Genomic DNA, 72,089 nt, shown 5'->3' with positions numbered 1-72,089 from the left:
GTCATCTCTCCATCCCTCTAGAAAAGACAATAAATGAACATCCATGTTCCACCTTCAGCTGTTTGAGACCAGGCCTAGGACATAAATATTTTGCTGAAAATCTATTCTATGATATTAAAAGGCTTCTTGTTTAGAAAAAAAGCCAATATAATTCCACCTGAGGTCAATAATTTGAGGGTTTTTTTTCATGACACACCTAATCATTACTGGCCATGGAATCACAGAATAGTTTGGGTTGGAGGGGACCCTAAAAATCACCTTGTGCCACCTCCTACCATAGGCAGGGACACTTTCAACTTGTCCAAACCCATCCAACCTGGTCCTGAGCATTTCCAGGGCTGCAGCATCCACAGCTTCTCTGGGCAGCCTGTTCTGGTGCCTCCCCACCCTCACAGTCTTAGCCTGGTCCACCCAGAAAAGTATTAATTTAATCTTATTTTCAAAACAATGTATTTTTTCAAGCAGTACAGATGAGACAAAGGGAAATCCAGTTTGTTTAATTATAAGGTATCAACACGCTGCAGACTTGTGTTAGTGGATTAGATTGTGTCCCAGAAATAACTTCAGTGGAATTACATCACCAGTGAACGTGGTCCAGTCCATCCTGTAATTATATTTTGACGTGCAGAAGTGGGGAAGAATGGAGTCATATCCATCACTCCTGCCTTTGATGTTTCTCTGAGAAGCTGCTGTGATTTTTAGAGCAGCAGAGAGGGCCCAGAAGTTGCGTTTTCTTTATGCACAGCACCTGCTTTTGCCTGGCATCCGCAGTGGTGTGCAGTGTCAGTGGCACTGTGCTCACAAACTGTGACAGGCTCAGGGTGCAATCCCTGCCTCAGCAGCCAGGCTGCAGCTCTGTGCTGCCCAGCCTGTGCACTTACTGCCACTAATCCATCTAAAATCTGCCTGGAGTGTGGTCTTGTGGTGTTTGGGCCGTCCCTGCTGTTCCCTGAGCTTTGAATGGGCACAGAGAGAGCTCAGAGCTGTGTTTATCCCACACCTGCACAGCACAGCAAAGCTCTAAATATTGGTGCTTAATTCTTACTGGGAATTTATTTTACATGGCCAGGAGACCAGCCAGGTGTCCTCTGTGGGGATGGTTTTGTTTGAGGCCAGCCAGGTGCCCTCTGTGGGGATGGTTTTGTTTGAGGCCAGGTGTCCTCTGTGGGGATGGTTTTGTTTGAGGCCAGGTGTCCTCTGTGGGGATGGTTTTGTTTGAGGCCAGCCAGGTGTCCTCTGTGGGGATGGTTTTGTTTGAGGCCAGGTGTCCTCTGTGGGGATGGTTTTGTTCAGATAATCACCAGGCAGAAGAAATGAGCTCCAACTCTCTGTGTCTGGTCATGGGGGCACTTCAGGCTGTTTAATCCAAGTATCTGAGATCTCCTCCTGAATCAAACAATGTTTATTCTTTTGTAACTGGGGCTGGTTTGTGCTGTATTTTAGGGCGCAGCGAGGCTCTGCTCACATGCCTTGCTCCCTTTCTGGCTGATTTCCCTCTCTGAGCTTTGCCTGAGGCTCTCCTCCCTCAAGTGGATGTCAGACATGGAGGGTGCTTTGAATTTCTGTGTTTCCATGATCTGATCAGAGCCCTCACTCACTGTGACGTGGAAGGCCGTGACTTTCTAGCCTGGATCAAGACAGCTCTCATATTAAAGCTTTGAGCTTTAATTATTTCAGTCATATTGAAGTCGTTAAGGAGACGTAGCCTGAAGTTTTCTGTGCATCTGTGGGCAAATGTTTGCAGAATCCAACTTCAATTTCACAAATCAGTTTTGAGGCAAGGCTTAGGAGGAGGGCAGGGTTTTACAGATTGGAAGAAAGAGCAGGTTTTTGAGGAAACTGAAGATTAATAGGAACAATCTGTAGGATCCAAGGGATTCAGTGGGGTCTAGACAGTTGCCCTTTCTTGGTGTTCCAGAGCCGTGTGTGACAATGACAGGAGCCAGATGTGAGCCACAAATAAACCTCCCTGCCTTGTGTCTGCCCTGCTTAAACTTTAATCAGTCTGGTTTAGCTGAAAGAAGATGAATGTTTGGGAGTGAAAATGTCGCACAAACAGCATAGCAGCACCTTGTACCACGAGGTGTACTGGGGAACTCAAACCATTGGGTGTGGATTCATTTCTTAGTGAAACTGGGTGACAATGGGAGCTCCAAAATATCCCCTTGTGATATGGTGGCTATATCTCAGCACTAATTCAAAATGTCCCCTTGTGTTATGGTGGATAGATCTCAGTATTAATTCTTCCATGTCCTAACCTCCCTCTGAATTCTGCTTTCTTTACTTCATACATTCCCTTTTGGGTTTTGTTTGCTTGTTGTTTGTTTTTTTGGTTTTTTTTTTTGTTTTTTTTTTTTTATATTTTAAAGTGGATTTGATTCCTTTTTATTACCTTCCTGTCTGCTTTTCTAACATGATTTCCCTCACACACTTTTATTCTTGATTTTAGGCAATTGGGAATGTTTCTCAATGCTTTCTCTATCTGCCTCTTTATCACATGTGAAACTCAACTTTAAAGGAAAAAAGAAAATCTTTAGTGCCTGTTGAAAAGAATTTCAAGAACAGCTTCAATTCAGGAAGTCAGATTTACCAGGAACTTCAATTCCATTTCCAAGATTGATATCAATGTAAAAAAGCCAATTTTTCCTATATAATTTTTTCTTGATTTTCTGGATTTTTTGGGTAACATTTGAGAAAGACTGTATGTTTGAAAATCCTATGTGAAGAATCAAAAAAAGAAAAAAAAAGTAAGAAAAATCATAAATTATTATTTTAAAAGGAGGGGAATAGAAGGAAGAACAGGAAAAACACTATTTTGCCTATGAGTTGGACCCAGTATTGAGTTCACAGTCTTTATACATAGATATGTAAATATATTTATATGTCTTGTCTTTCAGTTTCTCATGATGACAAATTCTGGTCTTCAGCTGCCTTCCCTGCAGAACTCCCAATATTTTATCCTGAAGTGCTGCTTTTGCAGAAACTTTCTGGCCTGGTTTGGATTTTCCTGTTTGTACCATGCCAGAATCCTCACATCTTCAGGGGAGGTGAGTGATGTTTTCCTGTGGCTGAAGTAGTAATAGAATGCAATAATTTCTCTTCCTTGGATATTTCCATACTATGGTACCCTGTTGCTACCACCTTTTGTAGCAGTGGTAAAGAAATGTCAGATGTATGTAAGGGGAGAATGTTCTTAATAGTGCCATGAAATTTTAGGTGCATGAAATAGATTTATTCCATATTCAGGGGGGAAAAAAAAAATCTTTGAAATGCCTGTGTATTTTGTTTTGGGGTTTATTTTGTTCTAAACATACTGCGTTAGTGTTGGATGCCATCAGAAAAAATTGTTCCCTTAATTAGCATCAGGTTTTGTTATCTTGCCAGGACTAACACTTTGTCAGTTGGTAAATAAATATTTGACTTGAATGTAATCAGTGACTTCAGCATTTACACATTGTGTAGCTGTCATAATATTGGGAAATGAGATTTTTCCTGGGCCAGTGCAAGCATTAACGTTCAATCCGTCACAAAGCTTAGGTAGGTCCTGACATGCTTTTAGAGATTTATTCTGTAACACTGCATTTAGCAATGGTAATAAACTGACTAAATATTATATTGCACTGTGGTGTGCATTTCCAAGGAGTTCTGAGATGTTCAGTCACTGTGTGAAGAAAATGCACACGGATAGCAAGACATGAGATCTCTGAATTGGTCTCACTTTTAAATCAAATTATGTGCTGTATTAACAAATGGCAATCTTAACTGAGGCAGAGTGGAATAAATCAGCCAAAGCAAATGCTGCGAGTGCTGAGCTATTTCCCTGTGTGTCATTGCAGCTTTTGTCACTCGTTTAAAGAGCAAAGAGACTTTTGCTCACTGGGTTTGGGGACATCTTTCCATTTTATTAGGATTTAAAATTGATTCAGCTTTTCAATGCAAAGTATTTGGAAATTCAATGAAGTGGAAACGAGAGCAAAAATATTTTCAGATATATAAATATATGAATAAAATTAAAGATATCTTCATATAAAAATATAGAAATATATACTTATAAATATTATAAATATATATTTATAAATATAAATTATTCTTAATAATATATTATTATGTTATATATTATTAACATACAATTATACATGTATTTATAAATATATATTATATGTAAAATATATTTTTATATATCTAAATATATAAATGCATATATGTATGTATCTATATTTTTATGTATGTTTTTTGTCAGTTATTACTGAGATTTGGAGCTCAGCACACCCCAAGACAAACCCCTGCAGCGGTTTGAGAGTCCCTTGTCCTGCCCTGGCATTCTGGCTGTCTCTGTGCTCTGACATTTGCTCCTTTGGGCTGCAGCCATTCCTGCAGGATTTTGCTCTAAACTGCATCAGGGATTTTGTGTTTTCTTTTAAAACCCAATAATCTGGGTCACAGCAAGACCTGGCAGTGTCATCCAAAGGGAATGTAGCCTGGGAAGGAGAACAAAAATGGAAACCAAATCATGGAAACCAAATTCTGGAGTCAGGGCTGTCCCCTCTGGTGGGGAGCTCTGGCCTCGCCTAAAGCAGAATTCTGGCACAGCCTCCAGTGGATTTTCTCACTTCTGCAATGTTGTATAGGACATGATAAGTGTGTGTCCTCGCTAAACATGTCAGGGGTTTTCTCAACAACCAGTACCAACTTCTGGGAAATAATCTTTGGGATTTCTTGAAAGTCTGTGTTTCAGTAACTGAGCTTATTAATCAAATATATGTTTTAAAACACTTAGGTAAGTGAACAGTGCTGCTGAAATAAATTTTACCAAAATGCCAAGTAAATCTGTCAATTCAGAGCAGAGGAAAATGTCCAAGAAACTGCAGAAGGTGATTTTCCCTTAACACTCTAGAGAGTTTTTATCATAATGTGGAAAACATTTTTTCTCGAAGCCAATGTGCTTCATTTCTTTGGATTGTTTGTCTATACTGTCCATATCCTCCTTTCTGCTGATGAAATTTCCAGAAAGTTATGCATATTCTTATTAAATTTGTGATCAGACCCCAATACTTATTTCAGGTAATGGAAAAAGTAGCTGGAAATTGGATTTCTGTATTTTGCAAAACACACAGAAAATAAATTATCTTCTAACTTACTCTAATCTTTGAGCACCAACCTTTGTATTATTTACAGTTCAGAAATGTTCCGAAAAATCTCATTTAGTGAGTGAAATTATTTTTGAGAGGTTTATTGTCAGTCACCTTGCTGCTTACTTGGGCAGTTCATGTCAGCTTCATTTTACATCTGTAAAAGCTGCAAAGCCAAAACTGATTTTCTCAAAAGACTTCAGAAGTCTTTTTCTAAAAGTTTACATTTTCTGTTCAATATAACAATCAGGTAAGTTCTATTAATAAAAAGAAGAGAAAACTTTCTGAACATATTGACTCTGCCTATTTCCCCAGGACATTAAATTATAGGAATTGTGAGAAGTTTGTAGGTGCGTGGTGTCTGATGCTGTTGAGAAGCCTGGCTTTGCCTAGTAAGGTTTCAAGAATAGTCCAGACCACCACAATGTTCTTTAAAGTAAAATACAATTCTGTCTTGATATCTGTGCCTTTTGGGGTTTTTTTTGGTGGTGAAAAACCTCAACTGTAAAAGATCAGCTATAGAATTATTCACCTTGCACATATGTCTGAGTAATATTTCCTCAGCTGTCTTGGAGATGACTAATTTTAAGCAAATCAGTATTTTTGTGTAGTTTTAATATGAGCCTAAATAAAGTAATCTAGACTTTTATCAAGAGTGGCTGAGGAGGGCCTTTGAAAAGATCTCGTGTGCAGTGAGATGGGAAGAGTGGGGCTGGTTTTTCTTACAGCCAGAATGAACACAAAGGGGCGCAGTGAAAGGAATCACAATGAATAATTGTGTGCCTAGGTAGATTAGTTTATTTGTTTAGGGCTTTATTCACTCTTTCTAACAAAATAAGACAGCCAATCTATCTGGAGTTTGTGAATGAAAGTAATTTCTTTGACATTCCAAATTAACACACTGAATTCACTTCTGTGAATAAGGAAATAAATGGAGACAGTTTCTTAAGATCCCAGAAGTGACACAGGGCACTGATAATATCTGCATCTCCATCCTCTACAGTGTGATTAACCCTATTATAGAAAAGCATTTTTGCAGAAAATGTATTTTCTCACTACTTAAGCAAAGAGGAGTGCAGGAATGTTTCTGTAATGATTCAGTTTTTACCTGACATAGTCCCAGGTCCTGAGATCTGCTCTGGTGTTTCTGAAACCAGCTGGAAACAACTCCCCAGGCTGGCTGGAAAAGTGTGGAAATAGAGGAATTTAGCTGGGAACAATGTCAGCACTGTGAAATTTCCTTGGGGACAGCTGTGGGTGCCTGGTTCCACAAAACCAGGGGGGTCAGGGTGGTCCCTGCTGGGGCTGGGCTTGCTGCAGCTGCATTGCCAAGAGCAGGAGCAAAGCACCAAACCCCACCTGGCTGGCACTGCAGATAAAGGCAGTATGTCCATTTCCATGGGATTGGTGCTTTCAAATGTAACTTGTGCCATTTGGTCTCAAAGCAGGTGTTTGGTACCCCAGTGATGCATTGGTTCCTTTATTTGTCCATCTGGTAAGAAATTCTTTGTTTTATTTTATTCCCCTTCTTTTAAGTAACATTTTTTAACTTAATTTTTCACTATAAAATCTTCAAAAATTGAGATGTTTTCTTCAGAAAATGTACTTCTATTGTGTCCCTTTGTTATGCTACTCTGTTTATCCAAGAAACTCAGTAATAGGGATTGAAGTTGCTGGAGATCAAGTTGGAGACAATAAAAGTAGAGCTCAGACCAGCCTAGAAAGTCAGAGGAGAGTAGGACATAATAAATTAGAAAAATGCGAGTGAGAAATAAGGAAATAAAAGGGGAATTAGGAGAGTGAGTCGTGATTGAAGACAGCAGTGAAGGAGATAGAGAAGCAAACAAGGGGCAGTCAAACACCCTGACAAGGGTAAAGAAAGCATTTAACAGCCTTGGTCTGGCAAATATTTGCTAGGGTATTAGGAAGTGGAGCAGACAGAATGTGAAACAAATCTGAGCTCCCCAAACATCCTGCGGCCATGGGGAAGGAGAGCCAAGAGAAAGGATCAATGCTGGGACATGGATACCAGCAATTTGTCTGCCAAAAAGTTAATCCCAGGCTCTTCCTTTATTCACTTTTCCTCCTTTTATGTTATGAATGGCTACCAGAAGTGTTTTATACTTGATGTGGCTCTAGAAAGGAATGCAAAAGGCCTTTATGTTTTATTTTGCTGATTACAGTATATCTTAGTGAGGCAGCGCTCTCTTCCTGTCAGTGGTTATTGTGAGCAATTATACAGCTAATAATTAATTGCTCTCTTTATACTGCACTTTAATTAATAGGTTGCTCTGATAAGATAGTTTCCTAGATTTTTTTCCTTGATATCAGCAGTGACTGAATCCTAAATAGCATCCGTAATGAGGAGTTAACCACACCAGGCTCCCTCCCTGTTCCCAAACTGAGCTCTTGTTCCCCTCACTGTGCACTTCTATTGGTGGTGAATTATCCTTCATGTTAATGCAGGAGCTTGATTGAGCTTGAGATAGTCATAATATTTATCAAGTTGATGCTAAATGCAGTGGAAACAAATGCAGGAATCTCTCAGGAGAGCAGACTGTGTCGTTTTCAGGTGCAGGATCACTGCTGAATCATCTCACCCATACACTTATTTATCATTCCTTTGATTCTCGTTGTTAAAACAGAAAATAAAAGTGATTAATGCATTAAGTGTTGTGGCTTGAATAAAACCTCTTTGCAGTGTAGATAACTTTGGTGACAAAGGGAAGGGAAATTGGTGTTTGGTGTCTGACAAAGGCAGGCAGTGGAGCCTAAATGTGCATGAGAAAAGTTAAACTGAGCTGGGAAGCTAAGCTTAAGCAAACTCAGCCAAACTCATGATTAAATTTTAAAGCATAGAGATTTAGGCATCTTAAAAAGTGAAGAAATGAGATTGTTGTGCCTGAAGAGCAGCCAGCAGTATTGTGCCCATCTGAGAAAGGAGATGAGAAAATTCCTCATTGGGGATGGCAAAATTCTCTTTATTGAACTGTACAGAAAAATAACCAAAAAAACCAGAGTCAAGGCCACACTGTCCTGTACTTGGTGTTATTCTATATGTAGTAAGGGATGAAAAAAGGGATTTTCATCTGTGTTTGGAATACACCCTGCCAGGAACATGAAAATACACAAAATTACAATGTATGAGCGTGCCCTATGCACCTCTATGAGCTAAACCCCAGAGAGATCTGTATTCGTGGGGTTTTCCCTCAAACACAGTGTTAAAAATCACGGAAACAAATCTCATGGTCTGACTGCTGCTTTAGCTTCTTAAATCCCAAAATTGCCTCCCTCACTGCCAGCAGTAAAGTTCCCTTGATCTCCAAATTGTCATCCTTAAATCTTACAATATCACAAGCTGGGTGATCCTCAGACTTAAACCTCCAGGTCCTTTGTAACTGACGGAGATTAAAGTAGCAAAATAGCAAATATATTGAGGAGATGTTTGCAAAAAACAACAAAGAACAAAAAAATTCCCCAAATACTCTCTATTCTTGTCATAATTTTAAAAGCCAACAAAGCTTAAAGGAAATTAAAATATTTTTTATAGCATTGGTGACAGGTGGGTTGGACTATCCTGGAATTTGGAGATGATCTAAATGAAAGCAGAAAGCCATTTTTAAACTGCTGAACTGTTTTTATTCACTTTTCTTCATAATTCTCTCCATTCCTGTTCTTCTAATCCATCACATAGCAGCAATCCTGGTTTTGGGCAGTGGTTAGGGAAAGTTGATTGTGTTTACAATAATTGTGTCCAGTGTCTGTGGCTATTAATGCAAACAGCTTTCACATCTCTGTGCACTGAGAATGGGCACCTCAATATCACCCCGGCAAAGATCTCTGGTGGGCTGAGGCTCTGTAATTTATTTGTTAAATTAAAGTTTGTGAAATTAAAGTTTGTTAAATTCAAGTTTGTTAAATTCAAGTTTGCGTTTCAGCTCAGAGGTGGTTGGCACAGAGTGACACTGAAGCCCAATTACTGTTGGAGTTCCTGTTGTGATGTTTAGTTTCCTTAGCCTGTGAGGGAATTAAAAGAAAAAAGAAATAATTAGTTTTGTAGTGTCATAGTCCACTTCTTAGCTTGATAGGTCAGAAGCAAGAAAAAAAATTAAGTAGGGAGAGATTGTAAATTAGGGAGAAGACAGTACTGACATAACACTGGGCATGGTGTAAGATCTTCTGGACTTTCTGTGATAAACATTGGTGTCACAGCTATGAGGAGTTGGGCTTTCCATTTTATCTTCTGTCATTAAATTAAAAATATTTGTTTCTTCCTTAAAAATTATGAATAATGACAGAACCCAACACTCTTGTGCAAGCAATCCTCTTGCACTGTGAATGCACAGACACATCAATTATTGTAAATTGCTGGCCAAAAATCACATATTGCTGCTTGCAAGAATTCTTTGGTTTGTTATTTTCAAGCACATTTGTCAGGCATCTTTTTTTGAAGTTTATTTATTGTGTTTTGCATTATTGTGTTTTATTTATTTTAATGAGGAAGTTGTAATCATTGTCCTGTTGGACAGTTGTATACAGAATTCTGAGGTCAATTTGTCTTGCCTTTCCCAGGATAAAACAGAAAACCCTTTTACTGAAAGCTTTAATTTTCCACAAGTAACATTGTTATTAGCAGAATTTGTCTGTCTTTGAGATGAGATAATATAGATGGAAATTTATAATATTTTGTATTGCTAATATGGACATATCTGTCTCTCTTTTCATGTCTGTCAAGAAAATGTCTGGATTTCTTTCTTCCTGAAGCCTGCACTTCTTTTATCTAATTAATTTCATTTACAGGAATGTGTTGCATGGAAAATCTCACTGCTACTAATAGCTCCTTCATAAATACAAAATGAATATTTCTTTTCTTCTTCTGGAAGTTGTGGCTTATATCTTTTGTCTTCCAAGATTAATAAGCAGAGATTCTAGGAAGAGTTTTTGTGAAGGGGAAGCTTTAGTGTTTGTGGTTGGGAAGGGATGGAGTTGCAGAGAGAGGGGAAAATAATTCCCTTAATCCTGGGCTGCTGTAGTGACTGCAGGTCGAGGTTTTGAGCAGAGCCAAAGGCAGAGGGTGACAAACACCAAAGCACAGAGGTGTAGGGGAGATGCTGGTGAGCTTCAAGCTGTTCTCATCACCCCAACATCCAGGGCTCAGGCTCTCCGTTTTTCCTTTGTTTTAACAAGGCAGAATCTCTTTCACTTTTTCTTTTGGATGCTTCCTGTATTGGTTTCATTAGAGTTTACTTTCGAATTTTTTAGAATTCATTTTGAATTTATGATAATTTTTTATACATTTTTATTAGAATTTTTGGTTTTATTAGAATTTAAGGGAAAGCTAGATGCTGTGTGTGCTGCAGGTGTTACAGTGTGGGCAGTGACCCCCTCCAGCTCTGAGGACACCAGCCCCAGGACATTGCAGGCTTTCTCAGAGTGTCTCTCTGTGCTGTGCGATGGCTCCTGCAGCGCTGCCGTTTGCTGAGCTCCCAGCTGGGGCTCCCGTGGCTGAAATGCAATCGTGCATTCGGTGCCTGTGCAGCTCTGAGTGCCAGGCTCAGCCCAGCCATCAGCTGCACTCAGCCCTGTCCAGGGCCACCTCCCTGCCCCCTGAGCCTGCTGGCCTGTCACTGAGCGCTGCCCGCTTCCAGCAGCTGGGAGCCACTTTGCATGAACATCCTTTGTCAGGTACTTGCTTTGTCTTGGTCAGGTGGAATTAATATTTGTTCCATGCTCTCCCCTGAGGACACTTTCTTGTGTAAAAGTCACTGTCCATGTCCAAGTGTTTGTGTCCCTGTTAGTGTTGGGACATTTCCTTGGTACCATATTGTTTTTTTTCTCCCAGGAAAGCACATTGGAGACTCTTGGCACACAAAAGGAAACTCAGGTAAATTAAATTAATTGTTCAAAATCAGGCAGGATGCTGTCATAAGGCAAATCTAGAGTTCTGATTTTCACCCTAATGCTCTGAGTTGGTAGATCTTTATTTGTCCCTTGAAAGCCTTTTAAAGCCTCCTCTTTTTTCTTCGTATTTCAAAAATTACCTCCATTGCATGTAGGATTTTCTGGGATTCTGCAAGGATGTTCATTGCAGGAACATCTTCTGTGCCAGAATGACAAAAGATACTCTTTCCTGGCTAACACTTAAGGTCATTTGTACATTTGTTCTGTCCCAGCTGAAACTAAAATCCTTTTCCTCATCCCACTCTTCTTTCCAGCATCTGTCTTTCCTGGCTGCAATCCTTCTGCATTCTAATTATGCTTCCAATGGCTTGGCTCAGGGTGTAGCCATAACCAATTTATCATTCCCTTAATCTCCCTCCGGGACATTCACTGAAAGAACAGTACCTGAATATTTCCCCTTTATCTACAATTTCCAGTCTATATCAAACATGAAATCTTGACAGATGGAGTCCAATCTGTCACAGTGAGTTAGTGTGTTTTTCTTCTGATTGAATGTATTTATTGCACAAAGAAAGATGGAAAAAATGTAAAGATGAATATTTAAAATTTGGGTTATAGAAGGGTTGGTTGAGCTGGGCATTGCTTTTGGTTGGTGGTTTTTTATATCTTCTTTTTTTTTTTTATAACTGAGAATCTGGATTGCGTTCGACGAGTGAGGACACAAAATTAGACTTGTTTTTGTTGTCATGAGAGGAAGAACAGATCTGATCATAACAAAAACAGATGTAAAGCCATAACGCAGTCCCTCATGTTATCTACTCCACACTCTCAGGCTGACCAGCAGAGAATGCAAGGAAACATTTCTGCCTTCTGCCAGCTCAGCCTCTGCCAGCAAATCAGAGCCCGAGACAGCTCCTGAAATACATCGTGCTGCAGGAAAGTGGGAGAGAAAAAATACCCTGCCAAAGTGCTGGGCCAATCAATCAAGTGTTAATGATGGATCATGAAACCCATTTGTTGACAAATAAAACCTCGTGTGCTCTGCCAGTGAAACCAACTGTGTCACCCGTTCTTCAGCGACTGCCTGAAATATCGTGTGCAGCAGCGGAATTTATTGATGGCAGGGGCTGCAGCCGCAGCCAGCCCGTCCAACTGGGCCCGCAGGTGCGTTTTATCCTGAACTGTTGGTGGTGCTGGGCCCTGCAGAGGGTGTGGAAATGTTCCCCAGAGCAGGGGTTCTGTGAGAGGCAATGGGGCCAGCCCAAATCTGACACAGCCTGGCTTGTTTAGACCCTGCAGCTGCTTTCAGCATGGATGCAGCAGGAAAACCAAATGAGAGGTTTTATTCTGGGACACATTTGCAGAGCTGAGCAAACGTGTTTGGAACCTCAGAGGTTTTGCAGTCAAGATCAGGGCTGGAATTCTCTCCATTGCCATGCCTGCAAGCAGGGTTGGGAAGGTTTCATGGGGTGAGCAAAGCAGCTGGCTGTCCCTGTGTGGGTACCTTTTGTTTCTCATAAATAGATTTTTTTCTCAGCACTTTTCTGACAAACAGAAGGAATACCTGATTGTTCCAGGAACTCTGATCTTGTAGGAGATTGCCAGTGTAGGAAAGGGAGGATTTGACCAAAGTACCCCTGAGGTTAAATCCGAGGATTCCCTGCCCTGACATTCCAAAGCAGTGATGCTTCATTCAGAGAGGCCGAGGAAGGGAATTGCGATAGAAACCTTGTTGCTATTTGTCATTTCATCTTGCCAACTCCTTTGACCCAGCCTACATGGAAGCAAAATTGTGAGGTCTTGAGGAACTTTAATGTTAAACTGTAAATAACCTAAGAAATAGCAGAGTTACTATTGTTGTAGGTGATGACTGGATGTTCTGCATGTGGTACCCTAAGACCTCTATAAAATGACATTAATATCTTTATTTTCTCACATAGCTTCTCTAATGATCTTTGTTTTTCTGTTTGTGCTGTGCTTTACCTCAAATGCATCACAGCATAAGCCCAACCATTGCCTTCCTATTCCAAAGGATGGCTGCAGTGAAGTGTTTCCTGACAGAGATATTTCTTAGGAGAATTTCTGACCTCTCAGGGTTCCTCAAATCAGGTGAAAACCCTTTAAGTAATGAACTGGAATTTGCTGTAGCACCCTTTTGCAGAAGAATCACAAAAGGCTCTTGTTCATAATACCTAATGTGAGGAGGATGAAAGGGCAATCTTTCAGCCCTCAGTGCTATTGCAGAGTTTTAATTCCCTTAGCAGAGGGCAGAAGTTGCCTTCTAATGGAGGCCTTGGGTGCATGCTGTGATTTTGATGTTCATGTGCCAGATTTTTGGTCTGGCATTTGCAATTCCTATTTTTGGAAAAGATACACAGCCTTTCTCCTCCCCCTCAGTTTCCCCTTGGCCCCTTCCTTATCTTGGAGAATATTTTGCTATTATCTATGATCTTATTTGGCTTTAAAGATGTTAAGGTAATAAGGAACTTAAGCTAAAAAGTCCAAGTTTTTCCAGAAGTGATCAGAAAATTTTCCAAGGTGCTATATGTCTTCCTCAGTCCAGAAAGTATTTGACTGATTGGTACTGGACAATCACAAAATATTCTATTCATACTTGCAGCAAAGCATGAGAATTTATTTCAGGATTTGATTTATACAGCACGGTGCTAGGTGATTGATGCTCTATTCAGGCATAAAGGAAAATATTGATTATAACTTAAGTAGGAAGCCAGAAGCTTCAGTTGTGAAGATGAAATCTCTGTCACACTTTTCCCCAGGCAGACATAAGTGGCTTCAGGAAGCCCCTGTTGGAGGGATTGATGCTCCCCATGCTGGATCCTTCAAGATGCTGTTTGCTATGAAGGACACTGTGTAATTTCAGGAGTTCACTGACCAACCAACTTGCTTTTGGAAAGAAAACAACCAACACCACACTTTGTTGTGCATTCAAAGGCTGCTCTGGGTTTTGGGCACACAAAGACCATCATATGCTGCAGCAGTCTGTGCTCTGCCCAGCCCAGCCCCTCTCTCTGTCTCTCATAATCTCTTATGTTGGAGAAACAGCTCCCCAATCATTTAGAGGCTCATGAACACGATCCAGCAGCCTCCCTGTGCCCAGCAGAGCAGGGCAGCGGCTCAGAAACGAGAGCCAAATAAAACAATAACTCACAGCAAACAAACAGGCGACCACCACAATCAGATCATGCTGCAGGAGCTGTTCCAACTGCCCAGACACTTCATTAGGCATGGAATAACAAAGGAAAATAAGACCAGAGTCATCTCATTTAACTCTCTTAGGCAAATTACCTCTCTTGTTTCCCCCTCCCCAACTCCTGTTTATTCTTACTTTCTGTTTGAGGTCAAGAAATGCAACTTAGGTCTGGAGAGAGAATGAGCAGTGTTTGGAGCCACAGGGCTGGGGCTGGGAGAGTTCTTGCATTCCAGTTTTTCTGTCATTGGCATTCTTCATAATCTTTGGCATTTTAGTTGTTTTCAAGATCAGGCTTTTAATTCTTAGGGCATAATCTGCTTTGCCCTTGTCTATAGCAGAACTCTGTGGAAGGGAATTATCCTTCACAACATATCAGATGCTTTGTTCATCACCTAATGCTGTTCTTGGGCTTTTTTTTTTTGATTGTAAGTGACACCTTATTTAGTGAAATTCTCATCTGTTGTTTAGTTTTTCCACCTGTAAATGCTGTGTTTTGTGACAGCCTCCCCTTTACAGGGCAGTTTGGTGTCTGGAATTGGGTTGGTGAGCTGGCCCCAGAGCAGCTCTGGGTCTGTTCTCTCCTCCTCCTCTCTTTCTGGGAACTCACACTTTTATCCCTGCAAACTTCTCACACAGAGGCCATTCAGCCTGTGCAATTTCTAAAGCTTTGATCTTCAAAAATCCCTCCTCACATGCTGCCAAAATACCAGACACAGCCAAACTGTTTTTAGGAACTGTTTCTGGTTCTAACTTAGAACATAGGTGTTCATTAAGAGGGTCAAACCTGGCACTTACGAGTGCTTAGGTGTACCTAGAACAATGTACCCCAAAAATGCCAAATGTTCAAAATACAAAAACTGTAGGAAGATAAATGTGTTTCAAGTCTCCTAAGGGAAAATAAATGATAAAATTAAGATGTGGATTAATACTGCAATGCTGATGCTTGTACCAATACCTGTATGTGAAAAATCCTTTGAAGTCATTATTGAGTGGAGACATTGTCAACAACAATGTCTAAAATATCCTAAACTTTGGGGAAGGTCACAGTATCTCCTAATTCCAGTGTTTGGTTGGACAGGTGTTTTGTGTGAAGGTGCTGCCTGTCCCTCCTTCCTTCCACACCCACAGCCAGGTGTCAGTGCCCTGGCCCCTCACCCTGCTGGGTTTGCTCAGACACCCAGTGCAGCCTCTGACCAAAGCTTTTGGCAGAAATCCCCAGTTAGAAAATCTGCTTTACACTAAATGCTCAGGAGGAGATTCCCCTGGAAAATACATTCACATGCTTAAGTATTTGGTTTAATTGTCAGATACCAAATTAATCACTGTCTGCCCTGTTCCCAGCCTGGCTTGTGTGTCCCACCCTGAGCAGGACTGCCTGTGTTGGTGGCTTGTTCTTCAGCAGCTCCCCTGACCAGGTTCTCCTTATCTCTCTGCACAGACCATCAGTGCTCTGCAGTGTAAAGAATGTTTTCTTCCCCCTGTGTCCAGCTAGATTCCTGACTCTCATCACTCATGGCAGGTAAGGCAATCTTTCTTGGAGTTTTTGAGGTGAAAGCCTCTCTTCTGGATCAGGGATGAGCAATCCCTCACCTGTTTTATCTTCCCTGGTGAAAATATTTTTTCCCCTTTCCCTCCCTCACTCTTTCATGAGCTGCTGTGGCTTTTTGGGAGCCTTTGTCCTTTTTTTGGGAGCCTTTTGTGTCCTGGTGTGTGACAGGTATGAGCTGTCCCACCCAGGGGCAGTGCTCAGAGCTCTGGGTGCTGCTGTTAAATTGGATTTTCCTGCTCCCTTCAGCAGCTAGATGTCTCTCTTTCCTGCCTTTTTAAGGGATAACACGAGGGGTGCTGCTTTGCCTTTGGAAAGGACTTGTTGCCCTCCATCACTTGGCCATTTTAGAGCGAATTTAAGGTCTGGAATTTGCTGTAAATCTGTAACTCAGCAAGGATGGGGCTGGGTTTTGCTTTTTCATATCATTGATTGTTTCCCTCTATTAATCTGCTGGGGCCTGAGGCTGACCTGTGGTTTTGCTTTTCGTGTTCCTCTGCTTTCCGAGCAGGATTGTGGATCGAGACACTCTGTGCCTGTGGCATTCTCCTTTTCTCTTCATCACAGCTCTCTCCCACTCTGTGTTACACTTTGCATTTTGTGACCTGTTTGAAGTCAGAGATGCTGTGATGCAAGAGCCAAAACCTTTGGTGGAAGAGACAGATTTTGTGTATGCTGTTCTGGAGAGGAGTTCTCTTGCATGAGCCACTGTGTGTTCTGCAGGGCAGTAAATGTTGCTGGGTTTAGTGAGCTCAAGCAGAATGTTTGAAATCTGGGGAGACCCTGGCTTTTTTTTTTCTTTTTTTTTTCTTTTTTTTTTTTTTTGCTTATGTTTAAAATTTAGGGTGTTTTGTTTAAATGATCTTTCTATTTGTTAATGCATTTTCCTGCATTTCTTGTGTGTTAGTATTTTTTTGTTTGTTTGCTTGTCCTCAGATTCCTCAGATTGTGGAATCACTGAGAGAAACCAAAGCAAAGGTTCTTTGTTGTTTTAATTCATTATATAGTGAAAATAATATGGTCCCTCTCATGTCTTTCTCTAAGCTGTTAACTCTAAGGATAAAACAGCTGCAGCTACTCCAGCCCAGCCAGTCAATGTACACACATATATCTATATAACATATTTCATATACAGGAAACATATAAATTGTGTGTGTGTATATATATATTTATATATATATGTATATGTATATGTGTATATATATATAATACCATACTCTATCTGATGCATTGATGTATTTATATTATTGCATTTTATAATTGCATATTGCATAAAGTATGGAATATAGAACATAGTTATATGTTTATATATTTATATATTTTCATATTTATATTAAATATATGCCAATATAATTTAGTTACATTATTGACATGAACATATATATGTGCCTATATACTCATGTATATTTATATTTCTAAGAATTTTCTTGTGGAGTGCAATATCAGTGTAAGTGTATGGTGGTATTTTGCACATTTGCAAATGGAATTCCATCCATGTAGTTGATCATTAAGCTTTTCTGAAAACCTCTGTGTATATTGTACTTTAGCAAAGGAAAGAAGAATAGACACAGCACTCCTATATGTTGGAGTTACTGGCTTGGCCCAGGAGTTCAGTCTTGTGACTCCATTTTTACCCTGCTTGGAGATGTGTGTGTGTGGGCAGGTGGGTGCCATATATTGTGTATAAAGCCTTGCCCCACCTTTATGGTCATTTTTGGAGGAAGTTTTTAGCCCTTCATTTTTGTTGGTTATCAGTAACGTTGGATTTGTCTAAATAAGAGTATTCTAGTGTGATCCTCATGCATAGGAGGAAGTTGGTGTGTGCTGGTAAGGAGGTACCAGAATCATTGAGGTTTCACTCATGGAGAGCACTGTCCCCTTCAGCTGGAGTTGCTGGGAATTCATTTCTGGGCTGGAATTTGGGCTCCCAGCACTGCTGCTGTTTGCATGCCAACCTTTGCACCTCTGAAAATATCACCCCAGCCTCTTCTGCCTGCTCTGCTGCAACCTACAATAATAACCCATTAATCAAGTGTCACCCTGCCTAATACAGAGGAGCTCTTTTTTATTGCCTTCATTTATAATAATTTAGTTTATACTTTACAATGTTATTGATTTTATGAAATGGCTCATTACATCTACACAAAGCTAAATCATTCAATTAGATGCTTTAGATTAAGTCATATAAATTTCTTACTAGATTTACTGTTACATTGAATTGGAAATCAAGCCCTAAGAAATTATTTTTTGAAATTGTTCTTGGGAAGACATTCTTACTTTTGTTATAGGCTAGCAAAAGAATATGAATTGCTCAGCAAGATTTTTTAATTATTAAAACCCAAATCCCCTTTTGTAAATGGTTGGGTGGCATAGTGAGAAGTTTGCTTGACTTTCTCTGCATGAACTGAGCAGGGCAAATGCTCCATCAGAAGGGATTTTTGGAGGTTCAGCTGAGCGAAAAACCCAATATTCTGGAGAAAGGTCCGTCAGTGAGCCCTTTTCACCATGGCCTGTGCAGAGAGACAGAAAAAACAGGGAACAGGCACTGGAAGAACTTGGCTCCTCCTGCCTGTTGTGCTGTCCCATGAAGAAAAGGTAAAAGCTTTTCAACAATTTCAGCTGGAAGAAATCAGTAAAATAAAATAAATACCTCTGTAAATATGAAAGACATTCATGAATGAGCCCAGTGCTTTTAAACATGAAGGCATTCCATTTTCTCCTTCTGTCTGGTGATGCTGCTGTAGAAGCTTTTATAATATATTCAATTAAGAAAATTAAACACTTTTTCACTCTTTTAAAACTGAAATGAGGGGGAATAGAGGCACAGCAGAGGGAAGTCTGAAATGCCTGGGTGGGTTTGGAGTGCTGATCATATCTCTGTGCTGACACAGTGCTTTTCAGCAAAGGAATTGTCAGTTTAGCAGCAGAGATGAGCACACACTGTAGTCACAAAATAAACCTCAATAACCAAAGCAATAATTACTTATAATTCAACATTTTTTTCCCTTTTATTCAAACTTATCAAAGTTTTTTTCCAAAGGGAATTCGCTTTAAAAATGGGTTAAAAAAACCTTAAATCATGGTTTGACTTGCTGCTCTTCCCTCAGCTTCTCCTCGTCAGAGATGACAGGCTTGCCAACTTGAATTTTTTTGAATAATTAAAAGACTCAAATGTATGGTTACCATCTGCTGGACAGTCAGGATTTGTAGCTTAAAAAACTCATAATTAGGTGCACTGAACTCTTCAAAGTATTCCAGAGGTTTTCTGTCTTTGGAAACAAAAGCAGTTAGAAGGCAATCAATTTATTCTTCACAAGAAATTCTATCTGTGTGAATGTGGAGTTTCTAGGGGACATTTTTTATTTCTTAATGCATACTAATCAAATCTTTTTTCACTTAACCTTGATTTTTAATTGTTTCTAGTGTTGGATATAATATGTTTACTGAAGAATCGCTTCGTTTCATTGTTTTACATTATAAATTATCAGGTTTTATGTTTGCTGCTCTGTGTTATTCAGCATTGCCTAGATGCCCTGGAAAGAACATTTTCTTTGTTTTTTGACCTTTTTGTGGTGAGTGTCTTGTGCTATCCTTAGCAAGCCCTTCCACGATGTCACCTTAGAAGCAACTGTTGAATCCCTAATCACGTTTGTGAATTAAAGACAGGACACTTTGGTGTTTTTTTAAAAATGTTGTTAAAGATTCCCCCCCTCAGTGCTTTTCTTCACAGAGTGAAGTCCCAGCAGCAGAGCTTGACCCATCCCTGCTGCCTGTGGTGCAGCTCTCCTCAGCCTGTCAGCGCAGGGCACACCAGACCTGCAACTTGAGACGAGTCTTGCAGACCTGTCCCCTGGCGGTGTCACATCAACTTCGGGACAGGCACAGCCCTGCCCTTGCCAGGACAGAGCTGCTGGGCTGGGGGAGCAGCAGAAGGGGCTGGGGATGGGCTCTGCAGCTCCTCAGGCTTGGCTGAAATGGAGCTGCACCACTTCTCCTCCCTCCTCGTGCTGTTGTGGTTTTGGGGTGCCCCAATATTGGAAGGAAGTTATGAATCTGACTCCACGTTCTTAGAAGGCTAATTTATTATTTTATTATCTATATTATATTAAAGAATACTATACTAAACTATAATAAAGAATAGAGAAAGGTGCAGCCATGATATTTTCTGAAAAATCCTTTCCTTAGGATTTTTTTCTCCTGAGAAGCTGAGAGGCCTCAGGAACAAAATGCAAACAATGGTTATCTGCTGCTGTGGGATGCAACAGGTGCATCTGGGATTGGTCTCATTGGTCTCAGGTGGTTGTTTCTAATTAATGGCCAATCACAGTCAGCTGGCTTGGACTCTCTGTCCCAGACACAAGCCTTCATTATCATTCCATTCCTTTTCTATTCTTAGCCAGCCTTCTGATGAAATCCTTTCTTCTACTCTTTTAGTATAGTTTTAATGTAATATATATCATAAAATAATAAATCAGCCTTCTGAAACATAGAATCAGATCCTCATCTCTTCCCTCATCCTCAGACCCCTGTGAACACGGTCACACAAAGGATACTTACAGAAGGATAAATGATAATAATGAAAACTTGTGACTCCTTCCAGAGTCTGACACAGCCTGGCCCTGATTTGTCAATAACTAAAACCAATTCACATGTTGGATAAAAAAACCTCCAACCACATTCCAATGCAGCCAAACACAGGAGAGGCAAATGAAATAATTATTGTTTTCTTTTTTTCTCTGAGGCTTCTCAGCTTCCCAGAAGAGAAATCCTGGGCAAAGAGATTTTTCAGACAATGCGACGGTGACAGCCTGGGCACTGCCGGGGGCTCTGAAAGGGGGCACAAAATGGGCTCAGGCTGGGTGGAAATGGCTGGGAAGGCAATGTCAGTGAAAGCTGTCAGCATCCCAGGCAGGGGAGAAAGGGAACTGGGTGAGGGGATTGGTGAGAGAAGGGAGAGGATCCAAGGCACCTGTTTGGTGTTTGTTAGTAGCTCGTTTCTGGTGCATTGTCTGGTTTATCTCATCCCACCCTGCGCTGCAAGGAAAAGGATAAACCTCTTTGGATTATTTTGCAGCTTTTCATGGGAGGTTTTGACTAGCTCAACCGCAAACTCTTTGATATCAATAAATTAGAAATATCTCACATTTCAGTGGCCACATTAGCTCACCGGGTTAGAGCATGGGGATGACAGCAGGGTTTGTGGGTTTCATCCTGCATGCAACACTCACTGAAGAGTGAGACTTGATCCTTGTGGGTCCCTTCCAGCTCAGAATACCCTGTGATCAGGATAAATTGCTACTCTGAATGAATCCTTGTTCGCTAATATTTGGTTTTTTTGAGATTTAACCTGGATCTCCCAAGATCCATCTTGAGAGTCTTTAGCAGCAAGACAGCAGCTTTTCTCTCTGCATCCCACACTGAATTTTGGAATTATTTATTCAAAAAGCAGTGATTGCAAACTGAGAAAGTTTTACTCAGAATAACCTGGGAAGTTTTGGGGAGTGTAACCAGGCAGGCAGAGGCAGAGGGCAGCCTGACTGAGGTGGAGGCTTCCATCCCTTCACTCCCAGAGCTCTGAGAAATTTACAGTGTGTGAAATCCTCCTTCTCCCCCTTCCTCCACATGCCCTTTCCTCTTTCATGCAATTGAAAAGGAGCTTTCTGATGCTATGTAATACATAACATTTGCTTGTTTCTCAAAAAAAAACCCAAAACAACAAACCAGCTATGGATTGCTGCTGAGAGGTTCAGAAGAATGAGAAACATTTATGTAGCAAATAAATCACATAACAAATAAGTAGTTTTGGAACACTGCATTTCATTTGCCTCTGGGGCATTAATGCCAATCTTAGAGGACAGAACAGAAAGAATAAAATTGAGTTAAATAAAAGCAGAGTTTAGCCTTACAAACTCACCAGCAGCCATCAGGGCCAGGCATTAATTCCTTTCCTGCTGGCAGCAGGAAGGTGGGTGAGACAGCACTGTCAGCTGCACAAATTAAGTCACTGTGGCAGAAACACAACACAAATAAATAGAAAAAAAAAAAAAAAAAACAATGCAAAGGAAAACAGACTGTTGTTGCTGCATAAACCTTCTTCCAAGCTGGAGGCACAAAAAAAGGAAATTTAATGACTTGGTGCATGACATCTTGTAGCCTGACAAGCCCTTTCAGAACAGAAAAAGAGAGTGAGATGCCAGGAGAGGTCTCGCAGCACATTGTGATGGAGAAAAGGGGCTTGGAGGCAGCAGAATCTCCTCCTCAGCAGGCTGAGAAATAGAACAACTCAGCTGTGCTGAACCCTGAAAGCTGATGGAAGCCCTAATCAGGATTAGGCTGAAAGAGAGGACAGATAGGTGATAAGAATGCACAGGGGTTTTAAATCACTGCCATTTAACTGCCATGATATTACAGGCCAGATTTCCAGGGCACATTTTCACAAAGAAAAGAAAAACATAAAATCCATTTTTAACAAAAAGATCTAGAAGTTCCTAACAACATAGAGGCTGATTTTTCCCTTTTATCAGATTATAAATTTATGGCAAGAAAAATTACATTTTACATCATTTTTATTTATAAATATCTTCTATATATATATATATGTATTATATCTAGATATATAGATATATATATATGTACCTTACATCTATATTTATATATAAGATATATAGATATAGATATATAATATTTAAGCTTTTTTTTTAAACCATTTTAGCACTTTTTACAGATGATTTCTTTGTTGGGAAAACTTTAATGCACCAAGTGGAAAAGAGGAGCTGCGAAATTACCACGACTCCATTTCCCAACTCCACTGTTTGCAGAGAATTCAAAGGGCTGCAAACAGAAATTGAGTATAGAAAAATGTCAAAGAAAAGGGATTGAGAACATGTCCCATGTGCTTCTTGCAAAAAACTTACTGAGAAATTACTGTGGAATTCTGGTAATGATTTGGAAGTTCACACCCTTCTATGCTGTTCATTATCTCTAAATTAATTTAGTGTGGCTAAAGTGATTTGGAAGTGAGGCATGGAGTGATTTGGTTGCTTGCTGACTGACAATGTCCTTGGGCAGCCCAGGGTGCAGCACAGGGAGGAGCCCTGGGTGCTGCCACATCTGTGCCCAGCTGTGGGACAGGAGCAGAGGGAACTCCCTGAGAGCCCATCCCATCCTCTGCTCCCATCCCATCCCATCCCATCCCATCCCATCCCATCCCATCCTCTGCTCCCATCCCATCCCATCCCATCCCATCCCATCCCATCCCATCCCATCCCATCCCATCCTCTGCTCCCATCCCATCCCATCCCATCCCATCCCATCCTCTGCTCCCATCCCATCCCATCCCATCCCATCCCATCCCATCCCATCCTCTGCTCCCATCCCATCCCATCCCATCCTCTGCTCCCATCCCATCCCATCCCATCCCATCCTATCCCATCCCATCCTCTGCTCCCATCCCATCCTCTGCTCCCATCCCATCCTCTGCTCCCATCCCATCCCATCCCATCCCATCCCATCCTCTGCTCCCATCCCATCCCATCCCATCCCATCCCATCCCATCCCATCCTCTGCTCCCATCCCATCCCATCCTATCCCATCCCATCCTCTGCTCCCATCCCATCCCATCCCATCCCATCCCATCCCATCCTCTGCTCCCATCCCATCCCGTGATTACTGATTGTCTTTGCTGTGGAATCCCTCTTGTTGGGCTGAATTTCGGGCAGGACAGGGAGCTGAGGGTGTGGAAGGATTGTCAGAGGATGGGGTTGGTTGTGTTTGTGTGGCTTCTGGGATCGTGGTGATTTCAGTCATTTCACAGCTCCTCTTTTCCACTTGGTGCATTAAAGTTTCCCCAGCTGACGATACAAGAACTTGAGCAAGGGGGATGTCAGAAATTCTGATTTCCATCTCCAACTGTGAGCCAAGTGAGAGAGCAGATCCCCTTTTGTCCTGACTGAGCTGTGGCAGCTCTCTGCCAGGTGCTGGAGGTGATCCTGCTGCTTTCATGTGATTAAGGGCATCATCCTGTTTGTGTTTCACTGTCAGCTCTGCAAACCCCATCCACTGAGCACACAGCCCCAAGTCTGAGGGGTCAGGAGGTGCTCCTAGATGAAAAAGGTCATTATTTGATAATGCCACTTGCTAGCTGACATGCCAAGTTTGTATTTATAGCCGGGCTTTCTTTAGAAAGTGTTCTTGTCCTACAGGTCTGGCTGAAGACAGTAAAACTCCTGCTCTGAGGATTCCATATATTAACAGATTAAATTGTTCAGCTCGTTAATTTTATTGTGAGCCTGGCAAATCATTTTTCCAGCAGCTCAGAATAAGATTTAATTCTTATACATTTAACAATTGGTTCTGGAGAACACTTTTCATCCTGTCCCCAGGAAAAAAATATTTCTGCATTACCCTAAACGCAGCAAGAATGTAAGCTCCTAAATAAGAGAAAGGAGCTAGAGTGTATTTTTTAGCTTGGGATCTAATGGTCCTCGAGTTCCCAAACAAATATGTGTGGGGCTGTGAAGTTTGATCTCTTACTGAGCCCTGAGAGTGCTCAGGTTTGCAGTTCAGTGCTTCCAGAGTTATTACATTTGCTTTTGAGTTCATCTGAGAGAGTGATGGAGCAGAGACTTGGCCCAGCTGCCCAGGGCAGCTCTGAGAAGTTGCAAAAAGAGAATGGGGAGAGGGAATCTGCAGTGGAAATGGATCTCAGAAATGGGAATGTGATTCCTCTTAGCTTGGGCAGCTGTTTGATGTTTGATATTTCTCTTTGACAGGAAATATTATTCCAACAAATGCTTTCTTTAAATTTTAAAATTTCTTTTAACGATTCACTACATGGGGATTTCTTGTCATTTAAGATATTTAAGGAGGTAATTTAGCCATAATTTTCTTCATTGAAGGAAGAATCCTGTTTTAACTTGTAATACAGTAAAAAGTAAATAAGTATTTAATTTGCCAGCTGCCTATTTTCCTTTAATTTATCTCATTTCAAGATGAAGATTTATTGGCTTCTCTTCCATAGCTGGATAGGAAGAACATGTTGAACAAGAGTCATTGGACAGAAAATAGGTTCTCACCTGTATTTTGAGTTGCTTGAGATACAAATTTAAATAGTTGATATTTATTTATGAGAACTTGAACTCCATTCCAACTGCCTTTTTTAGGTACTGATATTCCGTGTTTGTACTGGTTGTCACTATGCATGGACCATCAGGGACTTCATCACTTGAGAAGACAAATTCTATAAATCAAATATTTATATGCATGTACATGTATTATAGGGCGATTTAGAATTAAAAAATTAGCAAATAATTTGGAATGATTTTTATTCATATTGTACCAGGATAGAGAAAATAAGGATGTAAGATTCACTTCAAAATTTTTCAGTAATTTTAAAAAACTGTCATGACAAATTTCAGGGAAAGAATCCAGATGTTTAAGTGCATATTTAAATTAAATTGTTAAATATATCAACCTAGACATGTGTATAAAAGCTATAATTATGACTTGCTGGTAAGAAAGTTACCTTCCTTCCTTTAATATGAAATAATGACAAATTTCAACAGCAGGCAAATTTATAAGAGTAAGAATTCAATTAAGCTAGTTCTTAGCTTAATCTTTCCCTTAATCAATGCTTTTGGGTTAGTAATTGCCAATTGGAAAATGGGAAAATTAATTAAAAAACGTTGTCTGATATTGAAGTGGCGATGATGTATGGAAAAAAAAGGAAATATGTTCTCAATGCTGCATTTTCCTTTAAAGAAAAGGGGGAGATGTTGGTCTTTGAGAAGCTGCAAGAGGTTCTTGAATGCAAGGTTAAAACTTGTACAAATGTACTGGAACAGAAAAAGGCATTTCTTGCCAGTGTGTGACAGCTCCATGAACAAATTTGTGAGGAATGCAGACAGGACCACTGGGGTTTCCCTCCTCGCACATCAGCCAAGAGGTTCTGCCAAGAATCTTGTTTGTTGCACACAGATGAGGAGTCCAGGATTCTGATCATCATTCCTGCTGATAATTAACGAGTTGGAAGCCTGCAGGAAGTGAGTGGCTCTCTCCATATCAGGATATGATTTGTTTTGGCAAATCACTCTCCCAGATCTCAAATGACGGCGCTGGAGTGTGGTGAGGCATCAATCTCGTTTGAGAATATGGGGAAAAGAGGAGAAAAGCCATGTGAATATTGGTTTTGGAAACACTTGCTGACCCCAGTGGAAGAGCAGCATCCAAACGAGCTGCCCCAGTATTACCCAAGAAATGTGGGTACCACACAGTGGGTGGTAGCAATTTTTACATTTGATTCACCTGCAAACTTCTTCAGGTTTGTATCAAAATCCTTGGAAATTTGGGATGCATTCAAACCAGTGTAAATATGAATCCATGTTTTGAGTGACCACTGGTTCAATTTGGGGGCAGGGTGAAGGGGGGCATGCTCTGGTTCTCAAGTAAAGGGAGTGAATTAATTTCAGGGTGACCAAAACCCTGTGAATGTGTTGAAGGCTGGGATATAGGAATGGTGGCTCAATTTTTGCCTTTTTCTGCTCTTTCCTAACAAGAAGGAGGATGAGTTCATGCAGCTCACTTTGAAGAGAGTGTGTGTGTGCCTAAAATATGGATGATCAAGCAGCATTCCTGGGTTTTCAATCAGCATGAAGCAGTGCATAATTAGTTTTCTGCAGTTATTGCTGTGACCTTCCTCAAATCTTGGCTTCGTAATCATAAAAACTTGGTCTTTAGCATTTGTTTGTCAGCCTCACTTTAAATGTCTTCCTCTGCTCTTTATTTATATTACTAATGCATGGAAAAGGGTATCACAAGGATCTTTGCATGATAATTAATTTCACTTAGTGTGGTCAAGAGGTAAGGTTGTAGGTTTTAGCAGAACTGTCTGAAACAATATTCCCAGGGAGCTGCAAGGACTACAGCTCCAAGAAATCCAGAATAATAAATGGCAGCCTGCCTTTCCCAAGGGCATTTTAGGAATATTTAGCCTGTGAATGCATATGGAAAGCACAGTGGACTGCAAAGAGTCCTGAATTGTACTCAGCATTATTGAAACTGAAAGGCGGCAGAGAGGTGGAGAAGTGAATGGGCTCCTAGAGGCTCTTTTATAGATTATGGGGGGAGGATGTGTTATAATAAAAGGTAATAAGAGCATTCCTGACTCCGATAGACTCTACCTTCAACTAACCTACAGCTATCAGGAGTCAGTAATCCATGTTGGATAAAGAGACTTTGAGGAGCAATTTTATTCTATTGCAATGCACCAGTTTGCACAATGGGTTTGCTCGCTTTTTGCAGGCAGCCTTCCTGAGGGACAATATTTCTGAAGCTCCACAAAGCGCTCTTTCTGTTTTCATTCCACAGTCCTTTAATTGGATGAATGGGCTGCAGGGGCCTGGAAGTTGGACTGAGTAGAATTTGCACTCTTTGAAACAGCAGCCAAACAAAACATGTCGAGCAGTTTCGCGTGGCACCGGGACAAAGCGAGCATGAAAGGGAAGCCTATTTAAAGAACAGAGCATTAATGTTTTAGTGGTGTTCACTTCAGGTCGCTACATTTTACATGAGTCTTTTTCCCTTATGGGAAAGTAATATGCTCTGAGTTGACTAAGTGCAGATCCTTTTCATGAGAGGTTGAAGGAATAGGCATTGGGAATGCAGCAACTGTGGTGTAGCAAGAGCAGAATTGGGATATAATGCCATAAGGCTAATTAACATCATGTTCTCCCATCGTGCTCCCTTTGGGGGAATCGTGGTTTTAAATGATAAGTGTGTAGACTGAAACATTCTTAATCTGGGCAAGTGGTGCAGTAAAACATTACTCACTGAATAACAAAGGGAATGTAAAATGGAGTATGGGCAGTATATTTCAAACAAAATGCAGAGTGTCCTTTTTCACCTTTTGCTGTGCTTGGTAACACTGATTTATTCACTGAAGAGAAGATGGAAGATGAACTGTGTGAGACTTGGGGTATAGGTTTGGTTTATTGCAATCTATAAAGAATTTCGACTTCTGATGGGTTTGTCCTTTGGAATATTTTTCCTTTGGTGCAATCTGGATGTTCAGCAGTGACAGGAAAAGTCACACAGAATCTTTTTGAAGGGTCACAGGGAATAAGTCCTTCCAGAAGCATTGATTTGTAAGTTTTTTTTCTTTGCATATGTCAGAAGCTTCAGAGCATCCCTTATGGGGCACAGCCAGGATCTCCTGCTCCTGAGAGTTCCCACTGTCTCAGAACTGGTTGGAAAACTGATTGCAGAGACAGGAAAAGGCAGAAAAGTCACATCTGAGGTGGGAGCCACTCCTTGAGCTGGTGTGATTAGCAGGGTGAGACCTCAGCAAGGGGAAGGTGCATTTTTCTGGGAGGATGTCAAAGATCTTCTTTCCCTTCTGGGAAAAGGGAAGGCAGCAAGTGCAGCAAAGAGCTTCAGGGTGAACCTGGGAACCAGGATGGGAACAGGACCAAGGGAAAGGTCAGAGAACACATTATTGTCTGAGGGGAAAGGAGCTGAGAGCTGCACAGGTAAAACAAGAATGTACTGGGTTTGGCTGGATGTGCCCAGCTCTGGGAATGGGGACACATTGCTTTGGGGATTGTTCGCTGCCACTGTGGCTTTGTAGGGCTCCTCTGCCTTTGTCCTATTTTTGAATTAGGCAGAATCTGTATCTCTCAAGCAGAGCTGGAATTTGTGACATGTCTAGGAATAGCTACAATTGTAGGTCTGAGTCCAATGATTCTGAGCTGCAGTTCAAACTTCAAGTGTAGTGCAGATCACAGTTTAAAATACCTGACAGTTTTTGATTTGTCTTCTGTCACTGGAGGAGAGAGCAAGTTAAATGGTCTGTAGTAAAAAACGATTGAACAAATCATTTTTAAAAAAAGAACAAGAAGAATACATTTCTTTTTCCGCTTGGTTGCTGACAGTAGCTTTTGGGTCTTTTCAAAAATTCTTGTTTCATAACAAAATAAGTTGCACTACCCATGGAAAAAGCTGCTTCTCTTTTTATACATGTGTATATATATACATATATAGGGCTTTTATATGAACCCACATAACATTCTAGGTATAAGTAACCTTAGCACACCATTTCTAGAGAATATGCAAAATATTTTCAACTTTCCCTTCGTTTCTCCACTCTTTCAGGAGACTGAACAGGAAGCTGCCATTTGCTGCAGTAATGGGTGAGTGCAAATAGGAACAGAAATTATTATCTTGATTCTTTTTTCACAGCAGCTCTTACAATATAGGAAAACCCAAAATATTTAGGGTGACAGCACTATTATCCTTTACATTCAAGGGTAAATTTGGTCTGGTTTAGCCATGGGAAGGTTTGGAGACCATTCTCAGGGCTTGTAAACAAAGCAGACTTGACAGGGACAAATTAAAGCTCATGTGTGTTTTATTGGTGATGGGGATTTTTAGATTATATTTGACTGAAGGCTGAATACTTGCTTGTTCTGGGTCAGCTTCTAGCTTTTCTTTTTTTTTTTTTTCCTTTTCTCTCTGAAGAAAACAGCTATGTAGAGGTTTTTATACCCATTTTTTAGGCTGGAGGTTTTGGTCATTGCCACTGCCACGTCTTGTTTTCCCCTTCTTCTGTTCAGGATGTAATACTTGTCCTCTGAATCATGCTGGAACATATTTTGGGAATTCATAGGATTATCACCAGGGCTACTGCTATCAGGCAGAACACATGCACATTTTATTATCTCACCCAACAGGTTTTCATTCTCTGTGCCCATTGAGTCAGCTCAGAGGGGAGCACGCTGCCATTACCACTGGCAGAAATCAATAAATATTATAGCAATCTTTGCAGACCTGCAGGAGCTTGCTCTGTCATGATAATTCAAAATCCAAGCCCTTATTTCCTGTCTCTTCCTATCTCCCATTTGCCCTTCCAAAATGGGTGGTATCCTGACCCCAAATTGCCTAAAAGATGGTGCCTGTTACTGGGCTACAAATTGATTTATTCAGTCAAATGAATTTGTGGAGCCTCTGAATGGAAACATTTCAGCTTTCCATATTTTCTATTTCCCCAGCACACAAAAGTAAAGAAAACAAGGTTTTGTTTTGTTTGTTTTTTTTTTTTTTTTTCAAATCAGGTTTTCTTGCAGAATTTTATCAGTGCATAAGGATAAAAATTATGTCTGTGATTTTTAACATCTCTGCACATCTGAAATTTAAAGATTAAAACTCCTGGCGTGACATGCAGTTCAGTCTGTTCAATTAATTTAGTGTTTTTGCTTTGAAAAAAAAGTGCCTTTTTACCTTTGTCAATTACAATTTCTTTCGTTTGTGAGCAACTTCTGTGTTATGGAGGAAATGTTGAGATTGCTCCACTTTTCCTTTGTTGTTCATTCCATCTGAATATGTTTCCATAGCTGCTCATACCTCTTTGGTATCCACTGGAGTGTGAGATCCTTTCCTTTGTGGATTTTTTCTTTGTCTTCCCACTTGTACCTGTCCCCCACTCTCAATCCAACCTGTGACATTTTCAACTCTGCCGCTGTTTTATTCCCCCAAAGTTAATCTGTCTTCCCTTCTTCCTGTTTTTCAAACTTCGCATTCAAACCTATCCACAAAGAGTTTGCAAATTCTGATTGTTCTGGATATGACAGGACAGGAGTGAGGTTTGGAGTTTGTGTACCTCCTGTAAGAACTTCAGGAAGGTGTTCTGCAACTTTTCATTGCATTAGCAAAAATAATTCTCTCTCTATTTAAAAGGGGAATAAATAACATTTAACTAGTCAGATCATATTTTTAGAAGCAGAAACCGGCCTGTGTGCAACAAAGTTAATTGGAGTTTGTTTTGAAATTTAGGGTAAACCCCCAAAACAATAATTTCCTGTGTTGGAAAGGAAGCAGGTAGAAGGTAACTCTGGTATATAGGGGAAAAGAAAGTTTACTTTGGTACTTGGATGGGGAGGAGGAATTGGGCTCATAGTGCAAGGACATCATGGCAACAAGCTGAGAAATCTATTTTCCTAATTAAGCAGAATACTTTCAAAAGTTAATAACAGATACTTTCTTCTACAGTCCCTATTTCTGATAGCTTAATCAATGACAGCACTGTGAGATCAAGCCTTTATTAACCCTGGTCCTGTCTTCCCTGGGTTTAGAGCACCAAGCCCCAAATTCTGCCTCCACTGGGGCACTGTCACTGTCACCTCCAGGCACGTCCTTGGCACCTCCACCCTGGGCACTTCTACAAGGCAGGCCTTGAACTGGAATGCAGGATTGTGAAGATGTAATTTTTATCTTGCTTTCCCCTGTAATGGAGGAACTTGCCTTGAATATACAAGAATTGCTGTGATGTGGGGAAGTCAGGAAATACAAAGTGTTCCTTTCCACATCTTTGGGTGTGATGTGTTCAAGGGCTGTGCCCAGTGCAGGGTCAGGAGTGTGCAGAGAATGCATTGCCCTCCATAATCCTCTTGGTAGTGAACAACCTGATTTTATTTTTTTTTGGTTTTGTTTTCCAGCTGTGCCCTTCTCAATTTATTATTTTTTTTCTTTTATGAGCCTCATCACAGGTCTTTAAATATGGGCTGTTGTTTGCTATGAAACCACTCCATTATTCCAGGAACATATGTTCGTGACAAGTACAAGTCATGAACATTTGAATCGTCTCCATCTGGCATGAATTAACATAGTATCATAATAAATGAGAAGTGTTAATACTGAGAGGATTTTCTGGGAATTCTTGATTTAACCAATATTTATAGTTATATATGGAACTTGGGCTTGGCTTTGCTTGGAAGAGCACAGACAAAGGTATGATGCTTCCTGTTGTGTAATTCTTGAAATAACTTGATTAAGTATTAAAGCCTCTGTGAAGTCCCCACGTGCTTTTCAGCTCTTAGAAACACTTCTAAGGAAAATAACAAATGAAAAAATGGAGCAGGTTCCTATTTGCCGTGGTGAGGACAGCAATGCTGGGTGCCAGCTCAGCATTATTTGTTAACATATGTACTTTAAATCCTTCAGTGCCCCTTGAGCACGTAACATATATCTCACATCCACATGGCCATATGGAGACACTGCACTCATTTAAATAACAAGTGCACAGTGAAATTATCTTGGCCCCAGAGTGCATGTTGTTTATAACAAGGAGTTACTCTTACTTCCTAAATTAAACAATTTTTCTTTTTTTTTTTTCCCTACAGAACCTTAAGGCTAAACTATCAACCAATAGAAACTGTGGGACAAGATGAGCTCCTACCATAATATAGATACTACCATAATATAACAGACACTGGTCTTTATTCACCGCTGTGTACTCTGCATTTTAAAATAGTGACTTTTTAAAATACATTCAGCCAATTGTATTTTAAAAAGTCACTATTTCTTTCCATTTCCCCCCCCTCTACTTTGACTATATATCAACCCTTCCTGTGGATCTCTACAGTCTTTGAAAAGCTTTTTCTTTTGAGTTTTCTGTTTGTTTTGATAATAATTAAGTAGTTTTTTAATGCATTGGAAATGTATAGAACATAACACCAGCAATGAATTAATCCTGAAATAGTTCTGGATTAGAACATCGTGGTAGACACCAAACATTCACAGCACTTGAACTGAATTACCCAAATTAAGCTCAGGATGTGTCCCCAGGCCTGGGGCAGCCTCAGGTGGGGATTTTGGGTGTGAGGAGCCCCAGAGCTCAGAGCTCATCTCCAGTCCATATTTGGGTCATCATCTGCTGGAATGATTCCCTCACAGTGCTCCAAGGTGTGGTGGTTGTGAGGAGCCTGATCCTCCTCATCGGGGGCCTGATCCTCCTCATCGGGGGCCTGATCCTCATCGGGGGCCTGATCCTCATCATCAGGGGCCTGATCCTCATCATCAGGGGCCTGATCCTCCTCATCGGGGGCCTGATCCTCCTCATCAGGGGCCAAATCCTCCTCATCAGGGGCCTGATCCTCCTCATCAGGGGCCTGATCCTCCTCCTCAGGGGCCTGATCCTCCTCATCGGGGGCCTGATCCTCCTCATCAGGGGCCTGATCCTCCTCATCGGGGGCCTGATCCTCATCATCAGGGGCCAAATCCTCCTCATCAGGGGCCTGATCCTCCTCATCGGGGGCCTGATCCTCCTCCTCAGGGGCCTGATCCTCCTCCTCAGGGGCCTGATCCTCATCATCAGGGGCCTGATCCTCCTCATCAGGGGCTTGATCTTCATCAGGGGCCTGATCCTCATCATCAGGGGCCAAATCCTCATCATCAGGGGCCAAATCCTCCTCATCAGGGGCCTGATCCTCATCAGGGGCCTGATCCTCCTCATCGGGGGCCTGATCCTCCTCATCAGGGGCCTGATCCTCCTCCTCAGGGGCCTGATCCTCCTCATCAGGGGCTTGATCTTCATCGGGGGCCTGATCCTCCTCATCGGGGGCCTGATCCTCCTCATCAGGGGCCTGATCCTCCTCCTCAGGGGCCTGATCCTCCTCATCAGGGGCTTGATCTTCATCGGGGGCCTGATCCTCCTCATCGGGGGCCTGATCCTCATCATCAGGGGCCTGATCCTTATCATCAGGGGCCTGATCCTCATCATCAGGACCCAGATCTTCATCAGGGGCTTGATCCTCATCATCAGGGGCCTGATCCTCATCATCAGGACCCAGATCTTCATCAGGGGCTTGATCCTCATCAGGGGCTTGATCCTCATCAGGGTCCATCCATCCCTTCAGGTTCCTTTGCACTTGGGTAGGGTGTTCTCTGTACTGACTTCCACTTTGGAAAAAAATCAGTAATTTTACTTGAATGAGGAGCTAAGAAACAGAAATACACAGAGCCATGAATTTTCCCAGAACTTTCAGCAGCAATTTGTGTGTTTTGGCTAAATTTCCTGTGAGAGCCAGTGACAGAAAAGCAGGATTTGTTTTCTCCCCCTATCCCTCTAGACGTGAGTGTGGCTCTGTGTGAGGAGCAGGAAAGGGGCAGAGTCTGGCAGATTGCATAACCCAAGGCCTGTTTTGAATAAAGGCCCCTGGATTTGGCAGCGTGGAAGCAGCAGATGGGTGTCTGCCACCCCCAGGAACACACAGCCCCTTGTTTGGTGTGTCTGGGCATCACTTCAGTGCCACACAAAGAGGTATTTTTGGGAGTGATGTCAGTTCGTTGGCATTGTTTGGCTTGCTGAAATGATGCCCAAAAAGCCTTTGAGAGTAGCACTTCCCTCCCCGTGGAATGTCATTATCCTGCATGGTAATAATTATTTTTTAAGCATTATAAGCATTATCCTGCTCTGAAGGGCAGGGCAGGTAGTCAAATAAACGTGTGGCTGATTGTTTCTGAAAGGGGCAGGGCAATTTCTGCTGGAGGAGAGCGGGTCTGGAGTGTGCCACAAGTGGTTCCAGAGAAATTCCAGTGCTGTGAGCACAGCCAGGGGAGCTGGGCTGGTGAAAAGGATGGTGTGCTGCTCCCAGTGTGGGCGTCTCACCTTGTGCAGCAGGGACAGAAAGGGAGAAGGAGCAAAACCCACTCTGGGTTGTGGCCTAGAACATAAGCATAGAAATGACAAATAATTGCATTTGTGCTGTAAGTGCTGCTTGTATTCAGTGTTTAGTGACACCAGACAGGAAACACAATTAATTTGGGTTATTTTCTGTTTGTAGCATTAAGGAATGCCGGAGATCTTTAAATAGGAATGGTTCATTTTTTCACAGCTCTGAGCACTGAGAAGGCTGCATTACAAAAACCTTTACCTAAATCCTTCAAGACTCTTGTGAAAACATTTCTGAACAGTTGAGGAGCAGGTTTATCTGGATTTCTGGGGAAAGTACTCTCCTAAGTCACTAAACCAATCTGCAGAATTCCATCTGTAGTTACTGAACACAGTGAAAGAGTGAGGAATAATAAAAGGAAAATATTCTGAAAGTTGTTGGGCTCTGACAGTGTATAATGAGCATGTCAGGTAATACAGCTATTCTGTATGGCAAAGTACAATCTTTCATCCTGTGTCAAAAAGCTTCTCTAAAGTGCTTTTCATATTAAAAGTGTCAGGTATATATCAAGGTTTTTTTTTCTCAGTTTTATGAGGCAGAAAGTGAAGAATGAGTTAGTGATTTACTAAGATCACTAAGAAATCAAAACCAGAATGAGGAGCTCAATTCTACTTTCAGCCCCTTCCTTTACTTTCATGACATTTTAGGAGTTTTTCTTTTTAAATAATTTTAGAAATGGAGGGATGATACATTTAAAGACACTGGGTATTACATCCAAGCCAGTGGGGTTAGTTCATTTCAGCATGTGCCTGTCATTTTGTGTCACTGAATGCTAAGCCCTCATTTTACAATTCATCTAAATGGATTTGTTCCCAGCTTCTCAGTAAATCTATTTTATAAAAAAAGTTCTGAGCTCTCAGCAGTATTCTTGACAAGAACCAGTATTACACCAAGGTATTTTGGGTTATGCTGAGAAAATGGAAGGAGAGGAAGCCAATGGTTGAGTTATCTCAGTGGCAGCCATGAGCTCTCCTTTTCTGGTTGTTTTGAGCGTGGTGTGATGTTGTGACTAAAGATGGAATTTCTTCTGTCTCATCTTCCATCAGCCCCAGAGTCTCGTTGAAAACAAAGCACCTCAGTGCCAGTGAAGTTGTCTTCATGTCTGGCACGGCATTGGCAACTCTGCAATGAGCCTGGGAGCCACAATTCAGAATTTGGCTGCCAGAAGTTGTTCTTTCTGCAGACTTGGGGGAACGGCCTGCTCGTTTCTTGGCACCTTTTAATTTTCAGCACATGTTCACATCTCTCTGCTCCTCTCCATCCCATGGAGGCTGGCAATTTTAGCTCGTCATATTAATCAGTTGGACTGTTAGGAGATAAAAGCAGCATGTACTTTACAGCTCTGAGGGATATGATCAGGGGAATTGACGCTGACCTTGTTCCTCTTGGCAGTTGTTCCCAGCCTGTATTTAAATGAAGTTCACTGCTTTTGTTTCATTTCCCTGGGAGTGCTCGTGTGCCTGAAATAATGAATTGTTCAAATAGCAATTTTAACCTCGGTCTTGAAGCGTGAAGTTTGGTGACACCTGGGTTCACCTAACAGCTTGCAGCTTCCTGCTGGGCCTCCTCTCCCTCATCCTGCAGTCCAGGCACCCCTCCAGCCTCTCCCGTGTCAGCTCCAATACTTGTCACCTTTTCTCCCTTCTGAGTTGCTGTATTTCTGGCAAAAAGCTGACAGCTTTCTGGAGAGGTCAGGTGAGTGTATGGCCAGTCCAGGAGCAGTGGGATTGCCCCTTGTGACAGCCCCAGCCCTCAGGTGTCCCACAGAGCCACCAGGAGCTGCATCTTGGCAAATGCTCCTGCCCCAGGCAGCTCATTCCTCTCCTGTAGCCATGATATTTGCTGCAAAATCCTTTCCTTGGGATTTTTCCTCCTGAGAAGCTGAGAGGCCTCAGGAACAAAATGTAAACAATGGTTATCTGCTGCTGTGGAATGCAACAGGTGCATCTGGGATTGGCCTCATGTGGTTGTTTCTAATTAATGGCCAATCACAGTCAGCTGGCTCGGACTCTCTGTCCCAGACACAAGCTTTTGTTATTCATTCCATTCCTTTTCTATTCTTAGCCAGTCTTCTGATGAAATCCTTTCTTCTATTCTTTTAGTATAGTTTTAATGTAATATATATCATAAAATAACAAATCAAGCCTTCTGAAATATGGAGTCAGATCCTCATCTCTTCCCTCATCCTCAGACCCCTGTGAACACCACCACACTTCCCCTGTGCCACTCCTGGGGTCTCTGCCATGAGCTGAAATTATTTCATAATGAGTTTAATATCAGTAATGGTGCTGGAGTAGTTCTCATCTCCCTGCAAGGATGTCCAGTGAGCTCCTCAGGGCTCCTGGTGGTGTCCTTGGGGTTTCTGCTCTGCTCCATGAGATGTTTTCATCACTGCCCCCTTGGTTCTGCTGATCGGGATGTTAGTGGAGCTATTCTGGACTATCAAAGCAAAGAAAAAAGTCATTTTTTTAGACTTCTGAGACAAATCCAACACGTTTTAGCCCAGTCAGTTTCGGTCATCAGCCATAACCATAAAAAGCACTGAGCTGCAGCTTAGAGCCAAGAAATTCCTAAGCAGCTTTGTAACTGAGGAACTCATCAGAGTAAACGAAATTGGCCCGTTATAATTTTAAACAGACCTGTGAAAATCCACTTAAAGCTCATGTATTCTGCACTATTAGAAGCATCAAGATTTGTGTTTTCCAGCCACCCCTCCATTTTTCCCCCTAAACAGAAAATTCCCGATTACCATTGCCTACTCAGAGAGCACATTCACTACTTTTATGATTTTCTGAGCAGTTCTATGGAGTGAACCAATCATGTTAATGTGATGATGGAAATTTTGGAAACTTTTGAGAAATTAGAAGATTTCAGCATTTGACTCCTGTCCAGTTTATTGGGATTTCTCCTATCCAGCATTTATTTACTGCAGGGGTCTGTGCTTTGTAGCTGTGCATGTGACTTCACCTCTCCTTGCACTCCTAGCAGTGTTTCACTAACTGGCAACCAAAACAGCTGATGTTGGCAGAAAAGAGTTTACAAACCTGACTAAATGGGATTTAACAAATTAGATTGCAACTTAATTTTGTTCTGCATTTTTGGAGCTGTCCCGTAGTGATGTTGACACACAATGCTCAATTATATTAATGCATTATCATATTAAGGCTTCTGAATGAATTTCTTCATTCCATAAAAAGTGGGTAGCAGCTTGATGGAGTGTGGGTCTGACTCTAAAATGCATTTATCTGTTTGAGATTTTTATGTTTAAGAGGGTAGATTCCATTTATTTTATTTATCCTATATATTTAGAAATATATATATAGAAATATAATTCTATATGTTTAGAAAATGAGACTATTTGTGCTGAAGCTCTTTAAATTTGTTCAGAAAAAAAAAAGCTCAGCTGTACCACAAAAATTTTAACACCAAGCGATTTTATCACAAGCAAAAAATTTTTACATTTTAGCAGTGCATCGTTTTATAATTTTACAGATGTTTGGTATAAATCTATTCTTTAGGGTTTTAAGTTTTTCAATAGTTAAAATTCTCATCCCCTCTGTTTTTCTAGTAAGACTTTCTGATGTTGAATAAAAAATGTCTTTTTTTTTCCTCTGCTGAATTGCTGAACAAGGTGGGGTTATTTGTCAAGAGCAGAGGATCTGCTCAATAATATTCTTTTTATCTGATTCTGTTCATTATATTTGCTGATATTGGTGACAAGAAATGTTAAAAAAAATGGACATTTTAGAAAAAAAGATATTTTAGACTTTAAGCAGGTTGTTCCAGTGGCTTGTACTTTTCTGCACTTCTGCATTTGCTGTTTTTGCTACTCTGGTTTTGGACCTGTGTATAATGGAATGAACCTGTATTTGCAGATAATGGTTTTTGAGACATTGTAGTTTTTATTGCAAATTATGGGCTACAACATGAGGAATGCCTATTGCCAAATACAACTTTTACAAGGAAACATTTCTGCCCCTGGGTTATCTGTACCTGTATACCTGTGCAGTGTATGGGTGTTTTCCCATTTCTCACAGGAGCCAAGTGAGCATGGTGCCACGAGTTTGTGCAGTAGCTGGCTTGAGATTTGGGGAAAAACTATTGGAGTTGTCAATAGAGATGTAACGAGGCACCCGAAGCCTTAATGCCCAAAGTGCTTCCTTTACCAGCAGGGCTCGGGAGCGCCAGGAAAACGTTCCCTCGGCTCTGTTTGTGCGCAGCATCCAGATGTCAGCGAGCTCAATCACAGCCATCCGTTCTCCAGGGGATTTCAGGTCTTGTTTGCAGTTAAACGATGCAGCAGGTGGCAATCGGGACTCAGATCAGACGGCGGCTCCACCAGAGCTCTGCCTCATCCCTCTCTCCCCTCCTCCCGTTTTTTTGGTGCTTGTTTGCACATGAGGTGGGCAGAAGAAAGCAAAGCAGCATGGTGACACTTTGAGAGCTACAATAAAAGAGGATTTTAATGTAAGAAAAAAGAAGGAACGTGTCTTAGTTTGTTTTGCTTCTCTTGGCTTGAAGAAATGACTTAATGGCCTGTTTTAATAATTAACATATCGTGAAATCTAAATTGAGGAATGAGAAAAATGGTAATGTATGTGTATAAAATATTTCAAATGTATTTAATTGGTTGTTTTGAATTTTATAGAGAAACAACAAATTGCATCTTTTCTTTCTCATTCACTGGTACTTCTTCATTTCAAGTGTGTAGTTATGCACTTTACCCTTAGTTTTTTTTTCTGAAGTCATCATTTCTTTTTGGGGAGTTTTTAATTTCATCATTACTAAACCTGAAGATTTCATAAATTTTAAATTTCCGTGGTTATTCAGAATCGCTGAGTGTGGCTTTATTGGGAATATTTGGTGATTGAGCAGGTCAGGTTTTAAATGCCATTAGGTAAGAGTATTGGTAGGAACATCTTTACTTGTAATTCTTAGTTATCGATTGCATTTATTTATTAACTAATCTTTTACATGAAAGCTATAAATATCCATTGTTCTTTTTCATAATAAGCCCAGCTCAAACCCATGACATTCTGCTTTGTTGACACAGAGCACAACAAATTAATAAACCCAAAATACTGACCTTAACACAAAGATTTAAACTTTTTTTTTTTTGTTGTTAGTACTTAGAGGTACCTTAAGGCATAAATCTTGGTTAATCTATTTTAAAAGGCTTGGATATCCTGAGTTTTCATACTTTTATTTGGAGCTTTCTTGAACAGCTGGACCTGGCCATTTCTCAAGGCTGTGTGTGCATCATCCATGCAGAGGAGGAAGAGCTCCTGGGCTGGATTCCTCCTGATGTGTCCTGTCCCAAGGGTTTGGATTCAAAGGGTTTGGGCAGCAGGGCCCCAGGGCAGCCAGAGCTCAGGCTGCTCTGACAATCACCCAGCTCAGGTAAAGATAAACAATAATTCGTATTATTCACGACAGCCGCCTGTCAGACTCGGGTTATTTTGTTCTTTCATAAGCCAGTCAAGAATTTTACACTTTTCAGGTGTTGTAAAGAAAACAAAAATGCTCTCTGGGCTGCATTACCTTCCAGGATAGAATTTAGTGTCTGATTATTGCCTAAAAATCTGATTTTATCCTAAATCTGTGTCCTTTAGTGGATTGCTCTGCTGTGCAAAGTGGTTTTACTGCATGGCCAAATGCAGGCAAAAGAGAACTTGGATAAAGAAGCAGATGGACTCTTGGTATTTGGAAAAAGGAAAAAAAAAAAAAGAAAAACAGAGGCAGTAAATGGAACATTCCTATTTCCAAACTTTTAGAGCAGTTTTGTTTCTGGTGCACATGTCAGCTGAGTGTGAGCCCCAGCAGCAAAGGGAAGCTTTGTTCCAAAAGAGAAAGGCTAAGGGGTGTGCTCATTAGATGTGCTGCAGCATTCCTGGGGAAAAAGAAACAAACCACAAACTTTTTTATAAAGGTAGTGCATAACTTAGGGCTCTCCCTTGATGGCAGTAACTTTTGAGCTGAAAATTTATATACATTCCACGTGCTTATTTTCCTCTGCAGTTCATGAATAAATGAACTGGCAGTGCAACAATATCATAGCTCAGGGTACTGGTGTTTTTGTTGACTGTCAAGTAGATGGTTTATGCTGTACCAGGGCTGTGTGTGAGCTCTGCCAGTGCCTCAGTCACCTCCAGATGAATATTGATAGGACTCAAATGCTACAGCAGTCAATTTTGTATAATTTTCTCTTTTACCCTCTCTGTTAGTTTCTGTGAGAAGGGGAAGCGAAGGAGCAGAGCTGCTGCCTGGTTTTGCATCTTCCCCTCTCCTTTTTCCTGCTGCCATCACACTGCTGTGGGATGTGCTATTACACCCATTTTCCATGGATGCAATAGCATGGCCTGCAGCTGGAGTGTGTCACCAGAAACCTCTGAGCACTTCAGCCACTTTTAAACCTGCTCAGCTCTGTGCTCCTCTGGCTCCTGCCTTGTCAGTGTGTCCAGGAGAATATTGGGGAGAATATTCTGGAAACCTGGCTGGAGTCAAGGTGAACATCAGCCCTGCCCTGCCATCCTCCTCTGAGCGCCTCTCCCTATGGGAAAGGTCATCCTACTTTGAAAATTCATGCTCCAAATCATCATCCTGCCTTTACTTCATTATTTCCAGTCCTACAACAAAAGCAAGCCTTTGTTACAAAAAGTTGAGACTAGGAAATAATCAATTTTTATTCTGTATTAGTGCCTTAGAGAAATCATGATTTATAACACAACCTGTATCGCTGTAGATCTGTGATTTCCAGAATTGCAGGAATGAGTAAATGTGGTCATAGATCTATGTAAATACGGATCTTCACCTTCACATGTTATTTTAAACAAACTTTATTGCCACATAATAAGTGTAAGAAAATGGATTTCTATTGTCTGAAAGGAATTGTTGTAGTTAGATCTTGTGTTTGGTTCCACCTACAAGTGTAAATAAATCCACGTTTCTCTTAGTGAAGCATTAGGACTAAAGTAGCAGAGTTAGTGGTTTTTATTTCTCATATCAAAAGATCATTAAAAGTGGTATTTTCCCCTGTTTATAAAGGTTGCTATTTAAGTATGTTAATTGGCCATTTCCACCCTATTTATTATTAACAGCCTGACAAGTTTAGAAAAACTTTTCAGGCTCTGTAATAGTGGCTGTTTCTGAGTTTTGCTAATTAATAGTGTCCAATGCATTAATTATTTATTTTCAAGCATGTTTAAAATGCCCCAAGCGGGATAATTCATGCTGCCCAAAATTAATGTGAAAATGTTGCAAGGCTGAGGATAGCCAGAAGCAAACTCTTTGACAAGGGCTGCAAATCTCATGTGTGTGTGTGTGTGTGTGAACTTCAGTGCTCCATGGATTGCTTGGAACTGCTGCCTTATTAATACAATTGTCTGCATTAAGGGAATCTGTGTTCAGGGCTTTTCCTTCCCCCCTAGAAATGCTGATTAGTGAGTATTTCATGAGGTTTTGGACTCTGACAATGAGGAAAAAAGTCAGATGGAGTCATACTTGCATGCATTGTGAGCCAGAAGTACATGGAATGTGTTAGTACAGGTAAATTTTTCACAAAGCCCATGTCTAAAGATGAAAATAAATTAAGAATATAGTTTAAAATGTGCTGAGAAGAGTGGCTGTGGTGAGCCATGGTAGAGGAAAAAAAGGATTTAAATATTATGAAGTGGTTAATTAATGTAAGCCAGTAAAGCTAAGGGAGGATATTTAGAAGCACAAAGAAGCTCAAATGTGGTTCCAGGGGTGTTGCAGTGACAAGGACCAGAAGAATCTCAAAAGGCTCTCAAATCCTGGTGGTGATTTTGTGCTAGGAAATGTCGTGTGAAGAAACTGGACAGTGGCTTTTGTTCTCCAAAGCAAAAGGGAGTGGATCTTGCCCCCTCTCGTTTAGGGGGAAAGGGTTTCTCTGTCATACAGGGATGGTAAAAAAAACCAAAGAGAACCAATGAGGAAAAGAAAAAGTCATTTTTAGCATCTCTGCCCTCCTACCTGGGAACAGGTCCTGGTGTGAGGTTCAGCAGGCATTCAGGTGTCAAGTGTGGCAACAGGAAAGGAAAAGCACTTGAGAGGTGAATATTGTCAGCTCAGACATCCTGAAAGCCCAGAGCCTGCTCTCAATGCAGAATGCCAGGGCTGGGCCCATTCTCAGAGCAGGGCTCAAAAGATTTGCTTTTGTCCCTCTAGAAACACTCAGAACTCAAATGTCCTTCTTTCGAAAACTCCTGAATTGCTATAAAACTGATTTTTGCCTTTTGCTGAGCTGTGGTAAATTAATTTATAGAGGTTTCAAAATGAGCTAATCAGTTTTCAGGGCTCTGAAAATGCTCCTCATGGATTGATTGTCAGTAAACCTGATTAATTTGCAGTGTTTGCAGTAAATATGTCTCTGCTACTGTAATATTCAAAATAATTTTAAAATAGTGATCACTTAAGCTTTCACTTAATGCAGTTTCAATGGAATGAGTATATAAAATTCTCCCTGCAAATCAGAGTTTTCTGTTTCTCCCCACCTTTAACTTGCTTTTCAGAGGGTTTTGGAAATCTTTCCAATGTGTTTGTAAGGACACAGGCATTCAATTTTAGCCTGCTTTCCTGAGAGCAATCAATGCAGATTTTTATCTTTTGATTGCTTCAAACACTCTCCTGTCTCTCTTTTTGGAGGAGAAGGGCAATATACAATTTAGTCAAACCTGTTTTATTCAAGTTTGCTGTTTAATATCACCCTGGTATTCCTGAAAGGATGCTCATGGAAACCACAAGTACATACAGTACAAGCATGGAATACCAGAAATACATGCAGTACTTGGAAACCTCTACACACCTTGGTATTTGTTTGAATTTCTTGTGTCCTCTTGCCCTTGAACACCACATTAATTGACTCTTTGAGCTCCCTCAGATGAGTTTAGTTGCTGGTATTGATGAAAAGCACAACCTAAAAACTTATTCCGTAGAACCTGGCAAAGAAGTTAAAGGGATTATGACTTTTGATGGATACTTTTGACATTGGGATTTGTCAGTGCAGGCACTATATTTCTGTCTAACATCTCTTCCCAGCCAGCCAGCCCAAATAGTCTGAACTGCCCAAGGACTCATTTTATCCCACAAATGTTTATGCAAATGTGTTCTGTACAAGTTAACATATGACATAAAGCGAGTTTTATTCTCAAGTTCAGCATTTCATTTTATCAGTCTGTCATTAAAAATAACCAGTTGCAAATTAGCAGTGCGAGCTGACTCTCTTTAATCAATTTCCTCAGCAATTGTGAGGTTCAGAATTGCTTTCAGAGGCATTTAATAATGCCAGCGTTACTTTTATGTGGCATCTCAGGACAAAGGAGTTAATCATGACACAGAATCTAAACTGCAGATTGACAGAAATAAATCAGACGAGGGAAAAGAATTCCCACCAATATTATTTTACAAACAGTGGCATCTAATTGCCTTCTGTGTGTTCACCAGGACTGCTCTGAATCTCGTTTTTGAATGATTGATTGCTCAGCTCAGCTGTTAAACTGGATTTGCAGTTTATCTGAGGCTGTGTGGAGCGAGTCAGCCCTGGAAATGAGTAGGATGGTGCTGTACATTGCTGCTGGCTGGCTGGGGCAGCACATGCAGCCCTGACATTATTGTCACAGGCACTGGGGTCTGTGGTTGCAGGGGAATGGCTGCAGGCAGCAATGGCTCAGAGCTTGGGCACTGCAGCACCCCAAGCCATTGATCCTGCAGGGCTGTGAGTTTGTCCTGTTGTCTGACAAAGGGAGGTGCAAACTGTACAAATTGTACAGTTGTTTGGTCACTGTGTCCAGCTGGAGCACTATTACAGCGCCCTGCATGGGGTCGCTGGAGGTGAGAGAGAGACGAGAATCTTGTTTCTTGATCAGAAGGCTGGATTTATTGATATATGATATATAATACATTATAACTATACTAAATAGAAATAGAGAGAAGTTGCAGATGCTGCTACAGCTAAGCTAAGAATAGCAAGAAAAGAATCTCTAACAAAGTTGTGTCCAGGGACTCTGTCCCCAGCTTGCTCCTGTGATTGGCCCCCAGTCATAAACATGAGAACATGAACCAATCACAGGTGCATCCTATTGCATTTACAGCAGCTGATAACAATTGTTTACATTCTCTTTCTGGGGGCCCTTGCTTCCCAGAAAACGAACAAGTCTGAAAGAAAGGATTTCTGTGAAAAAATGTCTGCGACAGAGCACCTCGAGGGGCTCATTCAGGTCTGGTATCCTGAATGTTGCTGCGAGTGCTCATGTGGGATCACCTCTGTGGTGCCTTATCTGGGCTACCCAAAGACAGAGGCCAGACAGAATTAAGGGAGTAGAAAGCATTTATATTTATTAAAGAGCCTTCAGGTACATTTTGGGCAGACAAAGCCCCCCAGGGGTTACACCCAAAAATGGATGATGGGTCACAGGTTTGCACACTTTGATAAGTTTGGTCCATTTGCGTGTTGGGGGGTTAATGTTCAATTCCAGCTTCATGTAATGAAGTCATTGACCCCAAGTTTGCTCCCCCAAACTCACTTTTGTTCCCATCTCAGGGCCTGAGGCAGTGAGGTGTCCTTGGTTCCCAGCCTGGAGAGGAATTGTTGTGTCTGCCCCAAATGGGAGAGCAGCAGCTCACACTGCACATGGAGTTTAGAATTATGCACTAAAGAGCTGCAGGATCACAAATACATGAAAAATATAAAAGCTCCAATCCTAAAACATCACTCTATTGTCTGTTTATTCCCCCCTGTTCCTCCAGCAGAGCTGAAGCTTCTCTGTCCCATTGCCCACAGGTCCCCCAGGGCAGGCAGGAGGCTGCAGAGCTCAAAGCACATCCCTGTCTTCAGCTGTGCCCTCACAACCAGCTCCAGGACAGGGCTGGGGAGCCACAGGGGGATGAGCAGTTCCAGGTTTGGTTCACAGTGTGCCACTCTTCAAACGCTGCAGAAGGGACAGCATGATTCTGATTTTTTATGATTTTTTATGCTGACTGAGAAATCAGCTGTAATTACAATTACACTGTAATCTCTTGCTTTGCAGCCTAGGATTAGCTTGGTGTAGGGTGATGCCACATTTCCAGTGGCTTGGTTTAGGTATTTCCCAAGCAGGAATGTTTAGCTGAGTGAAATATCAGCTGAGCACGTCCCCAGTCACAGATTTGTGCTGACATATGCAGCAGATTTGAGTCCAGCTGGCAGGACTAATAAACAATAGTTGTTACCATGTCTTATTTTTATTTAGAGGAAAAAAAGCCCATAAAAGTTTTAATACATGTCTAATAATATACAAATATATATTTATGAAGAGACAGTGTTGTTTTAAAGTAGAGGTCAAATGTCCAATCTGTCTGAATTTGGTCTCCAACATTTACCTGTGTTCCTATGGCTGTTTCTGGTGTTTGCTAGGGCTGTTCTGACACTTACTATGGCTAAAGAATTATTCAATGTCATTTTAGGTCACTTTCACACAAGAGCAGCACAATCCTGTAGTGGGAACTATATGCACTGGCAGCTTGCCCAGCAACAAACCCAAATTATTAATTGGGAAGCAGAAATGCAGGTGGGGAATACTGTGGGCACTCTGTATCAAATGGGAGGGCTTAATTTCAGGAAGGATTTTTTTTTTCCTTGAATAACTCAAGATTCTGCTTATTTTAGTTTGATGCTATCTGGCTAAAATATTTTCTTCATGATTGTACATTAAAGTTTAAGTAACTCTTCTTCCCATAGCCATTCCTTATGGGCATAATGTGAAGCAGCTGATTAATTTCTCCATCTTTTCTACAGAAATCAATAATGGACCCTGGGAAGATTAATATTTGTGAAAGAAAAGATGATATAAGAGTCATAAATCTTTTGTGGGATTCATATGTCTTCTTCAGTTTCCAGGACAGGAATGATCAAGTTAAATATGGTGCATGCTAAGGGTTGGTTGTTGGCTGAGGGCCAGAACCCAGCAGTGCTGGGAGAGGCAGGTGGGGTGACATTTTTGGTGACATTTTGAGGTGTTTTTGGTGATACTGTGAGGTCTTTTTGGTGACAATGTGTGGTCTTTTTGGTGACAATGGGTGGCCCCAGTTTTGCAGCAGAGCTCCTGGAATTCCTGCCTCAACACCTACTATGGTACTGAAGAATTCATTCAGGATTTTTAAAAGCTCTGTAGAAGTAAAATAAGTTTTATATTTGCCACTGGTTTGGGTTTTGTTTTTTTTTTAAATCACCAACCCCACATAAAGTTAAAAAAGAACGCCCTCTTTGAAGTAACGCTTTGAGGAACGTGTCGCTTTCCAATTCTTTCATCATAATTGACAGGCCATAGAAACTCATCGCCCAAATGTTCCATGACAAATGCTGTGCCAGGATGGCTGAGCAGGCTGCACTAAAGCCAGGTCCCAGCTGACATGTGAATAATCTCCACCCTGCACAATTTGGAGCTGCAGTGAAAGTGCTGTCGGATAACAGATGGGTGAGTCCGTGCCACAGCAGCTGAGGGAGTCGCAAGAAATGCCATGTGGCTGGATTTCATTTTTAATTTTTTTTTTTTCCCAAAGCCTCTCTATTGCTGCCTTGCCACGGAAACCTATTCCCCCAGCTTTCAAAGTGAGAAGGAAACTTTATTGTCTACTTAATCTCAAAGTCCTTTTCCACCTGGAGAGCAAGGAGACAACATCCGTGCTGGGGCACAGCAAAGCAGTTTTCCTTCACTTAGGAGGTTTTACCTGTGAAGTCAAACATCCTTCACAAAGGTTGTTTTTGCCCCAGTGGCTCTGGCTCCCTCCTCTTAAGCAGGTAGCAATGTCAGCCCAGCCCAGCTGCACAGAGCAATTCAGATCTCCTTGTGAGCTCCTGCACTCCTGCCTTTCTTTCAGACTCTTCTCCAGCCACACATTTCCATACCAAACAAAATCCAGGCTCTGTGGGCTAGGAAGTTTGACTTTTATCCTTCAGGTTCCTCTTTGCAGCTTCCCCATAGGCTCCCTTTAGAGGTTATCCTGACAAACACATGAGAGAAGAGTAAAGCAAAAAGGAACCAGAAGTCAAAACAGAAACACTCAGAACGGTCTCTGGAGTGGGGGCTCCCCATGGCACAACACAGGCTCCCAGCCAGTCTGCCTGAATTTCACACCAAAGAAAGATGGGTTTGTGCTGAGCTGAAACACAGGGAAGAGCTGCAGGAAGCTGATTTTCAGAGCTGTGATTCCTCCTGAGCTCTCACATGTGAGTGGATGAAGACAATGTGCCAGTTTTGAGCTGGAAGGGAGCTCTGCAGTGCCCGTGGGGAGCTGGGACAGGGAGAGGCTGGGGCAAGAGCAAGAACAGAATTTCACTGGGACCAAGCTGGCTGCTCCAGTGAAATCCCTGAGATATGGCCTGAGCAACTTGGAGCTTGCTGGGGATGTTCAAAGTAAAATCTATTTGTGTTTCTTTAGCACATTTCTATTATTTTTCTGTTTTTTAATTTATTATTTTTACTATTTCTTATTATTTTTTTCTTTTTAAGAAATTTCTTAATTTCTCATTTTTTTTCTATTTTTTAATTTTATTTTTCTTTTAGAAGTGGTGGTGGTTTTTCCTGATCCTGGGGCCGTTTTCCATTTGAGTCTTTGGGGAGCTGCTCCACGACCTTGGCACTGAGCACTGGGATCACTGGTGGGTGGGAAGGGCAGCAAAGGGCAGAGCCAGAGTGCCCAGGAAGCTGCAGAGCCCCAAGTGCTTCCTCTGAGCCTGCATCCCTGGCTGGAGAGGCTCTCAGGAGGGAGGCAGGGATGGGGAGGATCCCTGAACGTGCCCCCTTTGTCACCTTTGTGTTCCCTTCCTCTCCTTTTCGTGGAGTGCTTTAGATTTTGAACAGATCCTTTAAAACTGGATAATTTCTGTGCCCAGACAGGAGTCAGAGGTGCTGATGGAGGCAGGTGCAAGCTGCACATTGACACTTCTGTGCTGCAGGTAATTTTCTCGTGTGAGAATAAAGTTTTTGTTTCCAGGTGCAGGAAATGTGAGATTAACTGCACCAAGTTTCCATTGGACTTTGCAAATAGACTGAGTTGGCTCTAATGAATTCTGTAACATCAGTTCAATCATGTTAATGCTGCTTTAAGCAAGAGCTTTCAAGGTTTTTGCAAATGGAATTTGCTTGAATTTTTGCAGCTTTTTAATTTTTTTGAACACTTCTATGCCAGCATTTATTGGGGTTTTTTTTTTCCCTATGTTACCTTACAAAAATACTATTGAAATAATTAATTAACATATGTAGTATACCAGATTTGTGGACCTCTGCTACCACTAGATCATTTTTAACAGGATATGAATGTCTTTACATGATCCCTTTTTCATTGATTTATAAAATCAGAGGTGCTTTGTTTTGTTCTTACTATGTGTAAGCAGCAGCTCCTCATACTTTCAACCTGAGAAATTACTATAACATTTTTAGTGTGAAGCATTAAGCAATTTTAACTTTAATTATTGGGAGTCTCAAGCTTCATAGCCTTAATCTTGAAATATAAATGAAATATAAGCATTAATATTTATTTATTGGTATTATTTATAAAGTGCAACGCAAATGTCTGTGTCCAGGGATTTCTTTCAATTTTTAATATGTACTTTTAAAACAGGACAAAATTAATAATTAAGAAATTCCTCACATATTTAAATTACACCAGATAATCTAAAGATGCACATTATAGCAGCTCACAAGAGAATACTGCTTGAGAAAATTTTCAACATAAATTTGTCTGATAAGGTCAAAGTAATGCTGCTGACAGTGGAATAAGGAAGAGAAAATATTTTTCTGCTTCCAGGCATCTTCATGTTAAGTCAAATAAAGAATAACAAGAACAACTCAAGATACATAAGGGGGAAAATTCACTCAAAGGGAAACACAGAAAATGTTTTTGTGTTGTTTGTACCCGTGCATGCTCTGTGGCTGCTGCAGCACACAGAGATTGTTTTCCATGTCAGCTGAGGCTGGATAAAGGAGCAGATTTTGTTATCTCTGGGTCATGGCAATGCACCCTTCACAACCCAAAAGCACAATCACAGTGAGGTGAAGTCCTGACAGTCACTCTTAGAATTTAAATTCGCTTTCCTGTTTTCCTTTATTCACCATGGACAAGCCTCAAAATTGTGGTGGGTTTTTCTTCTTAGCATCCCCAGAAAGAACAGAATTTGGGAACCACCCTTGTGCTTCCGGAAGTTGTGCAAATATGCATCAGATCTAAACTTTGCTGGTCTCTGGTGACTTGTATAGGAACAGTTTTTAAAACTGTGTAAGGGTCTAAATACAGATGTATGAATCTTTAAAGTAATTTACAAGGCAGATATGAATATTCACTCACCTGTCCCTAACTTCTGAGTTAATTTATCTGTATTACCCTGTGCAGAGCTCACAGCTTAAACATTTTTCCTCTAGAAATGGAAGCTGCCATTTGCAGGCACGTTCTGTTCTGCAGAGCACCAGTTGTGTCCCCACTGCCATTACCAGGAGTGGTTTTAGCACGGAGCCCGTGTGCTCAGGAGCAGCATCAGGACTTTGGGCTGAGGCTTTTCCAAGGGTGTTATCTCAGATTAACCTCACTCTGATCGTCCCAGGCTGCCCTGCGTGCAGAGCCTCTCTGGATTTCTGTCAGTGAATTATCCCTGGCGCTGCTCTGCAGGAGCACAGGAGGAGAATAATTCTGTCCTGCAGGCAGCTCCCTGGGCTGGGGGTACCTGTGCTCCAGGGTGCTGTTTTTGAGACAGTTTATGAACTTATTTTGGGGAGAACGAGCGTTTATGGGCAGTTCTCTGGAGTTTAGGAGCAGCCAAGAGCAGGGGAGCCACGGTGAGTGGGGCAGAGCAAAGTGGGGGCAGCAGGGAGCACGAAAATGCAGCAGCTCCAGGAGAAATGGAAGTGTGAAATGAAAGGACAAAGTAGCCAGGATCTTAGGAACAGAGCAGGAAAAATTCCCTCAAAGCAAAGTTTATCCTGCTCCTCTTTGGGCATTTTTTCCAGCCTTTCCTGAGGCAGGAGTTGGAGGCTGTAAGAATGCTTTTCTTCGTGTTTATATGAAGAACATGAAGAAAATAATGCTTTTCTTCCTGTTCTTTATATAAACATGAAGAAAAGCATTCTTACAACATACACATTGCTTTTCTGATTCTTTGAGTACATTGGATATCTTTCACTTTCAGAATCTATTTGCATTTGATTATTTTTGTCTGTATTTCCTGCTGGTTCATATGGACTTTATGCATATTTCAGGATGTTTTTCATATGATATGTGAAAATATCTCTGCTTATTTCCTGCATCTAACTTGGCAACGTGAAATATTGATTATTGTTCTGGGTGCTTTCAGACACTGATACAGAGACTTATGGACCGGCAAGCTGAAGTTAATTTTGTAAATAAGATTTGTGGAAGAGCATATTTGTTGGATTGATTGTTAGGGATTGAGCAGATTTTTCTTTTACTGGGGTAATTATGTTCAATTCTGTGCCTGGGATTGGATGTTAAATCCAAGTTGTGGGCTATGTTTGAGAGTCATGGCTGTGTGTATTGCTGCACATCAGCCCAGTCTGAAGATTCTGATTGCTGCCTTCAGTCTCAGAGATCACTGCCTTTTCCAGCCAAATCTCTTTTAGTGAAAACTTCCTTTCTGAAGCTTAAAATTCTGCAACAAAACAGTGCTTTTAATTGAAACCATGAGAAAAAAAAAATGTAGAATCCAGCTTTGTGTGTTCAAGTAGCATTTTGAGTCTCCAAAGGCCATTTCAGACAGGTTAATCCTCCAGCATTCCCTAGGCCAGGGATTGAAGATTTGGACGATCCTGAGGGATAATCCAGGACTCAGGGGTCTCACACAAGATTACACACAACAGGTTTATGTTCTGAGGGAGAGGTGCTGCAAAATAAACATAGAACTGATCACTTTCAGTGGCTTTCCTGGAATTTGGAGTGAGTTCCTTGGGGCTGTATTTCTCACTGCTTTATAATAAGCATTAATAAAAGCAGAAAAATAACTCGTTAGAATTTTGGGTTGTTTGTTTTGAGGGTGGTTTTTTTTTGTTTTGTTTTTTTTGAGCAAGGAGATAAATTATCATTTTTATTGGAATAACTTGTAGATGTTATTAAGAAATTAATGAGAGCTCAAGGTCTTTTAGGCAAGAGAAGGTTGAATGATACCCTTTTCATTTTTGGATTACAGTAATTTATGTAGTGTCAGACCTGACAGCATGGGCTGTCAAACTCACTATCTCAGGTAACTCACTTTTAATTTAAGATTAATTCTTTGAGGTGAATCATAAGGTCTTTGTTCTTACATGAGTTCAATTGTGTGCTGGGCTTCCAGCACTTTGTCAAGGTTTCTAGACTTCTGATTGAGTCATTTGTACCTTCATTTATATTTATTTTTTCATGAAGTATTTTCCCCCTATATTTGTTTAAATATGCTCTGCCATGTTCATTAAATATGAGAAAATTTCTAGATGTTTCTGACCATGATGAAAATAAAATATGATATTTAAAGACCAGATTAAAAAAATATTAATTGAGGGGAAAAAGTGTTATTCCTTTTATTTGTTCACTTCACTGCTAGGCACAAAAAATACTGAATATTTTGCCTTGTCACCCTATTTTCATATAGGTTATATATATATATAGACCATATATATATTTTTTTTTTTTTTGGGAGCTGAAAGAAATTGTTACTAATCTCTTTCTGTTTAGAAAAATAATGGGCAAAACTTCAGCATGGTTTCAGTCCTGTGAATTTTCCCATGGAGGTATGAATATTAACAATGCTGGGAAAGTGCTCAGCAAAAAGAGAAGTCTGGAATGCAGAAACTGAAAACCCCATGCTTGCATCACAGTGACTGTGGGAGCAGAGCTGCTTAATCAGCCCAACCCATCAGCATTTGAAATTTGTTGTCCTCAGTACTTATGTTTTGCTTAACTTTCCAGTGGTTATGACAATATAAACTTCAGTTTGCTGAAGCAGTCCTTGTGTGAAGTAACTTGTTGCTCCCGCTGGAGTAACTTTATCCCTGAGTGCAGAAGGAGCTCTGCAGCCTTGAACTGGGAATGGGAGATGCCACCTGTGGATTGGCACAGGAAATGCACTGAAATCCCCTGAAGTTTGCCCTGTGTGCTCTCAATTCTTTGTTTCAGCCCTCAGCAGTGTCCCTGAAGGGTTTGCAGATCACCAGGGGACCAAACCCCAGGATCCGCTGCTCCACCATGAAGGGGGATGGATGAAGTGTGACCCAGCTGCTCGTGGAGCACCTTCCACTGGTGCACCAGGTGATTTTTTCTGCCTTCCTTCAGAAAAGTTCCATTTTTAATCTTGAAGAGAATAGACGTTGCAAGATCACACAGAAATTTAAAACCTCCTTTTCTGCTTAGGCTGTTTAAGAGAACTTATTTCAAGTAATACTAAGGTAGTTTCATTTAATGAACAAGTATTTTCATTTTCATTTCATTCCATTTCCATTTTCATTATGCCTCCATTAAAAAGAGCTCCAGAAGTCTTTGCTGTGTGTCCAGCAGTGATGGCAGCAAGTAAGCACATTAAAAACCTGTCGCAGCCTGGTACGTTAGGTAATGAAATCAGAAGGCAGGAGACAGGGACTTGGGTGTTTGTCAGCCTCTGACAATTTGAAATCAGTAAGAATTTGATCACGTGGAACTCTACTCAAAGATCATTTCCTGGCTGGTTTTCCCTCAGCCTTTCTGCTTTAGCCATATTTTCTTTTTCTTCTTAGCTGAAAAAATAAAGGAGCTATGCAGCAGAGGGCACGTTGGTATAATTAACAAAGGAGAGAGTATTGAGTGGGATAAAGGTAATGAGGAACAAATTATCTTGTTTATAGCTTGCACTGTCCAAACCCAAATATATTTTACTGGCAGGCTTGCAAAGGTAGATTCTTTCCCGTTTCTCAGTGGAGCCTGCCTCATGTGAGGGATCACATTAAATAAGAGATTGCTTTTGTGAGTGGAGGTTGGTCAATAGTACTATTTGGAAAATAGAGGTTGTTTATCAGCTTTTGAGGTACAAGATGCACAAATGCTTTGGGAAATTTGGATAAAACAATGATGGTCATAAAACTCTAAAGCTTCAGAGTAGAAATATGTAGTAAAACACATGTTAAATCATAAGTTAAATTGTATTTCTTGTGTTTATGCCATGTATTTAGGTGTTTGCTCTTTATTATTAGGAGTGTCTTGTCAGGGGTATCTCTTTAAGTGTTTTACATATGAGGAGTCCTTAATAATGCATGAAATTAAAAATAATACACCAAACTGCCAATATTTAAGAGTCAAGTGTCGCACAAGACAGGATGTACACGATGTTATCTATGGTTTTCTAACATTTATTTGAATTTTTTAAAGTGCAATTAGCACATATTGCTAATAGGGAAAGAAAAATTAACAGCACTTTAAATACAAGAAATAGATATTTTGGGGGGATTTCTAGAGCAACTGTTTGTAGTATTTTCAATCTTTGTGCTTTTCAGCCACTTGAGGAACTCGTACATGGTGACCTCAGCTGCACACAGTAGCACTTTCAAAGGAACATTTTCAGAGAGTGAGAACAGAAAGATCTGAGGATATGAATTCCTCTGAAAAGCAAAAGCTATTTTAATATTAAGTATATTTAATGAGAAATAGACTTGCTGTTTCTTCAAGTTGTTTATAATTAGAAATTACTTCATATTTTCACTTTGATGTTCAGCTGAAGAGCAGGACACATTTCAAACCATGAGTGTTGTTGACTAGAATGATAAAGTTTGATGATGAATTTATTTTATGGCAAGGTAATATTTAAAAAAAAAGGGGAGTTCGGGGAGAATTAATGTTCATTCCTTAATTATGTTCCTTCCTGTGAGTCAGGCTTTGAGTGGAAGCAGAACTGTTAATGTTGGTGGAAACTTTGGTTAGCTCAGCAGTACCTGTGTCATGACGAGATGTGAAGCCACCAGCCTTTGGTTTAGCCTAAAAAAGAGGATGCAGGATTAAACTTCAGCCTCTTGATTAACAGAACTAATTATGGAAATGAGGATGCAGTGAGCCCATTAAAGGGAACCTTTGCTCTCCGTGGAAGCAACCGCACTATAGGCTCACTCACTTTGTTGAGATAAAAAATGCTCCCATCTGTTTTGCTGATGTGAGGACAGCTGCAGAGTCCCCCAAAGGGAGGGAGCAGTTACAGAGCACTGAAATCGTGGATCTGCAGCTCTGGTGCCCAGCCTTGCTGGTAATGCTGTGAACTTCTGCAAATCAGTCACTGGAAAATGGATTTTGATAGTACAGCTTGTGAGATTGCAAGGTCAGACCTGCTTGGAAATTATGGCAATGGTATAGAACAAAAGTCTGCTTTATAAAGAGCAGCCCAGTAAATCCTGATCGTTTTTTTCATGTGCTCATTTGTTTAGAGTTACTCCCTGGCAAACCTGTTCTATTAGTAGAGGTAATGGAATTAATTTTCTTCTCTCTTCATCAGCTGGCAAGAGGACACTGGAATTTGTTAAGACTTGACAAGCACTGCTTAGTATTCTATTGTTAAATGGAATAATGTGCTTTTCTAATCAAAAGTCTTCTTACCTAGGGATAAACCTATGGAAGGGGTCTGGGGGTCATCTCAGTCCAACCCAAGATTCACAAACCTGTCGAATCCATGTTAAATTCATGTGGGTTTTAAACATGCCAACTCACTCCATGGAACCTGCATTCTTGCTGAGAACAATACATAACAAAAAACTTACTGGTTTTTGAAAGGCGCTTGCCACATTATGAGATCAAATCCTTAATTACTGCGGTATTCAGCAATTTTTTTTTGAAGTAGTTTCTCTGAAAGAACTATTTCAGAACAAATATGTCAGGCAAATAGGCTTCTAACTGAGGCCTGGTTTGATGTTTCAGTCATTCAGTGTCACTGCTGCACCTTGATGAGAAAGCCTTTCTTTTATTGTTCTTTACAAATAAACTAAAATAACATGTTTAAAGTAGTTCAGCTGTGAAGTAATGCAAGCGAATTTAGATTCAGTGTTGTGGGAATATCAGAATCAGTAATTGTAAAATATGTTTGAGGTTCAGCAGTTGTTGAGTTCCCACTATTACAGAAGTTGTTGATTACAGAGGGATTGGATCCCCAGGTGCTCTTGTCTTGCATATGATCACTCAAGACAGCAAAAATAGAGCAAGGTGTTGATGAAAGATATGGTCCTACAAAAGAGTAATTTCTAATTTCTGTAACACTGAAACCAGCTGCACTGAATTTCTGCTGCAGAATATAGGGGAAAATAAGATGAAAATGAAAACCTAAGGTGGTGACTTGAGTGAATTAAGGGGCTCATTGTTGCCCAAGATTACAATAATTGTGTTCTCAGCAAAATCTTTTCGGAGCCAACAGCAGTACAAATGTTTCTGGAACATCACTCCTCTTTTTCCTTTACAGAAAAAAAAAAATCCAAAAAAACTTGGTGATTTTGCCTCGTCTTTGGGGATGAAATTATTTCCTTGACAGTTGGCACAGGCAGAAGATTCACAAGTCTCAGCAACTGTTTTCCTGGTGGAAAAATCTAAGTGAAATGATGAGAACATCTGGCAGAGCTCTTAAATAAAACAGTACTTTGAAACAGAACTGATTCAGTGTATCCTAGGACATTGCATCAGTGACATTAGAACAATTAATATTCAAGACGTGCTTAATTATAATTATACTCCACAGATGTTCCACGGGAAGAAGTGGAACACTCTGCTTTCAGGTTGAGCTCTCATGCAGGCAGACTAATACAGTGGCACTTTACTTTGTCCCTGTAAAAAATATTAACAAGATTGACTGTTAAACCAAAATTATGCATGAGAATCTCAGCAGCCGGCACTGGGGACTGTGTAAACAGTGAATGTATTGTTTTGTTGACTGCATTAGGCTGAGAAATTCTGCACGTGGTGGCACATCCCTGACTAACCCTTTGTGCTTGAGCCTGCTCTGATGTGGGGATAATGAGGGAAATCAAGGATCTCCAGGCTGAGGGAGTGTTCTAATGCTTTTAGCATTAATCTCTGTGTTGTTTTTTTGGAACCTCTGTAGCATTCACTTGACACCAACTGAAATCAAGAATGTGGGAAAATGACTCCCCGGTAATGGAGTCAGTGGGAAAAAAAATTGGGATATTAGTAGCCTATTAAAAATTAACAGTATTTAATGGTGCCCTGGAGGTGGAGGCAAGGTTGAACAGGAAACCCTGGGGACATTTCCTGGCCTTCAGTACTTGAATTAGCAATTTGAGCAGCATTTTTAGCAGTGGAAGAATTTGGTTTGTATTAGGTGGTTATGAACTGGGTATAACTCAGCTAAGAATGCGGGATATCTGTCATTTAAGACAGCTGGGAGAAATTGTTACAATTTAGTGTTGAAAAGGAGCAGTTACCAGATCAAAGCATGTATAGGCACCTATATTATTGAAGACAGAGATTTTTCTGCCTTCATAGCTCCTGTTCCCAAGAATTTCTATTTTATAAGATAACAAATTCTCAATTAACAGAGTATCAAGCAACATCCATTTCTCCTTCAAAGAAAAACAAGTCAGTCAGTATTTTTGTTGCTTGCTGAGGTCAAAAGTACAGCTGCCACTCTGGATGGATGAAAAAACAGCTTCATGAGGTCCCTTGGGTTTCCTGTAAGTGAGTTGAACTGCAACCTTAACTCATCTGAAAACAAAAAATGCTTTTACAGGAGATCTGCACTTGAGATTTGATTAAGAAAAAAGGAAATAATGCACTCTGACTCCATCAAGCCTCCAGTGAAGAGCTGCAGTTAACACACTGTTAGTCCTGTTTAGCCACTTGTTAATTGTGAACAAACATTTCCAGTAATTCATGCTTCATGGGTAAAATTTATGGGCATAGGCATTTAAGGTCCAAGAGTGAAATATACTTCTGAGTTCCAAGAAATGAGGATAAATTATTAAAAACTCCTGATTCCAAACAATTGAAAATGTGTCCAGTACTACTAATTAAAACTACTCAGCTGAGCATCTGATTTTAATTAACAGAATGAGGTTGTGATGGATGTGGTGTTTGTCATTTTGTCTCATTTTTCATATTTAATGAAACTTCATGTTTGCTTTCTCAAACTGTGAGAAAAATAAGTGTTCTATTATTTAAATAGATATCTCTAAAGCCACCTTTAAATAGATATTTCTAAAACCCCTGTAAATATACAAGGTGAGTTTTTTGTAAAACTGAAGTGTTCATTGCATAGAATACCTTAAAGGAATCCTTTGGGTTTAAAAACCCAAAGAATTAGGGAGGTGGTGTTTCAGCAGATCAATGTTTTTTACTCTCAATCCCCAAAGCCTCAGGGGTGTGCAGTGTAACTTATCTGCTTGCAATACTGTTTAAGTGGAAGCTATTTTCATATACCTGGTGATTTGTGCTGCATTTGGCTCACTATTGAACTGTAATGATATTTACACCTGTGCCCAGACAGGGATTTCTCAGTAAATTATTTCTTTCCTAATTTTTTACCTAAGCAAGCCCTGAGATTTATTGATCAGCTTCATGTTGGCATGAGGGGAGAGGGAAAGAGAGAATGGAGAGAAGTATTTCCTCCCTTAACTTTTATTTCTCTTACCTAGCAGTTACTAAACTCTGTTTATGCAGAAAATGTTGTGTAACACTGTTTAGTTCTGCTGACTGTGGTTTATGGAAAGGCACTAAAGCAGCAGGAGTTTCTCATTCCCCTCTTCTCATGCAGACAGCCTTGTGGGGCTTCTCTTTGACTGGAACAACGTGAATTAGGGTTTTGTGGGGTTGGTTTGTGTTTCAGATGTCTCCAGCATCTTTCTCTCATCACTTTTAAGGTCAGAGACCAAAACCAGTCATTTTCAAAATTGCTGGTTTTTGAGGGGATGAGCTGTTGTTAGTGTGGTGGTTTTCCACAAGCTGCTGGGTGGTTTCAGTCTCACCAAGCTGATCTGAGCAGGTTGCTGCTCACAGAAAGAAGCTGGAGACATCTGAAACACCAACCAACCCCACAAAACCCTAATTCACGTTGTTTCAGTCAAAGAGCACCCTGGGGCTCGATTTTAGAGATAAATCCTGAGTAAATCACCCTGGGCAGGGCAGGCAGGGGCAGGGCTCCTGTCTCAGGTACATCCAGTGTGACCTGTAGGGCAACACTGTCTTGGACAGTAAACCCAGCCTAAGCCCATGGCTGAGCACTTGGCAGGTGATTTTAGGCTGGAGTATCTTTAATTTGATCCAAGAGCTTACCTGGCCTGCTCTCAGGTGATAACAGCAATCAAGGTCAGTGAGTTCTCTTTGCTCTGCAGGTCAGGGCAGGGCAGAAACCTCTGAGGCTGAATGGGTGTTCACAGGTGCTTTTTAATTCTTATTTCAGCAGCTTTTCAACATAAACTGATTTGCAAAAGAGGGAAATAAAAGCCCAGATGTGCCATAATTCACATGTGGGTTGCCATGCTTGTCAGTCCATGTAAACTTGTTGGCATCTTGTAAAACACAGCAGAGAAATGGCAACGTTTAGTTTGAAGTTGTCTCCAAACAGAAAAGTAATAGAATTGGAGTTTAAAATAAAGAGAAAAGATGTGTTTTGAGGTAAGAGCAGAGATATTTTAGCTGAAGATTTCTGTGATGGTTTTTGGAAGGCATTTCCTCACTCTGCAAGGTGTGCCTGTGTCTCTGAGACTGTTGCATAAGATTCCACACCTCCCCTCCCTGGCCTGTATGACAGGGACAGTAATTAGCACTAAACTCCGAGGCAATTTATTTTCACGAAATTAATAATAATGAAGATAATTTCATTTTTGAGGGCAGCTCTGCGAAAAGCCATCTCAGATGGCTGCGTGGAGATCTTGATTATCCAGTGAGGAGGAGCAGCTCACAGGAGGGAGTATTAGCACAGCCACATTCCCCTAAAAACACTCTTAGTCTTGCCAAGTTTCTGGGCACAAAATGATATGCATGCTGTGCTGATGTTATTAGTTTCCATCCTTCAAGCTGCTGCAGTCCCCTCTGTATAAATCCATCCTGAAGAATCTTTATATGCCAAGGAATATGATCCCTAACCACTTTAAAGTGTGATGCATTTAGAAGAATGCAAAACAAAGTGTGTTTAAATCCAGAAAAGGAGACTGGGTGGATGCCTGTTTGAATTATTTCTCTTTCCTATCTGTGAAAATTGAATTGACTGACAGTGGAAAGAAACATTTAACTGGTTTTATTATATTAACTTTTATTTAGTTTGCTTGTCTTTAAATTCTATGGGTTCCATAATCAAAATCTTGAAGTGAAAAGCATCTTGAGACATTCTGGAGTGGATGTATAAATTCTAACCCGATTTGAAAAATATTGCTCTTGTTTTCTTTCAAAGCAAAATATTATGTGGCTCATAATGTCATTGCAACATGTAAAAATAAATCTCTGTATTAAATTGGTAGGCTGACAGGCCTTTTAGTTCATGAATTTGTGGTGCCTGAACAGAACATATTGGATCAGACATATTTTGTGAGTCTGCTTTGCCGCCTGAGCTCTGAAACCATCATCTCACAGGGAAGAGAGGAAGGAGCTTTGGTCTCTTCCGTTTATTATCTCAGGGCAGCCAAAGTGCACCCGGAGCCTCCCTGTTCTCATGTCACCCATGGTTAAAGTGAAAGCACATGCATGTAAAAATCATCAATGGGTGCAAATATCATCAATGGGTGTAAATATCATCAATGGCATTTACATATTGATGTAAAGGATTGGTCAGGGGGAAGGTAAAATATTCATGAATGCTTGTTGAAAGACTGTTGTTGATCATCGGGTTTTAGTGAATAAATGCACCAGCTCTGGCACAGGGTATTTCCAAAATTTAGGTGACTTATTTTACTGCTTTTCCATTTACAGCTTTTTTCAATTTTTTAATAATTTTTTAAATCTTTCTTTCTTCTGCAGAGTCACCAGATGGAATTGGATCATTGTCTAGGTTTTAGGAGTGACATGTGCAATCCTAAACCACTCCAGAGTTGTTACAGGTGTGACTGTCCTGATCCTGGTGAAGGTAAGTGGTGGAAAAATTGAAGCTGCAGGCAAAAAAATAAAAAAATAAAAATCCTCTAAACAGGTTAGCAGAAGAGAAGACGGTTTTGTTCCCATTGCTCACATTTTATTCATGCATCCAGAAAAGTTAATGGTCAGGATATGTAGCTGCACATTTGACATGTTTCACTTGTTTATTATAAATTTAATGTGACTAAACTTTGTTATCTTCTACTTCAGAATGCCTCTGGTACGTGATTCGTTTTGATCACTTGGTACAAAAGTTTCTGGTAATATAACCCCCATTCTTCCTTGTCCCAGATTCTCATTGATACAAATTCCTTGTATCATGAATTTTGTACAGATTCCTGACAAGGTCCCCCATGTCACAGAGCTTGTTAAGGTCTGTGCTGCTCCATGAGCTACATCTAAAATCAATTTCGGTCGCATTTGACCACTGTGCAGATGGAACATTATTCATGCATTAGACTTCCTAAGTGGGGTAGGACAGAACCTTACATTTATTCCTTACAATTGTATCTGCATTTTTGTATTATCTATGGCTCAGTAACCTTTTGTGGAAGACCAGAAGATGCCTCTGGAGGCAACACAATGTGCATCAGAACTGATTTATACTCTAACATCTGTCAACTTTTCCCCAGGACCTAGTTGTGCCAGGATACACATGTCATCTTTTCTAATGACTTATCCAAAGGCAGAGGCTGCCTGTGCAAAGAGGTCTGGCACAGGAGTGAGTCTGATCCTGCTGCTGCCATTTTTCCAAGGAATACTCTTCCATGTGCATTTTTTGGTCCAGGGCTTTGTAGCTTGCAGTTTAGAGAGCATTTTGCCCACAGGGTTAGCATTTTTATTAATGAACTTCTGAAAATGGGACACAGAAATGCTGTTCGAAAGCACACATGCAAATAATTTTGAAAATATTCAAAAAAACTTAATTTTCCTTCTGAAAGTTAAAAAATATGCTCCAACCAGCATCCATATCTCCCTGTGTCTCCCAGTAGCAAACAGAAGAGCTTGGAAGAGCCAATGTATTTTATAGCACTGGGCTGGAAGTGGATCTGGTGAATCTCATGTGGACATTTTGCCTACATGGATCCTGTGTGTCCCCATCACTTTGGATCACCATGACTCACAGTGCCAGGTGAGAGACAGGCAGGCACTCAGGAGTCACCTGAATCTAAAAGATTTAGCACTTACAATTCCCCCTCCCAGGTTTATATCCATCACACCTTTATTCCAGGGTTGTTTTCTTACTTTTAATTGAAATAGAATTTCCATCCTAACTTCAGAATGCTTCCTTAGCAAACACCAAATACTGAAGCACCCTCTACTATAAAAAAGTCACATTTTAGCTGGTGAGTTCAATCACAGACAGGAACCTGAAACATCGATCAGATCCACAAATGTCCCTTTACAAAGGAACTGTTCCCAATATTAAAAACATACACAGTGATTTCCTCCCGAAGAGTGTATTTGTACTAACAGAATTAATTTAATATCTGCAACATTACATAACCTTTTTTTCAGTTCTTTTACATGTGAGCACGATGTAAATATGAGCATTTTGTCATGAGAGGTCTGGTAATGTCCTTTTATTTTGTGCCTCAGGTAATCACCAATTGAGCTGTAGCAGTTCTGAATTAAGTGTGTAAATGAGCAGGAATTTTCTCTTTTCTTACAGGAGATGTAAAAATTATAATTTAACATGGAGGAGTCTGATTTTATTCTGCCTAAAATTATCTTTATTCCTATTTGTAAGTAGATATACAAACTGTAAAATAGCATTTTATAATAATTTTCAATTTAAAATATTTTAGTTAATAGTGGACCAAATAATTTTTTTAGGGCTATTCATAATGCATGCATATGTAAAAAGTAAAAATTAAAATGAAACTGTAATTTAAGCTAAGCATGACTCCAGTTGACTTCACAGATTTTAAGTCTGCACCATGTTTTGTGTCTTTTTGTGATGCCTGCCTTTGCTGCTTTTATATTGATTGAGTTTAGCAGATTGGCTCATGTGTTAGAATGATTTAGGATGCTGTATTTTTTTATTTTCCAATTTAGCTCTCTGTGGTATGTGCAAACACTCTGTGTAATTGCAGGACAGGTATTTATGGGTTAACTTGGCACAGCTCTATTTTAAGGATTGAGCAGAATGTTGTAATGCAACAGTTCTGTGTTTATTGCAGGGTTTGAGGTGAAACTCCTGTTCCACCTGAGCTGCACTGGCTGTTGAGGGGATGGATCATCTCCCTGCCTTCTGGCAGCTGACTGTGCTCTAAATAATCTGATATTCATCAGTCCATGGGAAGAAACCTGATCTAAAGAGCTAATTAGCTTAATTAGTGCAGCTATGTAGAATGGGAGGCCTGGCTTCAGTCTTGTGTAAAGCAGAGTAAATGTAGAATAAGAAAGTGAATTTCCTGCAATAGAAAGGGTCTAGGACTTGGCACCTTCCCTGGAATATGGCAGGGTGAGTGATGGAAGCTTGGACGAGCCTTTTTCTCAGGAATTCTTGGTTTGCTCTGTGCAATTCTTCACTGTGGAACTTAAAAAACCAAAGTGGCGTCAGTTACCAACAGCATTGCCGTGAGGTTTTTCAGTTTGTGCATGCTCCCATGGCCTCTGTTTCCAAAAACACTTGCATGCTAAGAAAAAATCAGTCAGGACCATTGAATCAAAATGAAACAAGCTTCTGGAATCAGGGAGTCCTTTAGGTTGGAAAGGACCTCCAAGATCAAGTCCAACCTTTGATTAGGTTTAGTTGACATGGTGATGTTTCCCCAACTGAACCATTGGACTAAATGTTATGTCCAGTCATTGTCATTTTGTTGTAACAAGCATAAAAGAAATTTATATTTTTTAATTTCTTTTCTTTAAAATCACATTTTTACAAACAACTGACCCATGCAATCTAGTATTAGATCATTTAATGGAAACTAATTTTCCACTTTGGGGCCAGAGATTCATACTTTGCTCAATATCTAACTCAAAAATCCGTGGAGAGTGAATATATTAATGGCTTTCTAACTGTGGCTTCATTTAAATCTGTTAATTATTGCCATTCCTACAAGCATCCTTTGTGTTGCAGTGCACAAAAACCAACATTTAAGATAAATTAGTGCTGTGAGTTTCTCTCTTGAGATGTCCCCATTTGGAGTGAATAATGGTGCCACGTTGCCCTCAGAAGGTCAGCGGGGTTGGAATGTTGGACACGGAGCTGGATCAGCCAGCACTGCCTTCCCATGAACTCTCTGTTCCAGCTGCCCCACGTGCAAATCTTCAGACCAAAGCTGTGGGCATAATTCCTTTTATTGTTTTGGTCAAGGGAAAGGATTTTTTTTTGCCTGTAAACATTCCAAAAAAGCTTGTGTGTGGCTGCCAAGCAAGTGATGTGTCTGGCATTTGTGAGTTAATGAAAGAGCTGCTTTAGCCTTGGAGCTGGATTTCAGAACACAGAATCTGGAGAGGAATGTTGCAAATGTAATGTTACCCAAGCCTCCCCTAACGAGAATTTACATAAAGAATGACCCTGTGGAATTGCAGCAATGGATGGTGCTACAGTTCAGCAGAATGGAATTGTTTCTCCAGCCCAGAGCAACTTAAAAGTAGAGGATTGGAAGGTTTTGGTCTTGGGGGACAAAGTAAGTGCTTTTCACTTGCTCAGGCCATTCACTGCAGGCTGAGGTAGCTTATGAAGGTGGCTGCTAACTGGAAGAAGGGCTGAGGTTACTGGAATATGCCAAATATAGTGAAAAAATGTCCAGACTTCATTTCATTGTGCTTTTCAGTCAATGGAGAAATAATCACAAGGTGAATGCAATTTTAGGGGACAGTAAAATCAAATATAATTCAAATATAAATCAAATAATAAAACAATGTGAAAAGCAAGTTCTTGTCTTTGAAACTCTCAATATTCCTAGGTGACAAGTAATCCAAGTACTATTAGAAATTTACTTCTGAGACTGATACTGGCCATGTTTAACCTGCTGTTATCACATGGATAAGCAGAGTAGAAAATAGAGAAGGTGGGAGAAAAGGACTCTTCCAGCTCTCCACAGTTTCCAGATAAAGAACTCTCTGCTCATAGAGTCCCTCTGTGGCTGTTAAGGAGAAAGATGCACATCAGGAGAATGGTGGTGGTAAAAGAGGAATTGTGCTCTGCAAGTCCTGCATCTTATTTTTGGCAGTGCACAGAATCTCCTGTTGCTTTTAACTCCATGAAATGCTTGAAGTTTGAAGGACAGCTCTTGGTTTAACAGTGTTTCACTCCTGTTCCTACCTTGTCAGCTTATGGAACAACTGTTTGCTAATTGCTTTAGGAGAAGAGACAGAAATGAAGGCTGGTATAAAATGCAAAGCAGTATCTCAGAGTTACTGGCTGGAATCTTTGGTGACATGTTTGAGTTTCCATCTGTGTGTTTATATAATGTAAAACATGAAATGGAAATGTAAGTGTACCAAAAATAATAAAAAAAAATCATTGACAAACTCATCTGGGAGACGTTGTGTATGTGTGTATATATATATACACACACATATATAGATAAATACATAGATTAAAGTTCCTGCAGTGGGAATATTTGCAAAATTAGGAGCTTACAGTGCTGCTAATTGCAGTGGTCCTGCAATACATCATCATCCTGGATGCTGAGAAAATTCTCCCCAGGCACAATGAGGGTTAATGTTTGATATTAAAACAACTAATTTATATTTTCTTAGGTCACTTTTGTTTCAGTCTGGAAGTAGAATCAAGGTCCAGGTTAGATTTCCTGGTGCCATGAGCTGTTTGGAGGTAGATTTATGAAAATGGCAGCCTTTAAAAACACACAGCCTGATCAAAAGAGATTTGTTACCTCAGAAAGCTTTGCAAGCCGTAATTGCCCACCACCCCTCTGAAAGAGGTTTATAAAAAAATGCACATCCTCCTCTTCATAGAAATGAAAAAAAAAAAAAAGAAAATAGAAATGAAAAAAAACTGGAGATAGAAATGAAGTGATTTCCACAGGGCCATAAAGTGCAATTGGAATCGAAATGACTCCGGAGCAGTTTGTGCTTCCTGCAGTCCCCAGGCCTCCTCTCACTGCTGGAATTTCTGGCCCTGGGAGCTGTTTCTCCATCAATGACACTCAGAGTTTACGGCCTCAGCTTATTCAGAAACAAGTTTTGTGCATGAGGTCCCCCCCTTTTTTTCTTTTTTAATCTGTCCAACGTTTCACTTCTGGATATAAATTGTGATTGAATGATTTGGTGCAGGATTGTTTCCAGTGAAAATGTCGCCTCTATAAATTGTTCCATGAAATATTTCCATTTCCTTCAGCAAATATCAAGTGTTTCTCTGGTACTTAGGGGAAAAAAATATCTTCATTTCAATGAATATTACCGCTTCAAGCAATTGCATGCTGTAATGCCTTTTATTTAGCTGACTTGTAAAGGTTGAGGAGAGGATCAGACTTTCATTTCTTTCTGCTTCTGGTGAAGTCAAAAATGATACTTTCACCAAGGTTAAGGGAAAAAGGTTTGATCCTGACTGAAATCAAGGGTCTACACCTGAAAATGTTCAATTCTGCCAGCAGCTGGAATGCTAAAATCCTGGGGTTCCTTCATTCCTGTGACCCAGGAGATGAATAAGGCACAAAACAGCACCTGGCCCTCATGTCCTCCTCAAGGTTCTCACCCAGAGCCACTAAAGAGACCAAACAAACAGTTCTGGGGAGCTGAGGGATGGTTCAGTGGCTGTTCTCTCTGAGCCATGCCAAAGTGGAGCTGCTCGTGCCCCTTAATTATCTCTGTTTTTGATGGATGCAGACCTCCAGCAACACCTTCTGTGAGGAACTCTGAGCACAACGAGGCTCACCAGAGCTTGCCTCTGGCGCGAGAAGCTTTATAGCTGCTTCTCAGCATATTTGAAAGAAGATTATTGCTGCTGACGCATTGCAAAAAGGTAACATTTGTGTGCATCAGTGACTTAATTGCTTTCTATTGTACCACATCCCATAAAATGACAAACCTCATCAATAAAAAAATGCAGTAAAGGAGGCACTTTGGGATTTGTCTAGCTGTGGGGAACTGCAGGTGCTTAATAATGTTGAGTAGCTATTTCCAGTGGCAGGTAGGAGGAGTTGCTGCTTCTTATACGAAAACTGCAGATTGTGCATGATTTTTTAATGCTTTTTTTCTTTGTTTTCTAATTTCCCAGATAAAGAAAGAAATCAGTCATGACACGATAGAAAGAAAGAAAGAAAGATAGAAAGAAAGAAAGAAAGAAAGAAAGAAAGAAAGAAAGATAGATCTATTCAGAAATAAGCAAATAAAAGACAAATTCTGGGCGCTGGAAGAGAATTTTTGAAAAATTAACATAAATTTTTTTCCAAGTATTATGTAATATACATAATATATAATATTAATATAGTTATACATATTAATATGACATATATAATATACATTATATATATTATAAATATTTATATAATATATATAATATATGAATGTATTAATATATATTATATATATATATAATATCCCAGTATTTTGGGAGGGTAGGGGGAACTCTTACCAGCAGAGAGTTAAACCCATAAGAGATTTAAGCCCATAAATCATAGGAGAGCTAAACCCACAAGAGAGAGAAGGGAGGAGCAGTCCCAGGTGAGGGCTGGTGCTGGCCAGGTGAGCCGGGAGGTGAAGGCACCTGGCAGGGATGGGAAGGAAGGGGTTAACCCCACTCTGCAGCAGCACCTGCAGCTCTCTGGCACTTGAACTGCCGCGGTGATCTTGTTAACAGCTTTAATTGATTCCTTTTCCAATTTCTATAAACACAGTGCTGGCAGCTCTCTTCAGCTGTGATAAAATGGCACATGCAGCCCAGCCTGGGGGGAGTCTCAACAAGGGCACAGAGCAAAGTGTGGTTCCATGACCTGTGATTTCCTTTTTTTTAATTCCTTTTAGCAAATCCAAGAACAAATACAATTTTCTGTTGAAGTGCTGTTAAACACAGCTACCAGTGCTTCATTCTGGAGGGGGTAAAACATATCACAGAATGAAGAAAATAGAATAAATTCTGATCACCAGTTTCATTTAAGGATTGTTTATAGTCCTAATTACCTTTGATGTAATTAGTAATATTCTTTTCAACATTGATGGGGATAATCCTGTTTATTGAAGGTACTGTTCTGATGCCTGTATATGTGCAGCTATGACCTAGTTCCATCAGAAATAAAGAATTCTTAATGCTACATTTTGCAATTAGAAATAAAGAATTCTTAATGCTACATTTTGCAATTAGTGGTTTTTTAAAACTATAGAACATATTTCTCAGAATAAGACTTACACAATTTTACTTTCCTAGTAATTGCTGTTCCTGCTAAAGGAAAATATCAGGTGTTCAGGAATGTTCTTTTTTCTCTGTCTGGACATAAAACAATGTAAAGAATCAGAGAATTAAAGGGGAAAGTGGAGCATTTGTATTATTTAACTTCTAACAAGTGTCTTTGCATCTAGGACAGGAACTCTTTTGGGCATAAATTTAATAGATCAAGGAGAACTCGTGTTGGACTGGATAGACTTGGAGGTACATGTTCTGTACCTTTAACCTTTCTTTGTTAAAGCAAAATTAATCTTTCCTCCTTCAATTTTAGCCAAAGGTTACTGTCTGTACCTCGGCAGAAGCGTGATGAAAAGTAGAAAAGGCAACAAAAAGGGATATTGGGAAAGCAGCAAGATTGAAACCCAGCAAGGGTGCTGCAAGAATTTAACTTTGCTGTTTGGCTCCAGAGGTGATCTGTCCTGTGCAATTCTGTAAATTCTAAATATCCTGGCCTGGGTTCATCAGTGGGTATTTCTATGAATTCTGTGCTATCCTGGCCTGGGTTCATCAGTGAATATTTCTGTAAATTCTGTGCTATCCTGGCCTGGGTTCATCAGTGAATATTTCTGTAAATTCTGTACTATCCTGGCCTGGGTTCATCAGTGAATATTTCTATGAATTCTGTACTATCCTGGCCTGGGTTCATCAGTGAATATTTCTGTAAATTCTGTACTATCCTGGCCTGGGTTCATCAGTGAATATTTCTATGAATTCTGTACTATCCTGGCCTGGGTTCATCAGTGAATATTTCTGTAAATTCTGTACTATCCTGGCCTGGGTTCATCAGTGAATATTTCTATGAATTCTGTACTATCCTGGCCCGGGTTCATCAGTGAATATTTCTATGAATTCTGTACTATCCTGGCCCGGGTTCATCAGTGAATATTTCTATGAATTCTGTACTATCCTGGCCTGGGTTCATCAGTGAATATTTCTGTAAATTCTGTGCTATCCTGGCCTGGGTTCATCAGTGAATATTTCTGTAAATTCTGTACTATCCTGGCCTGGGTTCATCAGTGAATATTTCTATGAATTCTGTACTATCCTGGCCCGGGTTCATCAGTGAATATTTCTATGAATTCTGTACTATCCTGGCCCGGGTTCATCAGTGAATATTTCTGTAAATTCTGTACTATCCTGGCCTGGGTTCATCAGTGAATATTTCTATGAATTCTGTACTATCCTGGCCCGGGTTCATCAGTGAATATTTCTATGAATTCTGTGCTATCCTGGCCCGGGTTCATCAGTGAATATTTCTATGAATTCTGTACTATCCTGGCCCGGGTTCATCAGTGAATATTTCTGTAAATTCTGTACTATCCTGGCCTGGGTTCATCAGTGAATATTTCTATGAATTCTGTACTATCCTGGCCCAGGTTCATCAGTGAATATTTCTATAAATTCTGTACTATCCTGGCCCGGGTTCATCAGTGAATATTTCTATGAATTCTGTACTATCCTGGCCCGGGTTCATCAGCGAATATTTCTGTAAATTCTGTACTATCCTGGCCCGGGTTCATCAGTGAATATTTCTGTAAATTCTGTACTATCCTGGCCCGGGTTCATCAGTGAATATTTCTATGAATTCTGTACTATCCTGGCCCGGGTTCATCAGTGAATATTTCTGTAAATTCTGTACTATCCTGGCCTGGGTTCATCAGTGAATATTTCTGTAAATTCTGTACTATCCTGGCCCGGGTTCATCAGTGAATATTTCTGTAAATTCTGTACTATCCTGGCCTGGGTTCATCAGTGAATATTTCTATAAATTCTGTACTATCCTGGCCCGGGTTCATCAGTGAATATTTCTATGAATTCTGTACTATCCTGGCCTGGGTTCATCAGTGAATATTTCTATAAATTCTGTACTATCCTGGCCCGGGTTCATCAGTGAATATTTCTGTAAATTCTGTACTATCCTGGCCCGGGTTCATCAGTGAATAGGTGCAGGCAGAGGCAGGTGGAGCTGCCCCAGTGCTCCCCCTGCCTGTCCAGCATTTTGGGGATGTATTCTCCTTTCTGGAGAGGTTTCTTTGAGCCTCATCCTGCTGCTGTTCCCACATTTCCTCTGCTCTGATGTGGGTGGGTTGGAAGTTTGTGTTTTACCAGTGAATGGGTTACAAATTGACCTAAACTTTCACTGAACTGCAGAAAAAACCCTGTTAATATTGCATTGTTATGGGGCAGATATGAAAGCTGCTGTTGGAATTAAAATCCATGGCATTCAATGATTCTGCATGTTGATTAATTCTGTTTATCTGATAATGCCTCTGAATTTCAGAGAGAATTATGTCTTCATTTAAATTTGTCTGAAATACTGAGACTTTATGAATGTTCTAACAGACAATTAATGGCAAGAGTTGCTCATTGTTTTCTTGCTGCTTGCAAGCTTCACTGTACCAATTGCTATTTTACCAGACTTCTACAAATATTAAAAGGTTGTTCTTTTTTTCCCCTGAAAACACATTTTTTTGATTACATTAATTTCTGGGTATATTGTCAAATCCTCTGCTGCTTTTGTGGTGATTATTAGCAGTAGGAATTCTTTTGGATGCAAAATAACTTCCAAATGTGTGACTTTTTAGGTGGCAGACAATGCATTTCTGTCTGCCTCCTGTTGCTCTGAATTAACTTCAAATTTTTAAATCAAGGACTTCAGGAAGGCTGTCCTTGCATAAAGTAATCACTGATGAAACTACCATTGATTAACTGTTGGGCTTTCATTGATTGCACATTTTCAGTTCCACGGGAAGATTTCAAACTTTATTTGTGTAGTATTTCTAAGCCATAAAAGAGCATTTTGTGTATTGTATGCATTATGGCATTATTGTCACATGTAAATCAGGAAGAGGGGAGAAATTTTCTTCCCTTGAAGTGCCAGGAATTTCTATATCCTTTGCTCCAGATTTGCTGAAGGAAATAAGGAGTAAGTATTTTATGCCATTCTCCTGAAATGGATGCATTCAGCCCAGGTCCCAGCTGGGTGCTGTTGGTCTCTGCCATCTGGAAGGCAGCAAAGAAGTTGAAATAAGTGCAGTGGAATATTAAGTATATTATGTATAATTATATTATATTTAATCATATTATATATATGATAACATAAGTATATTATATTTAATATTGTATATGGTATAATATTATTTTAATTTATTATTAAATATAATGCTGTTGTAATTGATTATAATAATTAAATTATAATATTATTATATTTAATAATTGCGAATTGCTAAATATTTTTAGTAAGTATATAATACTAAATAAGTGCAGGGGAATATCTGAACTCGTGTGTCCTTTCCAGGTGAAGCTGCAGGTCACACAGAGACCTTCAAGCTCCTCTTGCCCAGCTCCAGCCCATCCCAGAGCCACACCCAGGGTCTCCTCTGCAGCCCCTCCTGGCAGGAGCTGTTCCTCTGAACCTCCCCCTGTCCAAAATGATTTCATGTGGATGCCAGCTTGTCCTTTTGGAATCCTCAGCCCTGCGGTGTGGAGAGGAGCAAGCAGCTGACCTTTCCCGCCATCATTTTCACAATTATCTAACCAAGGTTAAGGCAAGGAGTCCCCTTCAGCTCACACCTCCCACATCTGGAGGGCAGCTGGCTTCTTCTGCACTTTTGGGCATCATTTTCCTCAGCTCTTTGATTCAGGTAATTATTTTGCAGCCTCCCAGCTTTATCCTTGGCTCTTTGCAGACTCTTGCTCCAACAGAAGGCCAAGCTTAGTATGTTCATATGAGCAAAACAGGTTGTGTCACTAATAAATGCAGGATTCATACTAATGCTGACAAATGAATGGGGTCTTGTTTCCAGGTTCCACCCTGGACTTGCAGGACTGAACTTGGTTTGTGCCACCTCATGTTCTTCACTTTGGTTACAGAAATTCTGCTGGCTTTTTGAGATTATTCTGTCCTGTGACTTGTGGGTGTGAGCAGAGCTCTCAGTGCTTGGAATTAGTTGCAGCCAGGCTGCCTCGTTGGCTCTGGTTGAAATTCCACCTCATGTACCACCATCTACAAATATTCCAGTATATTTATTACTGTTCAAAAATATTTGATTATTTTTATTTGCATATTTTTTTATTTATTTATTTTATTTTCATCTGTATTTTCATCTGCTTCACCTTTCTGCTTTTCCTTTTCAGAAGCTGGGCTGCTCTCACAGCAGACCAGGAGCAGTAATGAGGTGCCTGCAGCTGGAGAACATTCCAGCACGTTCTGCAATGCAGTGGGAGGGTTGTGTGGCAGTTTGGATGTGCAGGATGCGCTGTGGGTGTATTTCTGAAGAAAATTCAAAAAGAGTGGCTTTGGCCAGCACTTGATCATGTCTCTGCTGTTTGTGGGGATTCTGTTCCACTGTGGCTTGCTTTGGACGTGGTTTTTGGTTTTCCTCTCAGGCAG

Source organism: Melozone crissalis, unplaced genomic scaffold, assembly GCF_028551555.1.
Source record: "Melozone crissalis strain CALT ecotype California unplaced genomic scaffold, PUWL_Pcris_2 ptg000068l_1, whole genome shotgun sequence".
Taxonomy (NCBI): Eukaryota; Metazoa; Chordata; class Aves; order Passeriformes; family Passerellidae; genus Melozone; species Melozone crissalis.
The sequence above is the reverse complement of the archived record's forward strand: the minus strand, read 5'-3'. Positions refer to the sequence as shown.